The sequence below is a fragment of the Setaria viridis genome, chromosome 5, assembly GCF_005286985.2.
Source record: "Setaria viridis chromosome 5, Setaria_viridis_v4.0, whole genome shotgun sequence".
Lineage (NCBI taxonomy): Eukaryota > Viridiplantae > Streptophyta > Magnoliopsida > Poales > Poaceae > Setaria > Setaria viridis.
The window spans coordinates 2991533-3060078 of NC_048267.2; the positions used below are offsets into that span (position 1 = coordinate 2991533).

At 43.2% G+C, this 68546-nt stretch overlaps 7 protein-coding genes, 1 long non-coding RNA gene, 6 other non-coding genes and 1 pseudogene across 17 annotated transcripts; 10 read left to right on the plus strand and 5 right to left on the minus strand.

Annotated features, from left to right (window-relative positions):
* Positions 1-9351: 9351 nt before the first annotated feature.
* Positions 9352-10363, minus strand: LOC117858802 (uncharacterized). The gene has a single exon (XM_034741936.2). The coding sequence runs from the start codon at positions 10185-10187 to the stop codon at positions 9600-9602; it is 588 nt and encodes a 195-aa protein (XP_034597827.1). The 5' UTR covers positions 10188-10363; the 3' UTR covers positions 9352-9599.
* Positions 10364-11687: 1324 nt separating this feature from the next.
* On the minus strand, positions 11688-12662 carry LOC117858033 (uncharacterized). Its single transcript, XM_034741008.1, has one exon. The coding sequence runs from the start codon at positions 12595-12597 to the stop codon at positions 11857-11859; it is 741 nt and encodes a 246-aa protein (XP_034596899.1). The 5' UTR covers positions 12598-12662; the 3' UTR covers positions 11688-11856.
* Positions 12663-15485: 2823 nt separating this feature from the next.
* LOC117854933 (mitochondrial import receptor subunit TOM40-1) lies at positions 15486-20700 on the plus strand. The gene is made up of 11 exons (XM_034737193.2): positions 15486-15778; positions 15890-15971; positions 16073-16172; positions 16274-16369; positions 16472-16522; positions 17285-17350; positions 18105-18206; positions 19096-19164; positions 19248-19331; positions 19549-19644; positions 20258-20700. Exons 1-11 carry the CDS (start codon positions 15583-15585, stop codon positions 20312-20314), a joined length of 999 nt encoding a protein of 332 aa, XP_034593084.1. The 5' UTR covers positions 15486-15582; the 3' UTR covers positions 20315-20700.
* A 3440-nt stretch (positions 20701-24140) lies between these two features.
* On the minus strand, positions 24141-28832 carry LOC117854932 (isocitrate dehydrogenase [NAD] catalytic subunit 5, mitochondrial). The gene is made up of 8 exons (XM_034737192.2): positions 28680-28832; positions 28250-28430; positions 25793-26113; positions 25554-25715; positions 25373-25447; positions 25091-25200; positions 24940-25012; positions 24141-24663 (listed from the first exon to the last, which is right to left on the minus strand). The coding sequence occupies exons 2-8, from the start codon at positions 28412-28414 to the stop codon at positions 24472-24474; spliced, it is 1098 nt and encodes a 365-aa protein (XP_034593083.1). The 5' UTR covers positions 28415-28430; positions 28680-28832; the 3' UTR covers positions 24141-24471.
* Positions 28833-31565: 2733 nt separating this feature from the next.
* On the plus strand, positions 31566-34345 carry LOC117854935 (large ribosomal subunit protein eL30). The gene is made up of 5 exons (XM_034737194.2): positions 31566-31724; positions 31922-32027; positions 33494-33595; positions 33923-33991; positions 34091-34345. The coding sequence occupies exons 1-5, from the start codon at positions 31704-31706 to the stop codon at positions 34129-34131; spliced, it is 339 nt and encodes a 112-aa protein (XP_034593085.1). The 5' UTR covers positions 31566-31703; the 3' UTR covers positions 34132-34345.
* On the plus strand, positions 32550-32643 carry LOC117859376 (small nucleolar RNA Z103). The gene has a single exon (XR_004641174.1). It is a non-coding gene; the product is annotated as a small nucleolar RNA Z103 (small nucleolar RNA).
* LOC117859375 (small nucleolar RNA Z103) lies at positions 32774-32867 on the plus strand. The gene has a single exon (XR_004641173.1). It is a non-coding gene; the product is annotated as a small nucleolar RNA Z103 (small nucleolar RNA).
* A 1637-nt stretch (positions 34346-35982) lies between the features above and the next one.
* On the minus strand, positions 35983-40634 carry LOC117856118 (uncharacterized). Its single transcript, XR_004640614.2, has 3 exons — positions 40182-40634; positions 39256-39756; positions 35983-38892 (listed from the first exon to the last, which is right to left on the minus strand). It is a non-coding gene; the product is annotated as an uncharacterized lncRNA (long non-coding RNA).
* Positions 36432-36530, plus strand: LOC117859413 (small nucleolar RNA Z101). The gene has a single exon (XR_004641204.1). It is a non-coding gene; the product is annotated as a small nucleolar RNA Z101 (small nucleolar RNA).
* On the plus strand, positions 36621-36706 carry LOC117859415 (small nucleolar RNA Z102/R77). Its single transcript, XR_004641206.1, has one exon. It is a non-coding gene; the product is annotated as a small nucleolar RNA Z102/R77 (small nucleolar RNA).
* Positions 37020-37117, plus strand: LOC117859414 (small nucleolar RNA Z101). The gene has a single exon (XR_004641205.1). It is a non-coding gene; the product is annotated as a small nucleolar RNA Z101 (small nucleolar RNA).
* Positions 37232-37317, plus strand: LOC117859416 (small nucleolar RNA Z102/R77). Its single transcript, XR_004641207.1, has one exon. It is a non-coding gene; the product is annotated as a small nucleolar RNA Z102/R77 (small nucleolar RNA).
* Positions 40635-40856: 222 nt separating the features above from the next.
* Positions 40857-47767, plus strand: LOC117856117 (uncharacterized). Of its 4 annotated transcripts, XM_072294166.1 has the most exons (10): positions 40859-41603; positions 42243-42379; positions 42469-42546; positions 42881-42970; positions 43327-43492; positions 43919-44105; positions 44363-45201; positions 46254-46832; positions 46923-46988; positions 47154-47767. In XM_072294166.1, exons 1-10 carry the CDS (start codon positions 41046-41048, stop codon positions 47271-47273), a joined length of 2820 nt encoding a protein of 939 aa, XP_072150267.1. In that variant the 5' UTR covers positions 40859-41045; the 3' UTR covers positions 47274-47767. The 4 variants fall into 4 exon arrangements, with proteins under 4 accessions (XP_034594444.1, XP_072150267.1, XP_034594445.1 ...); XM_034738553.2 differs by having other exon boundaries at positions 40857-41603; positions 46923-47767; XM_034738554.2 differs by having other exon boundaries at positions 42484-42546; positions 46923-47767.
* Positions 47768-52153: 4386 nt separating this feature from the next.
* LOC117857552 (protein argonaute 4A) lies at positions 52154-59788 on the plus strand. The gene is made up of 24 exons (XM_034740275.2): positions 52154-52264; positions 53411-53444; positions 54354-54588; positions 54687-54892; positions 54978-55199; positions 55295-55431; positions 55539-55636; positions 55737-55834; positions 55982-56141; positions 56232-56348; positions 56436-56543; positions 56636-56698; positions 56786-56899; positions 56970-57135; positions 57211-57323; positions 57417-57554; positions 57669-57796; positions 57925-57990; positions 58149-58212; positions 58318-58429; positions 58528-58601; positions 59030-59124; positions 59209-59240; positions 59329-59788. The coding sequence occupies exons 3-24, from the start codon at positions 54367-54369 to the stop codon at positions 59502-59504; spliced, it is 2709 nt and encodes a 902-aa protein (XP_034596166.1). The 5' UTR covers positions 52154-52264; positions 53411-53444; positions 54354-54366; the 3' UTR covers positions 59505-59788.
* A 2321-nt stretch (positions 59789-62109) lies between these two features.
* On the minus strand, positions 62110-64290 carry LOC140222695 (flotillin-like protein 2; annotated as a pseudogene).
* Positions 64291-68546: the final 4256 nt, after the last annotated feature.

The following is a 68546-nucleotide window of genomic DNA, read 5'->3' on the forward strand; positions in this document are numbered from 1 at the left end:
CACCACGGGGATGTTCATATACGTGCTAAATGGTCAGATTGAATGTTCTTGCATAATACCACATTATAATTGAAGTAAAATACACGAACGGTCTCTTACTTTATCATGATATCATCTAGATCCTAAACTTTCAAATTGCACTTTTAAATTGCATTTTAAATTACAGTTTTAAGATCCATGAATTTATCTTAAAATGCCATCCGAGTTTCTAAGTTCTCAAAATTCATTTTCAAGTCCTCAAAATTCATTTCCAGGTCCCCATCCTCAAGTATCATGCCAGTCCTTAAATTATTAAATTCTTAAAGTGCATTTCAATCATCAAGCAACACGGGCGTGATGGATAGCAACGGGACGGGGCGGGGCGGGGCCAGGGTGACGCTCCCCGTCCCCACCCCGGTCCCCTAGTGTCGTCCCCCGCCCCGGCCCCGAAACACATTTCGGGGAAAAACTCGGTCCCAGCCTCAATCCCGGCAGATCCCCGCCCCGATCGGGGGCCCGTGGGGTGTTGAGGTGAGAGCAGCGGCTCGCGAGGAGCTGAGGACAACGGCAGCAGCGGGCGTCCCGACGATGGCGGGATGCAGCAGCGTGAGTAGGGCAACGGCTGAGCTGCTGAGGACGACGACGAAAGGCAGCGGCGAGAGGACGGCGAGTCGGCGACGGGCGCTCCAGCGAAGAGGTTGAGGGGTCCGACCGGCTGAGGGAGCGAAGGCGTGAAGCTCCTTGCGAGGAAGACGACGCGAAAAGAACGGCGGCGCGAGAAGGCTGCTAGTGGCTGACTGGCTGCGACCTGGGTCTTGGGGAGCTGATGAGAGAAACCTAGGGTTATTTTATGTGCGGTGATGGGCTGGATATTGGTGGGCCTTCGTTTTGTGACCAGAAATAACAGTAATTTTTTTTATTTTTATATATTTTTTTTTCTGATTTTGCAGAAATATATATAGTCGGATGAAAAAATTGCAAAACTACGGCGATAGGGCCTTATCGCCGGCCCAGGCGGCGGTTGGGCTGGCCATTGGGCCTTATCGCTGACAAGAGGTACACCCCTCCGCACCACACTTTTAAAAAATCATAACTAATTCATATCAACTCAGATGGAGATAGTGTTAAAAACATCCCCTAAACTTAGGGTTTCCTGTCCTCTGGCGGCGACGCCGGAGTCAAAAACATCTCACGTTGAGATCGACGTGATCCAACCTACAGATCCTGACGTCGTTCTCCCGGCTTTCTCCTGCGTGTCGGGGGAGCGGGAGACGGAGTCTGGTATGGAGGAACCAGCGTCAAGCGAGAAGGGGAAGGGGAAGGCGACAGACGATGGGGGAGGAGTGGCATCGTTGGAGAAGCACCTGGGAGAGATGAAACTACAAGGGGAGGAAGAAGAAGATCTTGATTTCTCTGGAGAATTCGAGGATCTGGTGAAAGAAGTTCGGTGGATTGCCCTGTTTAGGGTTCACACGACGAAGCCCTTCAGCCATGCAGCTTTATTCAGCGCGTTGAGGAACGCGTGGGCGGCAGCAAAGGAGGTGACTTTCAAGGCATGGGAACCGAATCTGTTCGTAGTCCAGTTCCACTGCCTCGGCGATTGGACGAGAGTCATGGAGGGGAGGCCTTGGCTGTTTAGAGGTGCAGCCATAGTTATGGAAGAATATGATGGCTATTCAAATGTGAAGTCATATAATCTGGACAAGATCCCAATCTGGGCACGAATTCATGGTGTCTCGGAGATGTTGATGAAGAAGAAAGAGCTAGCTGAGAAGGTCGCAAAAAAAGTAGGGGAAATCATCACGCTATTGGTGAATGACGGAAAAATCAACTCCACTCCGTATTTGCGCATGAGGATTTGGATCGATCTGAAGAAACCTTTAGTTCGAGTGGTGCCGATAACTCTCAAGGAACAGATGATGTGCCTGGTACAGTATGAAAAATTACCAACCTTCTGTTTCTTTTGTGGTTGCTTAGGCCATGAGGTTATAGAATGTGGAGATGGTGTCCATCCAACAGAAACGTGTGATTGGGGGGATTGGTTGAGAGTTCCGTTGATGACAGTAACTATGATGAGGGATGACTGTGGAGGACGCAGTGGTGGGAGAGGGAGAGGTAGAGGCAGAGGTGTTGGCCGTGGGAGGGGGATGGAGTCTGGACCGGATGACATGGACATACCGGAAGAAACAGAAGTAGATGCAGAAGATAATCAAGTGCACATAAGGACAGGGGGGGCTCCGGTGCAAGCACAGTTGTTGGAGTACCCAACTACGAAGGACGGTGCCATTAGTCCGATAGCAGAACAAGAAAAGAAAATGCCTAGGAGGAGTGAAGATGGTGGGGAGGTGAACCAGGATAACCCAAATGCAAGATCGGCGCTCTCCTTCGAGGAGAGTGACCGGGCACAATGAAAATCTTGGCCTGGAACTGCCAGGGCCTTGCTAGCGCCCGGGCAGTTCGTGCGCTTCTGGAAATCCAGGAGCGGGAGAGACCAGATGTGTTTTTTCTATCTGAAACGCATTTGGGTAGAGTGAAGGCAGAAAAGTTGAAGCGAAAATTGGGTTGTGATCACTTTTTAATTAATGAAAGTGATGGCCGAAGTGGTGGCTTGCTCATGTTGTGGAGGAAGGAGACTGTGATTCAGCGTAAAGGTGTCTCTCAGTACTTCATTGACGTGGAGATTAGAGGTAATGTGGTGTGGAGATTAACCGGTTTTTATGGAGAGCTGAGATGGGATCATAAACACGTGACATGAGAGACTTTACGGTCTTTGCATGATAACACGTCTATTCCATGGCTGGCTGTAGGAGATTTCAATGAGATCCTTTTCCACCATGAAAAGGAAGGAGGTAGAACTAGATCACAAACTCAGTTGCAAGCATTCCAGGATTCTCTTATGGAATGTGAGCTAGCGGATATTGGATTTGTGGGTGATATTTTTACATGGCAGCGGGGGAGAATCAGAGAGAGGTTGGATCGAGGAGTAGCAAAGGCACAGTGGAATATTTCGTTTCCAGATGCTCAACTAAAAAATGGAGAGATGGTCAAATCTGACCATCGTCCACTTATTGTTGACACAGATGGCGCCTCTGTCCAGTTCCTCCAGGAAGAAAGACCAAGGAGATTTGAAGCAAGGTAGTTAAAAGAGGAAACAATGGAGGAAATTGTGCAGGTAGCATGGGTACGGGCTGCGGTGTAGGGTAATGGCCCAAGCTTGATGGCGAAGGTGAATGCAGTACACGATGATTTACATGCTTGGGATCGGGAGGTTCTGAAGAAACCTGCTTACCGTATGAAAAAACTGAAAAGGGAGCTTGAAAAAGTGAGACGCGGTCCGCTAACAGATGAATCAATAGCAGCACAAAAGGAGATTCTCTTGCGGCTCGAACTTTTACTAGAACAGGAAGAAATCTTTTGGGTACAAAGAGCCAAGGCGAATTGGCTTAAGCATGGAGATCGTAATACAAATTTTTTCCACCACTATGCATCGACTCAGAGGAGGAAAAATTTTGTTAAGGGATTAGTTGATGAGCTTGGGGTAAGACATGAGGATGCCGGAGAGATGAAAATGATGGTTAAAGATTTTTTTACTGATCTCTTTACGTCTGAAGTGCATGATGTTGATCAGGGAGTTCTAGGGGATATGAATTGCAGGGTAACAGCTGATATGAATCAACTTCTTCTTGCTCCTTTCTCTAGGGAGGAGGTGAAGAAAGCTCTTTTCAGTATTGGTGATCTTAAATCCCCCGGACCTGATGGTTTACATGCAATTTTTTTCAAGCGTTTCTGGAATATGTTGGGAGAGGAACTGACTGATGAAGTGTTGCAAGCAGTGAACAACTCAACTATCCCAGATGGATGGAATGACACTACAATTGTGATGATCCCGAAGGTGGAGAACCCAGATAAAGTTGGTCAATTCAGACCAATTTCCCTATGCAATGTGGTCTATAAGGTAATATCAAAGATTTTATCAAGTAGACTAAAAGTGATTTTACCAGATATTATAAGTGACCATCAAAGTGCTTTTGTTCCGGGGAGGTTGATTACTGACAATATTTTATTAGCATATGAGTGCATACACGCAATGAAAAGGAAGAAGGGGAGTAGGGGATTATGTGCTGTAAAATTGGATATGCATAAAGCATATGACAGAGTAGAGTGGGTTTTTCTTGAGAAAATGATGTTGAAACTCGGTTTTCACCAAAGATGGGTAAAGATGATTATGGCTTGTGTTACATCGGTCAAGTACAGGGTCCGATTCAATTAGATTGGAAACTGATACTATTATACCTACAAGGGGTCTGAGGCAAGGTGATCCATTGTCACCATATCTTTTCCTGATAGTGGCAGAAGGTTTATCATGTATATTGAAGGGTGCTGAAGAAAGAGGGGAGTTGGAGGGGGTTAAGGTGTGCAGGGCAGCCCCGATTATTTCACATCTGCTCTTTGCAGATGATTCGCTCATTCTAATGCATGCCGACAAGAAGAACGCAGATTGCCTGACTGATATTTTAAACAGATATTGTGCTAATTTAGGGTAGAAAGTTAGTGAAGCAAAATCAAGTATTTTCTTCTCAAACAATACCAATGTTGATGTCAAAGTGGAGGTCTGTGAAGCTCTGAATATTATGACTGAATCCCTCAGTGATAAATATTTGGGTTTACCGGCGATGGTGGGGGCAAACCGTTCTGACTGCTTCCATCATGTGGTTGACCGAGTGAACTCTAAAATAAATGGGTGGAAGGAGAAGCTTCTTAGTAAGGGTGGTAAGGAGATCCTGATAAAATCTATTGCTCAAGCTATCCCAGTGTATGCGATGATGGTGTTTAAAATTCCTAATAAAATTTGCAAAGGAATAAGCAATGCCATTTCGCGATACTGGTGGGGTGATGACAATGATAAAAACAGGATGCATTGGCAAGAATGGTGGAAAATGTGCATGCCTAAAGGCTCGGGAGGAATGGGGTTCAGAGATATTCAAACTTTCAACCTGGCAATGTTGGCTAAACAAGTGTGGAGACTGTTGAGAGAGCCTGATTCATTATGTGCTAGGGTACTAAGATCTCGTTACTATCCGGATGGAAAGTTACTAAATGCAAAGATGAAAAGTGGTAGCTCTTATACTTGGCAGAGTATCTTAGCGGGCCTTGACTGTTTTAAGCTTGGATACATCTGGAGGGTTGGAGATGGTACACAGATCAACATATGGAAAGATAATTGGATACCGGGCAGCCATGACATGAAAGTTCAGACACGAAGAGGGAATAACTTAGTAACCTCAGTAGATGAGCTTATCAACCCAATGACTACATCTTGGGAAGAGGATCTGGTACGTGCTATACTTGAGAATGATGCAAATCGTATATTACAGATCCCCATTACGACAGGAAGAGATGACTGTGTTCCATCAGCCGATGCAATTTCCAATCGGCCGATCCCTTTTAATTCTTCCAATCAGCCGATACAACTGCCGATGCATTTTTTTCTTTCTCTCTTGCCCACCCGCTGGAGCTTTTCCAATCGGCTAAAAAAAATGTTGCATCAGTTGAAAATACTTCTATCGGCTGAAAAAAAAGTTCCATTGGCTAAAAAATAATTCCATCGGCCACTATGCTTGCCGATTATATTCCATCGGCCGATGCTTTGTTTCCTTTGGCTGATAAAAAAACAAAACTTCATCAGCTGCTATGTGCCCAGCCAATACTTGTTTCCTCTGAACTGGCCGATATATAACATCAGTAAGGAATGATGGTGTCGATGTTGTATCGGTTTCCTCCGTAATTAATCTAGCATCAAATTTATCTATACAATGTGCAGCCGATTGAAATTAAGATCATCTTTCTGTACCATCAGCTCTTCTAGTTGGAATATTATATTGATTTGAATTAACTCCAACACGCTGATGCCGATGAACTTGATACAGCTGCTGAAGATGCTTTTTTATTGAATAAAAATGTGAGCCTTATAACCGTGTCCCACTGGGCGTGCCAAAATGTGTTGACGCAAAATCCTGGCGGTGGTGGACCCTGCATCAGCACATGAGGACCTGGGAGATCTGCTTAACTCCAGTGCAGAATCCAAATCGGCGCGCGTGGTGTGCGCGGGCGTGCCAGTCAGTTTGACCATTCAACTGACAAGGAGATGATAGTTATTGTGAAGTCCGAGGCAACCGGCCGATCATGCCGATATAATCTTGGCACAGTAGCGATAATGGTGCAACAAAATAAATCATGACAAATATATCGGCTGTGAAGCCGATTCCAGTATCTTGATGAATGTGAGTGATTCATCGGCCATCCAGCCGATTTAATATAATTTACAATAAATATCGGCCAGACGGCCGATAGAAAACAGGATGCTGTTGAGTTGTTGCCCCGCCATAGCTAGAGCCACAAGCCGATGAGATCTAAACTAACGTTACCACCAATATCCCTAGGTGAAACCACAGCGATGCGCCCGGTAGTTGCAGTCTAGAAATATTTAGCAGGACATTAATCTGAACCCCGCTAGCCGATGATCCAATCACAACGGAACTTACTCCCAACAACACTCGAAGGATGGCCAAGATCAAGATGCAACAGGCTATTAAAAATAGATCTATCGTCTATTCCGACAGAATTAATAATAATTAATATGTCGTAAACGGCAAGACGATAGAACAGATAAATATCAGCCGATGCAAGCTTAATCAAGGCGGGATAACTGGTGAATACCGTAGATCGAGACAGAAGCGATGCGCCGTAAGTCAAAGATCCAAGATACTCGATAACTGGTAGATGAAACTAGACGAAACCACAGCGATGCGCCCGGTGGTTAAATCCTAGAACACCTGGTGACGGAACTTGCAGCTCGCCGGAGATCGAGGTCGATGCAGCCCAGCTTGCTAGAAGGAACTCGTCGAGAAGCTACATTACTCCTACTCCTAATGCAATGGCGTGAAGCCGAAAAGGTAAATAAAAGATAAATGTGTTGTATATTGATCGTGTGATGATTCTTTACAATGGCCACGTCCCTTTATATTTATAGGGCGGACGTTACATAATTGGCATCTAACCACGCACAAGGCAAGTCACGTACACAATCTCTTCTAATAAAAAACTCTATCTCTAACTAACCCAACTCTATCTCTAAAATATTTTATTCTATGAAACAACCTCCCGTACATGCACAGATCGGCCGCATGCATAATTATTCTGGAAGCCTCCCACGCATGGCATGCAAAGTGCACCAGAATCCATGTTGTATATTCTAATCATTTCATTCCATACGTGCTAGCCTTTCCTTTATATCATCCTTGCCTCTCCTTGCCGATCAATCCAATGAAGCCGATTTGGACTCTGTGCCCATATACACGCATGCTAGCTTCTTATTGTTGTACGTGACTCCAATTATCTTGTACTCCAAATTTGTAGGACTGGTCAAAATCCGGTGTCAACACAAGCCCCCCAGTTTCGGAGTATGAATGCTTCATGTTCCGAAACTAATTATAGAAGTCTGATACTTGTCTTCAGAGCTAATGACGTCTGATTGCAATATCCAAAGCCACGTCAACTCCTCTTCAAATATAAAGAACACCATCGGCATTGCCGGCAGTAGAAACAACAAATCAGTCTGTTGACACCAAAACTTGGTGTAGTAACCAGCAAGCTTTTGTTGTCAACAGTAGGGAAGCAAATCAAGTGGCGCATGAGCTAGCTAGACATGCTATGATTTCTAGAGTAAATTGTATTTGGGACGATGATCCCCTGGTTTTATTATTCAGCTCCTATCAAACGATGTAACTATATTTGATCAATAAAGCTTGCCCAAGGGCTTTTATCAAAAAAAAAACTCGGATGGAGATAAACTTTATATGACACTTGTAGTTAATTTTTTTTATTTGATGTCATATTGGTGCTCAAATAATTGGCACAAGTTTCAGATCTAAAATTCAATTTTTAGATCTGAAATTGGGCAGCACACTTTTAAAAAATGATAACTAATTCATATGAGATCATATAGAAATAAGATTTATATGAAAATTGTAGCCCTTGACGAGATTTACAACTTTGTAGTTCAAATTGTTTTCATTTGGAGCCATTTAATTGCTGAAATAATCGACACAAGTTTCAGATCTAAAATTCATTTTAGATCTGAAACTTGTGTCGATTATTTGAACACCAATATGACATCAAATGGAAAAAAAAATTAACTACAAAGTTGTAGATCTCGTTAAAATCTACAATTTTCATATAAAGTTTATCTCTATCCGAGTTGATATGAATTAGTTATGATTTTTTGAAATTATGGTGCGGAGGGGTGGAGCCCTTGTCACCTTCTGTCGGCCCAACCGCCGCTTGGACCGGCGATAAGATCCTGTCGCAGGTTACAATTTTTTTTGTTTAACTATATATTTTTGCAATATGGTAAAATAAAAAATAAAAAAATTCTATTTCTGGTCCCCGTGAAGGCCCACGGGGCCGAAACTCCCCCGTCCCTGCCACTAGAGTATATGCCACTACAGTATCGGGGCCTGGACTGGAGGACCTCGCGGGGGCAAAATATGCCCCGTCCTCGACCCCGAGGGGGCAATCCCCGCGGAGCCCCGTCCCCACCGGGAATTTTGCCATCCCGACACTAGCGTACGGTGGTTGTGAACACGAAGCATTGTCATCAGCGGAACATGACCAGTTTTAAGATTTAAAAATTGTATTTCGAGAGTTTTAGGACTCAAGTGAAACCCGAGTACAGCTTAAATACACACTTTATTAATATTAAATATGCACTTTCTGAGTTTAAAGACCAGATAATACCAATAATATCTAAAATAATACCTTGAACAAATTAGTAACGGACCGATAATACCTTGAGACAAATTCACTTTATTAAATATGCCCTTTATGAGTTTAGAGACCAGATAATACCAATAATACCTAAAATAATACCTTGAAACAAATTTAAAATAATACCTTGAAACAAATTTAGTAACCGGGACCGATAATACCTCGAGAGACAAATTTAGGAACGGGACCGGATAATACTACACTCAAGGACAGCCTAAATATACACCGATGACACTACAAGTCAAGTACTTCTACTTTGGAGTACAAGTCAAGTTCTTCTTCTTTGGAGATGTGCGTGAGCTTAAACAAAATTTATGACGCGTGATGTAGCATCGGAAAACTTAGTTGCGACGTTGGTAACAAATTTGACAAGTTATTTGTCTACAGCTTGTGCAAGATGCCCAAAGATTACCATCGCATATACTAAGCTACTAACTAGTTGGTGCAAGTGCTTTGGCGACCTACTATGAAACTGTTTCGCAGGCGCAGCGGTGGCCGATTACGGAGCCCGATTTTGAATGTTAGAATCCCCACGGGCACGGAGAAAATAGAATCCTCATCCAAATTTATTTGGTTATTGTACATACACGTGAGTATAGAGATAAAAGATCGAAGTAATTCTTGTTGCAAGTTAATAAGCTGTATAAACTTCATGGAACAGAAGAGATCGAGACGCGAGTACGCGACATCGTCTCCTTATTTTCGTAGCGTAGTTGGATACACGAGAAGCACGCAACGCCGGCCAGGTCATCTCCGGCGGCCCCCCTCGCCTGTTCCGAGTATTTCTCAGGCTATCACCCAGAGCGCCGCCGCCGTGGCATGCCGGTGCCCTCCTCCCCCATCATGCCGACGTCGTTGAACGCCTGACCCGTCATCTGGTCCGCCGCCTTCACCCGCATCATCACGTCCTCCTCCGACTCCTCGCCGCGCAGCTTCGTCTTGTCCGCCGCGTACTCCTTGGCGCCCTCGGCCCTGTCCGCCGCCGCGTCCATGGCGCCCCTCGCCCTGTCCGCCGCCGCGTCCTTCGTCTCGGCGGCCTTACCCATGGCCGCGTCCGCCACGCCCCTCGCCTTGGCCTTGCCTTCCTCTGCGTAGTCCCCCGCGGTGGCCATCGTGTCTCCGGCGGCGCTGTCGCGGGTGGTGCCGGTATTGGTACCGCTGCCCCGGCCGCCGTCGCCGCTGGAGAAGGTGTCCTGGACGGCGCCCATGACGGAGCGCGCGCTGTCCTGCACGCTGCTCAGGATGCCGCCGCCGCCGGCGGCGCGGGGGCTGGCGGGCGCCTCGTCGCGGACCTGGTCCCGCCTCGCGGCGTGGAGCTCGTCGGCGGCCTTCTGCGCCGCGGACTGGGCGCGCTCCTGGTGGCTCTTCTGCATCGACGCCATGGTGCCGAGCTGGCTTTCAGAACTGATCGTCGTTCGAGTGGGTTTTTGTTTGCTTTGCTGGTAAGCTGGTGCGAGTGGAGGAGCACGGCGGCGCGAGGTGGGAGATAAAAAGGGTGGCGAGAGGTCTCCCGAGAGAGGGTGACGCGGCGGGGGGCGGCTGCCGCCGGCGTCGGCCCTGCACGACGCGTGTGAAGCCGGAGGACACGCACGCATGCTGCATGTGCCGCTCCAGGATAAGTAAGGGAACTTGGGCAGTGCTGCTGTCCCATGCGCAACGGAGCCAGTACAAAAATTCGAGGCAATTATTGCGCGATCCTTTTTTTTTTTGCTTGAGTGCTCCAAAGAACTTTGGTTGTAGGCGCATCCAGCAGCATCCTCCTCACCTCAACTTGTTTTTGTGTGTCACTAATTCATGAACAACGCCTTTGCGTAGCCGGCTCAAATGTTAGGTGCCCCTTTGGCACGCTCATCCCAAAACGGCTCCAACGGTGAAGCCAAAGCCGGTGAAGCTAAAAAAATTAGCTTCACCTGACTTCTAGTTCATTTTAGTCCCGGCTTACAAAACGGCTTCACGCTACAGTGTCTCGATTTGCGTGAAATAGATGAAGCTAAGGGGGTGTTTGGGAGCACTCCACTCCACAAAAAATTGCTCCACTCTACCAACTCCGAAAATTTCGCAGCCAAACGCGTCTAGCTCCAGCAACTCCAGCTCCAAGAAAAAGGTGGAGCAGGGGGGTAGATCCACGTTTTTTGTGGAGTACCTCAAGAGGTGCTCCAAAAACCTCCTGTACAGACCTCCTCGTGGAGTTGGTGGGTATTTATCCACCATTGCCACTCGTTACACAGTACCGGTTCGCGAAACATAAAACTCCCGTCGCCGCACCTGCACGCCGCCCGCCGCCCGCGCGCCGGCCACCGGCCGCCGCCCGACACGCCGCCTGCCTGACGAGCCGCCCGCCGCGCCGCCCCGTCCCACCCGCGCGCCGGCCGCCGCCCGCTGCGCCACCCGCGCGCCGTGCGCCGCCCGCCGCGTCCCGACGCGCCTGCCCGACGCCCGACGCGCCGCCTGCCCGCCGCCCGACGCCCGACGCACCGCCCGCCGCCCGCCCGCCGCGCCGCTCGGGGCGAGCTCCCCCGCGGCGGCGCGGCCGGGGCGTAGGCCGGCCGGCCTAGGGGTCCATCTTCTGGCAGGTGCCCGTAGAAGAGAAGTGGAGAGGAGAGAGAGGAAGAAGAGAGGAGAAAATAGAAGAGTATGACATGTGGGTCCGTTAACAAAGGGTAAAATAGACTATTCACACCAAGTGCTCACGTTTTTGGAGCTGGAGCACCGCCATCAGCCAAACACGTGCAGGAGCTCCATGTTTTTTTGGAGTCGGTGGAGTGGAGCTAGGAAAGTGTGGAGTTAGTGGAGTGGAGCTGGTTTTTCTGGAGTGGAGTGCTCCCAAACAGACCCTAAAGCTGAAATAAGCCGAGCCGAAATAAGTCGTGCCAAAGAGGATCTAAAATTTAAACACATGTATGTTGTATAAACACTTAAAGATAGGGTAACATATACAACCAAGTTTACATAAATAGAATAGTAGGAAAAAAATTACACGTCATCGGCCTCACATCGCCGAGGCTCAGAGTCCAACCTCCCTTGATACCGAGCTGTGTGAGACGTGACAAATCACTTGTAAGGAGATTCCTCGAGGTGCTGCACCCGGCACCTCCGCCCCATCGGGATGGGTCGGCAATAGAACAGCTCCGCCTTGCCGGGGGCACAGCCTGCGCCCGCAACCTTCCTGCTCAGGCCCTTCGTCGGCATCCCCACGCCAATCCCCGGAGCCCTCGAGCACGCCCGAAGAGACTCGAACACGACCACCAGCCTCTTCGCGTTTGTCCGCCGGTCGTCGGCGTCGGACTTGACGGCAGGCACAGCCGCGGCGCGCCGCTCATCGTCGGAGACGGAGACCACCAGGCTTTTAGGTGGGGAGAACAGCTCCTGCGCGTGCTTCTCCTTCGCGGTGGTGCGAATGGAGACCTCGGACGTCGTATCTGGTTTCCTCCTGCGGCCCGGACGTGACGGCGGCGGCAGCGGCGCTGTCTCCATCCTGATGAGCTGCTCGAGGCTTGGCCTCCTCCTCGCCTCCCGGCGCTCCACCACGGCCCCGGCCGCCGTCTTCTTGCTCGGCTGCTCGACGCTTGGGCTGATGGCGTCAGTATCCGCGCACGTCGTCATCCGGAGGACGGCGGCGAAGGGCGAGCATATGAGCCTCATGACGGCGTGCCTCGGTGTCCTCGTCGCCTTCCCGTGAAGCTGCGGAGGAGGAGGCGGAGTAGACACGCCGGCCAAGAGCACCGGAGACCTATCGTCGTCCAAGAGCGACGCGGACTCGTCATCGTTGCGGACGACGACACCGGATGCCATCGGTGGCACTGGCACGCCTTCCTTTCTTTGGTATATGAGATGATCACCCCCGGGCGTTCTGCAACTGCAGGCACGAGGAAGATGAGCTGGGCAACAAGTGGTTTTTATACGAGAGCCGAGCTGCTGACAAGTGAGCTGGCTAGGTTGGTGTGGAGTTTCTGCTGAGTAGATAGGCTTCGTGGTTGGTTGAGCTACCGTACTGAGGATCTGAGATTGTGGCATTTTGTTGGTTGGGGAGGTTTCGAAATTGCAACCTCGTGATGGAACGTTACGAGTGTGATGTTGGCATAATGCGCAGAGCAGAACAAACAGATTGCATTATGTGTACACTGAATAAATTGGTTAGGTCGTTTATAGATGAATTTTCAGAGAACATTGTTGAACTTCTTTTGGAGACTTAATCAGCATGAACATAGGGACCCACAGCACGCCTAGACAAGGAAGGAAATACTGGCATACTTGTAATTTTTCGATAATAGTATGTTTGGCCAACCTCCAATTCTGGATTTTGAGATCTCAAGGACTCAAGCTAAAAGCTAGAAGTAGATGTATATAAAAGTTGCTTTGGAGAAAGCTCCTGCACGTTGTGCTTCCGGGAGCTGGATTTTGACGCTATGTCATTGAGGCCGAAAGCCGAAGTGTGCGGGAAGATACATGGGGCTGGACCTGTTTTGGATGCCTAGTTTTTCTTGAAAAGATATGATACCAGGAAGTTATAGTTCTAAATACTAATTTTGAGTTTAGACAAAACACATGGAGTTACTAAACTCCAAAATAATTACTACACCAATACTACCATTGTTTTCTTCTTGTTTGAAATATTGTGAGAATTGTTGCAACCAAACACCCTAGCTTTTTCAAAATCAGAGTATTTTACAAAATCATAGTGTTTTCTGAAAACTAAGAAAAATACATCTTATCCAGACGCAGCCTTAATTGTTGGCATGTGGTTTGTTCAAATAAAGACAAGAAGTCAATTTGTATATATTATAATGCTATTAAAGAAAACGTGAGGCAAAGCATCCGTGCTCCTGCGTCGCCTCGCGAGGCGACTCAGGGGGCGACCACCGTCGCCGCCAACAGCCTCGACACCAGCCGCCGGCCGACAGTGGCGCTGCCCCCCCTCCCCGGGATAAATCCCCAATACCCGTAAGGAAGGAAGAAGACGGACTCCTACTAGGATTCCTTTGTAATCCTACTAGTACTCCTCCTTGTAACTGACTAGTAATCCCGCCCCATGAAGTATGCAAAGGAGGGTAGGGGTACCTAGATCAGCAGCTCAGACCAACAGTGGCGAAGATCTCAGAGAACCACAACAGAGGATTAAATCCTCAATACCAAACAACATCCAAGCGCAAGGCGTAATATACAACACCCCAAACAGGACGTAGGGTATTACGCTATTCTGGCAATCCTTGTATCCTCGCTTTTACCTTCGAGTTCCAGGACATAGACATACACCCTCATTTTTCCTTTCCTGCCTCCCTCTCTCCCCTTCTTTTTTTTTTCTAGATCTGGATCTTGGACCCTCCGGTGCCATTGACGGTTGACGCGATGACGGTGGCTGTGGGGAGCTCGGGGCTGCTTGGCATTGAGTTGAATGGTGCGATGGTGTTGTGCGGCGCGTGCTGATGTCCCAATCCAGTTGGCCAGTGTTGTTTGATGTTTTTCTTTTCTTATTTCCCTAGTGTGGGTTTCATCTTTCTTTTAATATAATTGGCAGCTCTCCTGCCTGATTCGTTTCAAAAATTTGTATATATTTTTCTTAAAGAAAGGTCAAGATTTATTACTGGAAGTAGGAGAAGATGCAATACAAAACGATGCAGTTGATAGATAACATATAGGAACAACAATTATTTGAACAATTTGTATTGCTATTCTACAAAATCATGGCAGTTTTCATTTTCACCTCTAAGGCTCTAACATAAGTTGAATGGAAAAAGTTTGCATCCAGATAAGAGAACCTAACAATTTTCATTTTACACTCTTAGTGGTGAGATGATAATTGGTAGGAAATTCCCAAAAGTATTTACATAAGGGGAAAATTGTATTTTTCGTTCCTCAAGTATTGCAAACATGTAACATTCATCCCTCATGTTCCATTGATACAAATCAACCCCTTAACTAACTAAACCGGTACATTTGTTATCCCCACCTTAGTTTAACAATGATTTAGTGCTATCTAATGATGGTTTATGCCATGTAATCATCTGACTAATCCCTACTTAGCAATGTAATATTTAGTCGAAGATATAAAGCTCACAAAAAATTGGTAAATCATGTAGCTTGACTATCCCACAAAAACTTTATTGGAAAAATTAACGGAACCGATTCACATCGAACTATTATATATATCGATTGACTCAACATTAGATGTGGCTAAGCATCGACGGGTAAAGTAATTGCATGGTTTAAACTCATGTTACATGATACTAAACCATTGTTGGTGGGATGATAAATGCACCGGTTTAGTTAGTTAAGGGGTTGATTTGCACCAAATGAAATATTGAGGGATGAATGTCACACTTTTGCAATACTTGCTTTTTCCTTTACATAAGTATGTTGGGAACAAAAGTCAAAATCTCTAGACAAATTAACCAAATTAATGTTTTATACGAGTATGTAAATATGCTTTCTCGCGATTTCAATAGCAGATATAAGAATTTTCCCACTGTACAAGCTTGTGAAATTGAAATATCCTGACAGCAATCACGCTGTTTTTCCGAGATTTTGTACGCGAACGGCACGATGTGACATGCTTGAAGCACAGAACGAATGGAGGCCCACACGAATCACGAGGCAAATCCAACCGCCCGCAGCGTCCGCCGCGTGCCGAGGCGGCCGTCCGCGCAGCGCAGCAGCAGAAAACCCTGCTAAAACCCCCGACGATTTGACCCCGCCGCCGGCGCAGCGAAATCACACACAACCTACTCAGACCCCCACGCCGCCGCCACCCCCAGATCAACCACACGCGCCGCCGCCGCCATGGGCTCCTCCGTCAGCCACGCCGCGCCCCCTCCTCCCCCGCCTCCTGACTCCTACGGGCCCCCACCTCCCTTCGCGGCCGCCGAAGCCGCCGCGCCGCCGAAGCCCCATGAGGAGGAGGTGGCCGAGCCGAAGGTGGACTACCTCAACCTCCCGTGCCCCGTCCCCTACGAGGAGATCCAGCGCGAGGCCTTCAGTAAGTCCCTGACGCCGTCCCCTTTCCACCGCCCTCGTTTGATCTGTGCTTTCGATAGCCGCCGCAGCTGGATGGCGTATAACGATGTGATCTTCGTCGCGTGTGTTGCAGTGGCGCTGAAGCCGGACCTCTTCGAGGGCATGCGATTCGATTTCACCAAGATGATCAGCCCGTACTTCGCATTGAGCCACAGGTGCTCGACTCGGTGCCTCTCCCTATTTTATCTGTCCTGTGAACCACTAGCTGTTTGGCGATGTTGTCATAATTGCTTGGCTGTCCGTTTGTTTGAACCAGTGTGGCCATGGGATCCATTGATGTCCCGGCACAGGGGAACGAGGTGATCAAGATCCCCACCTCCAACTATGAGTTTGGTGCCAACTTCATCAATCCTAGGGTTGTTCTCCTTTCCCTTTAAGCACGCTGTTGAGCATGTCTAGTTTAGCTTCATGTTCTCTACAGGGTCTCATTCATGTTTTTAATGGGGTTTCTTGGTAGATGATGCTCATGGGGAGGGTCTCGCATGAAGGGAGGGAGAACATTCGTGTCAAATATGACATAACGGACAACCTCGCTGTAAAGATAAATGCTCAGGTAATTTGTTTCAAACCGCCAGTAAAACTGATGATCATATGGGATCAATTTACTTGATACCATCTTGAAGTTCTTTTGTTGACCGATTTATTGCTCTTGCAGTTGACAAGTGAGCCCCATTACTCCCAGGGCATGTTTAATTTTGATTATAAGGTCAGTCTCTCTTTGTACAGATAGATCTCTGTTGGCGCGCAAGATATGGCCATTTGGTTTGATGGGCTATCATAGCAGTTGTATATTGCATTTTGTTTGTTTAACAATTAAATATGTATGGTATCTGATTCGTTTGTCTTATGAGGTAAATAAGTTAGTACTATTGCTGCTGCACTGCTTGTGGACATTGTGTATGGGTATGGCAATGATAGAGATCATTAAACATGTTTTGCTCTGATATTTTTTCTTTTACATCTTAGAAGGTCTGCTCATTCTCTCTTTGAATTAGATAAGTATATGGCTTGAGTTGTGTTGACATTAGTGAATGCTAATGAGTCATCTTAGGCAACCACTTGATGACATCGATGTATCGGCTGTATCCTAATTGCGTTTAGTGTTCCATGAATCATGATTGGGAAGTTTTCACAATCCCTTTTATCACATAACTTGCCTCTAGTATCTTTTTAACCTGAGTATGATCCTCGGCAGGTAGGTTTTCAATTTTTATTTGTTTTCAGTATAAGTTTGACAAAAAAAAGAGTAGAGATAGCCCCCTCCCCTCTCAAGTTTGTAGTTATGTTTTTAGGCTGGTGCATTTCGCGATGAGCGATACTTTTTTTATTACTTACTATTTTTCTTTTTAGAATTTTCAAATATTATGATTTCACCTTCCAATCTGGCGTATCTTTTAATTCTTTGCTTTCTCTGCCTGAAAATGTGTTTTAATTAGTAACTTGATTGCTTTTCTACCCTTGATTACAGGGCAAAGATTTTAGAACTCAGATTCAAATTGGGAACAATGCCTTCTATGGAGCAAACTACATCCAAGTACATACTTCTATGTTTTCTCATAAAACCCTTCTAGCAATATATTGTGCTTAGTTATATTTGTGCCGCCTATTTGATGATAAACAGGTATTGCACTATTATCCACCTCCCTCGTTAAATATTTTAAACATATTTATGTTTTAACATTGTCTATGTCGCAGCATTTTTATAAAGTTATAAATAACATGAAAGTTTCCAAGTAATACATTTGCTGTAGTTACTGTTGAATGAAACATTACTATTTAGTAATGCTTTTCTAACTCCTACTTGTAAGTTGGCATACTACTACAAATTTGGTCAATTTGCTGTTCCTTTGCACGGGACGAGTGGAATGCAAAACAGAGATTTCACTCCCCTTTCATACTTTGAAAAAGTTGTTATTCGTGTTACAAGAAACCACTTGTGTTTCAAAGCAATATAACTCCTGAATAACCTTCTCAGTGCATTAAGCACTAATCTAGCACCCCAGACGACATGGCTGAATCAGTCAACAGTGTTATGCTTTTCCTTTGATTCTGTTGTTTGAACTGGAGGGTAGAAGGGATGGCAGATCTATACCTGCTTAAGGTCATGATGTACCGCCTATTTCGCTCATAGTCTCATGAGTCTGGGTTTAATCGAGATAGAAGGAAATTTCATGGAATCTGTTGAATACAAAGAAGTTAATTTCTTATAGAGTAGCTAACATGCTTGTTTTATCTTTTCATGATTAAGACACGATATTGAATCATTGTTTATTTCTTATGCATTTCAGAGTGTCACAAAGAACCTTTCCTTGGGAACTGAAGCCTTTTGGCTTGGTCAGCAGAGGAAATCTGGAGTTGGTGTTGTTGCTCGCTATGACACAAAGAAATGGGTAAGTTTCTTTGTGTACAACTTTAAACTACGCATATCCATGATGTCATCCACTATCAGATTGCATCGTAGAATTGACCAGTCTACATTTAGGAGCAATAGCTACTATTTTTCAGGGCTATTTCACTATTCGAAGAAGGATGCTCAAGTTTGAATCTGCTCAATTTATTCCATACTTAGAAGTTACTGACAACATTGATATTCAAGTTGCTAGAATTTTGGAAAGTATAGATTCTACCTTTAGTAATGAATTTGCTATTACTTTTGTTTTAGGCCTGAATCCCTGAGAGTACGAGAAAATAAACTAGTTCTTTAAAGGAATTCATCTTAAAAAAAAGTAAAGCCCAACTATAAACCTTGTCCGAGCACATGCATAAATGTTTTCTTAGTAGTTTCATAGTAGCATCACTTTAGGGTTTTGGATTGGCTTGAATATTCCAATTCATGTGATTTCCCCACCTCTCCTGTAAACTCCTGGTAGCAATCAAGTAATACATGTTTGATTTTGTAATCTACTAATCATATATCAATCAGATTTTCTCATACTTTTTTTTTGAAAAAAAATGCTCTTCTAGGAAATTCTAGTACTGCACTTAGTTGAAGCTAAAAATGTGCATGGACGCTGCACCATAGTTTTTTTTCAGAAGGTCTTAAGCTTGTATATTCTTGTAATTGATCAATGGTATCAGGTTATTTGGTTGTGTTTAGCATCATTTTATGACTTGGAAAAATTGATCTACCTCATTCATTAAATGTAACAAGAGTGTCAGAACTCATCTTGGTAGAACACACACTATTGGCACAAGACAGTTGGATGGTTTGATATACATTAAGTTGGGGAATAAATATTTTGATCTGCACTGATGAAGCTTTATCACATATATGTGCAGGTCGCAACTGGGCAAATTGCAACCACTGGAATGGTTGCTCTTAGTTATGTTCAGAAAGTATCTGAAAAGGTTAGAGTTCGTTCATATCATTTTTTACTGCTTGACCTTTTTTTTCTTTGTGAGCAGCTTCATTCCATAGCTTCTTTGTACAGGTTTCCCTTGCATCTGATTTCATGTACAATCAAATGTCAAAGGATGTAACAGCAACTTTTGGTTACGATTATATACTGAGACAGGTAACCTTGTTTTCTTGACACCTCTGTTCCATGCTTCAAAGTGATATTGGCACATAAAAGTTACAGAAATGCTTGAGCATATCCTTTTTTTTGTGAGAGTTAAAAGCTTCACCACTTAGCACAGGTTTTGCATTCTTTTTGTCTTTCTTTTCTTTTCTTTCCTTTCCTTTTTCTTTGCTTAGAAAGTTAGTTGACATCACATGAAATCAACTTGCAGTGTCGATTGAGGGGGAAGCTGGATACCAATGGTGTGATTTCTGCTCTTTTGGAGGAACGATTGACTCCAGGCGTTACTTTTCAATTGTCTGCTGAGGTAAGCCTGAGAACCTCACTCTACTATTTAGTATATGTTACTGTTTGACTGCTGTGACTCAATTAATATATTAGCATATGTACATACATTGGTACAACTCGAGTACAGCTCATCCAAAAGTTGAAATCACTTGGATGGAGAGTTCAAATGCATCAGATGGTCTAGATGCATGTTTGTACTTGAGTTGTACTCAAAAGCATTTCCCTTAGCATGAGTGGGGAATAAACCTGAATTAATTAACTGGAAGTGGTAGAAACTTGAGATGAAATATAGATGCACCCAGCACCCATGGTTCAAAACAGAGTAGAACTATACCCAAAGGAAAAGGTTTTCTTGTACCTCAACCCTGGGCACCTGATAGCCTTTAGTTGTATCCAGTAGAAATGATGTGGTTCCCTGAATGAAGGGTTCCTGTACTGGCAGGCAACTGCTCCAATAGATGGTCAGCTTATTATGTTTTTTAAGTTGGATCTCTAAACTTCGATAATTTCTGGATACAAGTTCCTAGCAATACTGCTTGTTCTCCTAATTTTAACATATATCAGCATTCAGTTCCATATTGAAAGGACAACTTAAAAAATAGTGGCTGATTTTATCCTACAATCTCTTGCAGATTGACCATTGGAAGAAAGACTACAAGTTTGGGTTCGGTATGGCTGTCGGAGAGTAAGACTCGAGCAGTTCATCGAGGACACATGTACAATTATAGTTGTTGGCATTCGTCGACAGGGATTAAGACGATTCTAGTTTTGTTGCATTTATTTGTCTCCAGCTCTTCGTTTAGCGGCTATGGCCGGATGGCCATGGACAGAGGCACCTTTCGAAGTTTTGATTTCACTGGGCTCTTGAGTAGATTGATGTAACTATGCGCCTGTGTTAAACTAGAACAGGGGAAGCCTGAATAGATGTCACTCCTACCTGAGTAGACTGCTTTTATGGCGTTAGGATTCTCGCTGTTGAATGCTTAGATCCTAGGACAGTGATTTCGAACTTCATTTCCTTGATGCAAGGTCTTAGTCCATGGATTGACACCATGGAGGTATGGACCCTTTATTATATATATTTGCACCTTTATATTTCGCACGAGATATACGAAATAAAGACATGGCCGGCTTCGGGAACAAGTTACGGTCAAATGCAGAAAATGTAGTCCGCCAAGCTGACAAAATCATAAGCCAAGCTGCTCATCGGCAAGGCCACCCTCGGTGCATGTAGACAACCAGGATAGGGGGAAAAAATGTGCATGTCATCAGCGCAGTGCAACTGAAATCCTGTCGAAAACAGCTATTGTTGCAGCTGTAAATCCTTCGACACGACAATGTTGATTCATGCATAGTCTTAGTTATATCGCTGTAAATCCCCGTTTCTGCCTATTACTGCGTGTGAGTCCGGCGCGTGTTCGCCCTCGGTGCGTAGCGTCAAGCCTACGCAGGCAGCACAAACCGGGCCCCACTTGCCGAGTTAAGCGTGAGCGTCGTCCTTGCCAGCGGAAGAAATCGACCTCCTCTTCTTCGCAATCGTCGCCTTCTCATCTTCGTCTTTAGCACCGTGGATCCTGCGTGCTATCCATCGTCAGGTGATGTCTCCTCTTTCTCTTCTACGTATCAGCCCATTGCCTTTCTATCGCTCGTATTACTCTGTTCCCTGTCAGCATTCTCTTAACCACCGCATTACCTGCATTTGTTTTATCATGTCGTAATGTTGGACCGAAGATGTGATGCAGGTGCTCTGAATCTCTGATAGCTCAACCGCATGATTGATTGATCTCTAACTACATGATCAAAATAGACATTGTACCCTCTCGGTTGTTCTGATTCTCTAATATGTATACTGCTGCTCTGATTTTGTTTGTTCGTGGTCACCTAAGGTGGTGAGTAATCTAATACAGTAGGACAGATAGGTTTTGCAAGGATAGCTTTTAAGTAAAATTGATAAGTATGGATCTACTCCTGCTTGCTTTCTTTGCCATGCGCTATTTAGAACTTGGGATCAGAGGGGTATGCAAGCGCTTCCTACTATTGCTCACAGCTGACAAAGCTAGAACAACTATTTTGTTACACTGGAAGCTATACTAATCAAGAGGACTTTTGATTCATATCTGACGCTAGGATTCTTACTGTATGGTTCTACTGCCTGCTACTGAATGTAAACTGCTGCAGATAATTACATCATGTTATAACCCAATTTGATTCAGTTAAAGATGAAAGGGTGTATAACAGCTACAAAGAAAAGTGTGACTCTAGGAAACAAGCAAAAGGTAATGTATGGTGTTGGAAAATGTATACCGAAGAAATGGTGCGAGGATAAGAAAGCACTGATGTAGCAGATAAATATGGAGCACGGATAAGTACAATTGCCACATACTAGAAGAGATAAGAATGAAGGTTGATTTTGCCGACCTCCCCTCCATTCTGATATTTTTTAAACTATGTCTTCTTGTGTTACATTGATAGTCGGAGTTCCGTATATCTTGGACATGCACCTGTGCCCAGACCTTTATTTCAGAACCTATATCATTTGCAAACATACTTGGGATTAGTTCCTCAATAGTACCTATCTCCATGACTCCATCCAGGCACTACATATTGTGCTACTGGAATTTATGAAGTTCAGTTCTCTTCTTGCTCATCTGTAGCCTTTGATGGTAATATTCTTTTTTTTTTTGCAAATCTGTATGATATGGGAATCATTATACTAAGAGATTTGATGGGGCACATTATGTTTTAGATTTTGTTTTCTACAATTGGATCTAGGAAAACATTTGGTTTCCCTCCTGATTTTACTTCTGTGGTGATAGCACTAGAGCAGTAGGGATACTTTGGTTACCAACTGAAACTATATAGATGATTAGATTTGGCAACTTATTTGCAGTCTGAAGATGTAATACATGTCACCTTCAGTATTTTCAGCTTTCATACCTCTGGTAGAATTAAAATTGGATTCAGACGTGTGCTTCCAACAGTGGAGCAATAGGGATATTTTTCTTAACAAATGGAACACTAGCTTTGCCAATTAGTTTGTAGCCCAAATATGCAAAGTGCTGATACATTTACTTTCAGTATCACCTTTCATACCTACAGTAGAATTGGGTTACAGACGTGTATTTCCATATTGCTCTGACTTATATAATTTTTAGAGGACACATGATGGACATATGCCTGCCCTGCGCCTCAACACATGCAGATTGTTCCATGCCATTCATGGTTTTGAAATAGCTGCCTCTTCATATATCAAAACTTGTGAACATATATACTATGTAATTGAAAATACTTGCTTTGTGTGTGTGCATGCGTGTGTGTTCCTGCATATAGATACAGAAATATGATTGCCCAGGCTTCTCTTCGTATAAGTAGCTTTTGATCGTTTGGCTGGAAAAAGGTATCTGCCTAATGGCATGTGGCTGCTAAGTTATGTCTTACGTGTTTTCTACTGAAGCCATTTTTATGCAATTGGTAATGGCAAAACAGGCATGATTGCCCACATACTTGAACAACAATGTCATTGCATTGCCTATTGGATTTAAACAAAATGAAAACAGTAGTAGCAGACAAACATGGTACTGTGCAGGCATTTCTGATAAAACAGCTTGCATTTTTACTGTATTACATACATTATGAAAGAACGAAATGCAAATGTATGGCAGGTTTTGGTTTACCAAAACTAACCTTCAGTATCTTCTCTTTTGTATTTACTGAATTGTTCTTTCATGCAGAGGCCTTTGGGGTCTTCACAGGATGTTCTCGTATCAACGTCACCCAGAATACCAGGGCACACACCAGAGCACTGTGTAATGTCTACTTTTTTTTCCAGAGGAAATGTACCTAACTGACTAGAAGGTATAAAAAAATTATTCCTTTGTAATTATTTCTTTTCGATTTCTCATTTTGTAAGATTGTTTGCCAAACCAATACAATGCAAAGACAGCCGTAGTTGTCTTCTGGAACCAGTACGCCGACAACTTCCAAGCTGAACGCTATTTTTTTAGATAAAGGAATAAGTATTATTCCAGCCTCTATGAAACGGCTATTATTACAAAGAAACACACTTGCTTTAAGCGAATTTAAACAGAATCAACAGATTAGAGGCAAAGTCTATTACTAAACTGCCACCCATTCTTCGCAAAAATCTCCATGGCTGTCAACTCCAAGCTCGACAAGCCCCTGGAATAGTGTCCCGATCCTCCTCCTTTTGAAGTAGAGCCTAAAAATCCAGCATGTGGCCTTAACAAGCTGAACGCTATAATGCAGATTGATGCTCATGTGCGGTTTGTTTTCTTTATTCAGACGCACTCACTAACATAATAATAGCAGCTAGCCAAACTATAAACAAACGACTCAATCACCAGGCCTATGCATGCGTCCCCCCGCCCGCCGCCTGAGATCAACGCGTACAGCCACAGCGGGCGCGCGGCGCGTCACTTTTCCTAGTATTTCAATAAGGCTTGGCAATGCACACATCTGCCTCATTTCATTTGTTTGCATTATCACACTATCATATAGACAAATAGGGGTATAGCGTGACTCAGAAAAAACGTAGAATCCAACAGTTGATCCGGTCTTTGGAGGAACGTCAGTGAAATAAATTCTATCTACTGCTACAATGCTTTCGTGATTATTACATGCAATTCTTTGACTGATTGCATTTTTAAAAGAATTTCCGAACTGCAAGAAATGTGACAAAATTATTTGACGGTCTGAAACCGTGTTAAACGCCCAAGGAAGTTCGAGGTGCTGCCAGTTAACCTCTTAAAACTAAAGCTCCTCTCAATATGCGACAAAAAAATTTGGCAGACGAAAACAATCAGAAGGAAAGAACTACATCTGATTCTCAGATGTAATCGCAGACTGCGTTGGTGAATTCTGATGTAGATGCCTTTCCACCAAGATCAGCAGTTCTGTACTTCCCATCTGCGATGGTCTGGAGGATGGCGTTGTGGATCCGGTCCGCTTTGTCATTGAATTGCAAGTGGCGCAACATCATGACAGCACTCAGCATAAGAGCAGTCGGGTTCGCAAGGTTCTGGAAAGAATGAACAAACCATCCAGTATGGTTAAATACTACATTGAGACGTTAACAGGAGGAACATGCCAGACAACTTTCAGGTCTAGAGGAAGCATTAAGGTGTATATCTAAACAAGTATAGTAACTAGTATAGTAGAGTAATGAACTGCATCGAAACATTACACAGAATCATGAATCAAGAAGTGACGCTACTGATTCCCTAACACAAAAGAAGCCAGAGGCAAACACAATAAATTATGGTAAAAAGGGGATATTGTTTAAAGACCAACTCACCTTGCCAGCAATATCAGGAGCAGAACCATGAACAGCTTCTGCCAGACAAATGCCACCTTCACCAATATTGCAACTGGGAAACAAACAAACAGATGTAAGCCTTCGCCATATCAATGCTCAAATTGACTGAACTTGATAGAAGCTAGTCTACCTGGGTGTTAGGCCCAAGCCTCCAATCAAACCAGCACATAGATCACTAATAATGTCACCATAAAGATTCGGCATCACTAATACATCAAAAAGACCAGGATTCTTCACAAGCTGCAAGCAGATGCAGTTCATAATCAGTTGAGTCTTTGTCAGCGCTGCTAGAACAATAAGAAAGATAATTGATTCCAAACAGCACAAGCCTGATGATTCAGGCAGGCTGCCAATATCACGAGCGCCCCAACAATCAACAAAACAATGGATACAATCGACTCATAGAACATACCGTCATACAGCAATTGTCGATGATGACCTCCTCATATTGAATTTCAGGGTACTTCTCTGCCACTTCACGGCAACACTACAAGCAAAACAAAAGTGAACAAAACATAACCTCTCAAGAAAAAAGAAGAAATGTAGCCCATGCCTCCATGGTTAAAAAGAAGGAACAACAGTAGGTCACAAACCTTCAGGAAAAGGCCATCCGTCTTCCTCATAATATTGGCTTTGTGGATCGCAGAGACCCTTTCCCGGCCATTGGCCTTGGCATAATGGAAAGCATACTCTGCCACTCTCAAACTAGCTTGGCGGGTAATGATTTTCAAACTTTCAACAACACCTCTCACAACCTGGAGAAAAATCAGCACACAATGAAAAAGAGTCCAGCTCAGAATAATAGAAGCAACGTGTCTTTAAGAAAGCCTACCTGATGCTCAAGACCACTATACTCTCCTTCAGTATTTTCACGAATTGTCACAAGGTTAACATCATCGTATCTGGTCTTGTAGCCTGGGAGGCTGTTGCAAGGTCTGACATTGGCGTAAAGCCCAAGTTCTTTCCTTAATGTAAGATTCAAAGATCGATGGCCCTTTCCAATAGGTGTAGCCATAGGTCCTTTCAAACCAACTTTGTTTTTACGCACCGACTCCAGGCTTTCCCATGTCAAGAAACTCTCTGTTCTGGGATCAACTTCTGTACCAACATAATGTTCTTCCCATTCTATTGGTACACCTGCAACATTGAATACCTGGAATAGCAAAAAAAAAACGAAAATATTAAATCAAGACATTATATAAACAAAGATACTTTCTCAGATATGTCATGTATCAATCAAATTCATTCACTAATTAACAACATTAGCACAATCAGCACCATTGTATATTTCAGTTGAAAGCCACGGTTTCACAATTGAAGTACTCAGCTTCGAGTTTTCAAGCATTGAAAGTTCATGATCAGACTATATATAATCAAAGATCAGAATAGTTCTGTCTGAATGTACACGCCGTAAGATTCATCCCACAAAAAATTAAAAGAGATGCGAACTAGGAAGAACAATTTGCTGTTGGAAGGTGGCAATCTAATGAATATCACTTCATACGAGCAAGATAGTAACATTGTTCGACCATTAAAAAAAAAGATGCAGCTGTAAAGGTGTCACCATATAAGACTAAGGAGTTTAATCTCAAAATCCTAGCTACCAATTATCAGGAAACATCCGACAATAGTTCCTCAAACTTGTAGCAAGAAAAGCTCTCTTAATCCCATTCCAATATTACTAAGATAGAAGTTAAACTTCCAAATGCATTGTAATCTTGTGTCCTCATTAGGACATCAAAGACTGCAAACATTCCCGAGAATCCAGCGGTGCCCTTAGCAGTGAAAAAAAAGGAGTGGCAGCATTCAAAATCAATTTAAGCATTTATTCAGACTACGTCCATAAAAAATACTAAACGTAGGAAGAAACCCCCACAGTAGTCATATAAGGGCAACAGGAGCTGTATATCTTTGCAGACAAACAGATTGAGATATAAGAAAACTCTAAGCAAGGTTAATGCAATAAGAGTAGCTAAAGAGATAAGTTGTGTCCCTGGGCACAATAAAGCAGCATGCCACATCTGGCACAGTGCATTCACAACAAAATATGGTTTAGGATAGGAAAATGAATGAAAGAAAAGAGGCAGAAAGTCGCTAGGACTAAACGGAGCTCAATACAACAAAGTGGAGTCGTCCTGAACTATGCCCTTGTGTTTCAACTTCTAAGCCTGTTTAACCCATTAGTTTAAAACCCACACAAATTGATGTGATGTAAAAGGCAAGAGATGAGCTATACGCGACAGAGGTTATCATAACGGAAATGGCAAAGAAAACTTAGGCATGTGAAAAGCATCGGAAGTGAAAATATAAATATTAAATTTATACTGTAGTGTATCCTCTGACTCTGTATTTTGACGTTTGGTAGGAAATTATATTTTCAATTATGGCTTTATTTTTCAGTAGAGATAGCAATGGTACCACCTGATGTCAGATGAAGATATTATTGCTGATTTTTTTGAAAAAAGAAGTTTTTTTTAACTTTGTATGGCTTCCTCGCCATATCACGACTATTCCAATTCGAGAGGATTCAAACAGTTAAATTATACACAAGTAACATAAATAACATTCCCCTGAAGAACACGGCCTGCGCCAAGTTCTCCAGTTAGAAATATTCAAAACTCCTGCTGTCAATAATAGTGTCTCCATGTCATTACCCAAACTATTATATTCTAATGCTTGATCAATCTCTATAAACTATAAAGGAAACCTTATATAAACTAATCTGACATAGCAGTAGCAAACACGATAGAGCTTGCAACTTAATTACTTCTACAATATTGTGCAATCCAGGATTATTTGTCTATCGCAATGTTAGGTCATTTCAAACTGTAACAGACTCAATCTCTTCCATAACATGTTAGTGTACATGTAAGGTGTAGCCACGATATTCCTTCAACACATATTATCTTTCAACCACAGCAAACCTAGAAATTAATTGATCTTGTTTTTCTTAAGTTACTTGGTTTAACCATGGGCTTAATTGTAACATATATTACCGCTTCAAGTTCAATTAATGATAGAAAAAACATTTTCACAGTTCTCTAGCCTAAACTCGGTAGTTAAGACGCCAGAAAAAAGAGTCAGCCACAAATAATTCCACAAGAAGGCAATTAAATAACCAGTACACTATCCTTCCTGGCGTGGACAATATATCCCTATAGCTTCAAAACTAGAATTAGTTTTCCATCAAACAAACAAACTTGCCCATTACATGAACGCAGTCCTAATTGTATACTAGGTGTAAAAAATACAGCGCACAACTTCTCCAAAGCGAACCGAAATTCCGTACCTGCTTGACCGACTCGGCGATCTCAGGCCCGATGCCGTCGCCAGGGAAGAGCGTGGCGCGGACGGTCTCCCCAGCCTCCGTGGAGAACGGCGCCACGGCCGGGGCGAAGGAACGGCCGGTCACCCGCGGCAGCACGCTCCCCTGCAGCAGCCTCCGGAGCGCCATGCGTGCCCCCACAACCCTGCAACAGCCAACAGCACGCGCGTCAACCCTAATTGTCGCGGAACCGCACGCGCTTCATCTGGTGCCTATAAACACAGCCGATCAGGGAGACCGCCCGTCCCCACGCGCGGAATTCGATCGCGCGAAACCCTCCAGATTCGCGCGAAACTCGATCGCGCCAAGAGACGCCCGTCCCCCGATCGAACGGGAGGCGATCCTAGGAAGGGAGGGAGCAGGAGGAGGTGCGATCGGATGAGGGGGAATGTACCGGAGGACGAAGATTCGCGAGGGTTCGCGGCGGCGACGGCGGCCGCTGTCGACGGCGGCGGCGAGAGATGGGTGGAGAGGGGAGAGAATGCTAAAAGGGGGATGCGGAGGAGAGGGTGGTGGTGGGAGGAGAGGAGACTTCTTCTGAGCTTCCTCCGATTTATCGGGCCGTCGATATGGATCGGACGGCTGGGGTTGGGCAGGCCAACGCCCGTCGATGGTGATTCTTCTTTTTTTTTCTTTCCTTCTTGCGCAAGCAGGAGAGAAGATTTTGTGTTTCTTTTTTTTTCCCCAGGAGGGGAGGAGAAGATTGTTTTAGAATTGGCGTTGGACCCCAATTTTTATAAAATCTTATTAATCGACCGCAAAACAAAAAATTGTATTCCAAAGTCCACTGTCGTTTTGGCTTTGGAGACCTTCGTTTGTAATCTTAGTTGGTTATTTCAAATATTTGAATCTTGTTATTTCGTTTCAAGTGAAATCTTTCTAGGCATAATAAATAAACATATACTCCCTCTGTTGCAAATTATAAGTCATTCGAACTTTCTTGAAGAGTCAAATTATTTTATGTTTAACCAAAATTATAGAGAGGATCGCAAAAGTTTATAGCACCGAATAGATATATAATGAAAAATTATTTAATGAAAAAACTAATGATAAATGTTAATATTTTATTGTATAAATTTGGTCAAACTTGAGATGCTTTCAAGTTGGAATGAATTGTAATTTGGAATGGAGGGAGCAGGTGAAACCAATCATGCGAATGTATTCGTTAGGAGGTTCAATCAGGCACTATGCGCTTAGAATATGCATATTTTGCAAGTCAAATCGAACATCTCTTCCAGCCTATCCTTTTGTTTTCAGTTCTAGCAATTCATATGGGTTTCCTCTACAACTTTGTATTATTTTTTTTTCTATGAATACTTTTGATTAAATAACGATACAAAGGGAAGGTTTCCTTTTGATCCTTTAGTTTTGGAAGGAGTTTTAGAAGATAGAAGAAAGAGTACCACAAGGATAAGATAACTAGCAGTGGGCCTATAAGGAATGAACAATCGTAGTACTAAGCACTGTGGGGAAGTTTCATAGGACAATTTCTATTTTCCAATAGTGCCATATCGTCTAAACTATTTTTCATTAGTGGATGGAATCATACTTCCAATGCATAATTTCATGTCATGGTTTTATAGGTAAGCCATAGACTTTAATGAAAATGCATTTGATTGGACACAACTCGTTCAAATGAAACTTTGTATTTCTTAATGATAGTTTCACCACGTTTCATAATATTGAAAACAGTCTACACATAGTTGTCATTCATATGAAACCTTTTTCTTCTCCATCTTCATCGATACTCTGACGTATCATCGTACTTGCTCATGTGTCACTCCATTAATGAGAATGAAACCCCACAAAAATGGCCTAAGCTCATCATTTTTTTTGAACCATGCTTCGTTATATTAGTGAAGAATTAATGGATTATACTATGGCTGCGACAACTTTCAATAAAAGCTAGATAGGTGCACTTCTTCCAGGTTTCTGCAGTTATGTAATTTATACGAGTCTTTGCTTTGCACAATGACTAAATTTATTATCCACAAACCTATAACAACGTAAAGAGAATAGTATATACGATGGGCATCACTTCAGAATTAGAGTCATTTCGATGCATGTATACCTCTTGCATCTTACCGCCCGTATCTACCGCCTTTGTTGAAGTCGGATGAATATCCCAAAGCATTTGCTCTATCTTCCCTCTTCGTGAGCTCCGTTATCATTGATGGATGTACAAAGATCTTCAGGATGGTGAAGTGTAGTATAGATAGTGAGCAATAAAAGCTTTATGAGAGCAAAATATTCGTACATAATCATCCTATGCATATGCCTTGTCACGATGCCGATTTTGTTTTATGATGTCGCGTATGCTAGACAGAAAAAGAGATAGAACGGAAGATGGACTTAAGATCATTTTATAGGTCAAAGAAATTAGAGGTTGTGCACATATACTTATGATCATCGTACATGACAGTACAAAGTATGATTAGAGGTCCCTCAAATTTTGTGTTTTCTTTTCTTTTTTATAAAATTACAAATACCTTTCAAAAGTCACTTTAAGTTTTAAACATGCGCTCTAAGTATGTATATACCACAGGTCTAACCTCATTGTAAAGTCTTTTAAGTTTCTTATTGGATATAATATCAATAGATCCACTATGATATGAACTCAAGTGTCTCATCCAAGGTTAAATGATAGAGGGTGTTTTACGTGGATCTAGAGGGAGAATTGTAATGGCACACCTGATGGGATGCAACTACGGGTGGTGAAAGGGACTAAAAATTTAGCCTAGCAAGTTTAAATTGAGCATAGTAAGATCCAGGCTAAAAATACTTGTTTTTGAAAAAAAGAATAATATCTAAATTAGATTGTGAAGAAAACATAGTGGCCAGGAATCCACGATCCATTGTAACTCGGTCACTCTTGATGCAGTACTTTGTAAATAAAATCATTCTAGCATATCTTTTACATCCCAACGATTTACATGGAGCACATTTTTTTATCACTTACATGGAACACTTGACTACACATCACTATGTGGATGTAACATGTCGATATGACGTATAGAAAATCCATAAAGAGAGGATTTGCCACCGGAGGAGAGTGCAGATCTTTTTTTTTTTGGTCGTTTGGGTCCAAAGAAGCGGTCAGAATTTATTTTAAGCTCTGCATGAACCCATGTATTTATACTTCAGGTGGACGTGTTCGCAATTTTTTCCCTGTCGGAGGAGAAAAAGAGCAACACAAAAAAGTGGTGCCTAAACCTAATTCTGCAGCTGGGCCCAAAGAATTCGTAAGCCCATCCTAGAAAGCCCACGGCGGGCAAACCCTTGGTTCCCCGAGTCTATATAAGGACCAAACCCTAGCTTCCCCACCCTTCTACCTCGCAGTCATCCCCGAGAAGGAGCCGCCGCCGCCGCGCAAACCCTAGCAGGCTTCGCCGCCGTCACTCCTCCTCGGGGCGCAACCATGGTGGCCACAAAGAAGTCGGTAAGGACTCATTCCTTTTCGCTCTCCTATCTCACGCCCGACGTCTATCACATCCTCCCGTTGGTCTGTCGCGGTTTCTCGCACGGAAGCATGAGATCCTGGTGCATTCCGCTTGGATCGCGTTTCTGGGCTTTCCGTTTGCTGCTCTGGGCACTAATTCTTCGTTGTCTGATGTTGTGGTGGTGATGTCTGCGCAGAAGAAGTCCACGGACAACATCAACAACAAGCTGCAGCTTGTTATGAAGAGCGGCAAGTACACGCTCGGCTACAAGACCGTCCTCAGGACTCTCAGGAACTCCAAGTGTAAGAAAACTCTCCCTCGCCTTCCTACCTGATGCGTACCCTTGCTACCATCATTAGTTTGTATGCGGAACTATGTTGCTATGTCGTAGTTTAATTCTTTGTGAAGGCGAATCCATGCTGATGGTTAGGTCTATGTAGTAATTTGTTGCCGCGCATCGTAGAAACTGATTACCGGTGGATCTCATGGCCACTGTGTATGAGTAGATGCCATATGAATTAGCCACACTGCCGCTCTTTGTTGATAGTGACTTCCTGCTGTGGGTCATGATTAATTAGCTGCTGGTGGCTTATACCAATATGTAGTGGTAGTCATACATTTTCTCATTCCTACTTAATTTAACTTTTACATGTCAATATGTGAATACGGCTTTGAGAGAAGGAGAATAGGGTATTGAATCCATGACACAGCCACCACAACCTCATGGCTCCATGGACTACCGCAAAATTATTCTCTGGACAACGTATTTTTGGACATGTTATCTAAAATGATGTTTTCTCCTATGATTTAACGTTATATGAATGGAGGATATGATGATCCTTTCCCCAGATGATCGACAGTGAACATACTGTGCTCTATAACTTCTCTTCGGAGAACCAAGCCAGAATTCTGATCCTTAGTTTATACGGCATTGTATTTTCTTGTTTGACCTGTAGCGAATGTCATATACTGCCTTTCCCTTTTTCCTTGTCAGAGTTTATGCTTTTGGTGTTGTGTAAGAGCTCTCTTGATTGTGTTGCATACCTTGGAGGATATGATGACCCTTTCCCCAGATGATCGACAATGAACATACTGAGCGCTATAATTTCTCTTTTGAGAACCAAGCCAGAACTCTGATCCTCTGCTTTTTTATGTTCTTGTTTTTGGATTCTTTGAAGTAAATTATCGTTCCTAATTGTGCTTATTATATTTACTATTTAATCTATTTGCTCATAGCTCACTTCAGATGTTCATTACTCTTTGTTTGGATTAACACAGCATTCTTCACTTTTATTTTCAAAAAGATCTGATTGCTTATCTAGTTTAGCGTTGAGAACTGATTACCAATGGATGAATTGATATGGCCATTGCGTATGAGTCAACGCCATATTGAGTCTCCCCGTGTTGTGCATACTGTACCCGTGATTGATATCACGGGTAATGCTCAAGTGGGGATATCCTGTCTGTCCATTCTTTACCTTAGTTTATAGTATTGATCTGTATGTGAATAGTGTTAATGTTGAGTATAATTGTTTAGGAATTATCTTGTTTAACCAGTCTTCTTGATGGTCTTACCTGCTCAACTCTTTTTTTTGGTCTAAGCTTTTCCCATGGCACATCTTTCTTATTTTTTGAAGTATGTGAGGATGTATAAATTTGTACTGTACTCTGTCTCTCTGCTTGTAGAAACAGAATCATAACCGTTCCACTGACTCCATTTCCTGTTTCCTTAATTTGTTTAACATGCCTACTTGTCTATTGATTACAGCGAAGCTGGTGATCATTGCTAACAACTGCCCTCCCTTAAGGAAGTCTGAAATTGAGTACTATGCTATGCTGGCTAAGGTCACTGTTCACCACTTCCATGGAAGTAAGTTTGCAAACCTGAGTTTTGTTTTATTGATGTTGCATGATTGTTGGTTTATTTCTATGATCTAGTCTAGTGTTGATTAATCAACAGTTACGTATTCTACATTGTCACTTTGATTGTGATTGCCATTGTAGCCTAGCTAATTGCAGAAAAGCAACTACTATTTACTTTTTTCTGTAATGACTAGTCTTTGCTAGGCTCCATAATTACAAGTTCGGTACTCAGTAGCTAGTGTTGGACTTTTGATTGAAATAGGATTGTGGTTCTTGTGAGCTCTCACTGTTTTTATGACACTGTTCTGAGTGTAGTTGTGTTTCCTTGTACCAGACAATGTTGACCTGGGTACGGCCTGTGGTAAATACTTCCGTGTGTGCTGTCTCAGCATTATTGATCCAGGTAACTTACTCTTGTTGCATTTCTGAAAATGATTCCAATAACATGTTTGGATACACCAGAGTTTGTAATTATGTTGTACGTCATTTTGTTTATTCTCAGGTGATTCTGATATCATCAAGACTACACCTGGTGACCAGTAAGGAAGCGGCATCTGTACCCCTTCTCTGCATCCGTCTGTTCTAGTGTAGTAGTGGATCTTGCTGGACTTGTTCTTTCATCTTAAATTGTGTTAAACGGCATTTACCTGCCAGTAAACTGAGTTCTTGGGAACATTGTCTTGGATTGAAAATTTTGTCCCTGGAACTGACACTTGCAACGGAAGTTTGGCCTATGGTCGGCACAGATCTGAGTTCAGTTTTTGTTGCTCCGATATGATCAATTTCGTGATGATTATGCGTCACCTTCCTTCAATTGTGTGCGATTGTTTTGCTTGGCTTCTTTGACAGGATCCCAAGCGAGTTCAACCCTTATGCGGTCGTGCTGGTGTTTGGTTAGCTACTTAGCTTGTAGACGTTTGTCTTTCATGTCTAGTAGACTATCCTTTGATAGTTTGGTTTTACCATATCGTTGTGGTGTGTTTAGTCCTCGTTCACAATACCCAAGCTTGCGATATTGGATTGTAATTTGACTTGGAAAAACCATAAAAATGTCAATTGCCTTGTTTCTTGCCACGCGTGGACAGAAGTGGTCCTTGGCATCTATGTGCTCAATGCATGCCTCACTGTTGCCTTCTCCACTGTCACGTTGGCACCTACCGGCGGCAAGTGCAAGCGCTTCTGATCATTTGAAGCTTGTGGACGCCTGTCGAAACTTCAATTTCGCCAGGCACGCATGGTCAGCTATGCAACCATGAACTCACGAGATGTGTCACTTCTGTAAGCCTTTGAGCTAGGATTAGTGGCATGCTTTCACCTACTTAGGGTACCTACTTTAGTGAATGGCATGTTCAGCTACTTTTATACCTTCCTTGGGGACGAGAAGATCCAATTCACCATCTTTCCCTCTTTGGACATACGGATCATAAGTATCATGGATATAAACAGCTGGCCTGTTTGGATTGCTGGATTATAAGGTGATTGAAGGGTTAATTGTATCTATAATCTCAGACTAATAGGATGGAGGGACATAGCAGGATTTTTTTTAGCTGGTTTCTATAATCTGTATAAGATCCAAGCATAACCTTATTCCTTGGGTTCAACCTGCATGCTGAGGAGCTGTGTGGGTCTGCATTCACCTTAGTGTCTCACTTTTGCCTTGGTATATGCTAATCACTTTCTATCTCAAATTTGCTCTCTGCGGATGTTTGCCTTATTTGTTTTGGAAGTCTAAGTACATACAACCGTGGCTCGGGACAATTGGTCAATAAAGTCTAATATTTACGACGCCAGAAACGAACCGTTCAAGAAAGGTTGGACATTCATACTGAAGCTCTGGGTGAACGCTATTTCCTGGAATGATCAAAGTTGGCTTAATAATTTTCGCGTATGAAGCTGGGGCACACGGCCATGGAGGACATAGTGGCACGTGCCTTTGAGAGGACATAGCGGCATGGTGTTGGCTGTCGCCACTGCAGAGAGAGCAGCGTGCAACCTTTTTTCCTGACTTCTCATGGATCGTAAACAAATTTCCAATTATCTTCGCAACATTGCGTGCTCCAACATTGGGGGCTCCATCGTTCATTCCCATGGAGACGGCTATCCTGCCCTGTCCACAGTGATAGATTCGGGAGCAGTACTAAAGGATGCCATTTGAGATCTCGCATGTGCGGTAGCATTAGCAGTCAGGGATGGTCTGCGAGAAGGCTTGGTGCTCAGCATTCAGTACTCGACTCACAGCGAGCATATGGCATGATGTCCATATTTCGAGAGCCAGTAGTATCCCAAGTCTCATATTCTTTTTTGAGATAATATAGTCTCAGCTTTCGCCCAGAAATCCCAGAATACAGCAGTACATCACACTAATAAAAAAAAACCGAAGCAAAAAGCCGGAAATGCATTGGGCTCTCCTAGGGTACTCCAGGCCGTGACAGGCCAACCGGCCCGTCAAGATAGCTTCGTGCGAGAAAGCCCACTTGGCACGCGCCGATCCAGGCCGTCCGTGCGCATCACGAACCGTTCGATTGGGGACACCGCGCCGGAACGAAAACCCTAGACCGCCGCTGCCTCTTGTCTCTGCTTTATATAAGGCCCGGGCGCCCCGTTTCTGATATCTCGTCGCCGTCTCTCCGCCGCCCCGCTCGACCTGGATCGGAGTTGTTGGGTTAAGGTTCGAGATTTTGCGGTTTTGCTGTTCGATTTGTCTTCGCGTCGCAGCCGCTGCCTCTGCTGTTTGCCCTTTTCGCCACATTGATGCCGCTGAATCTTTTTTTTATTCCTTCGGTTATTCTTTTTTGTTTGCCGTTCTTGTTGCTGCTCGGAGGGATTTCGAGGCTGTTGTTGGGTGGGTGCAGATGAGGAGTCACCAGTTTAATGGGTAATTTGCATCTGAGGCATCTCTGTGATGTTACACCCTTTTTCACCTTGGAGATCTGATGCACCCTCCGTCTCCATCCAATCCTTTGAGCATATGGCAACTTCTCGATTTAATCGACATCGCTAATCTCTTTGAAATATCTTGTTTCTTGGGAGGGAGATGAAATGATGACGAAATTGTTTCCCTATTGGTTTGATTGGCCGCAATGATGGCTCAAACTGTATTAGCTCTATCTGATCATCTCCCGTGGCCTATTTCTCCAAGTGAATGTTCGTTTTTTAGAAGGATTTGTAACTATACATCAAAACTGTTTCGCTAGCTTTGGGTAGCAGCTAAAAAATGAGCGATTACAACGGTTGATGTAACTGAGCTCGAAATCTGCAATGATTTTATTACAGCATACACATTGATAGGCTAACATTCATTGTTCCGTGCTTGTGTGTGATGGGCGGAGATAGCAATACTGGTTTGTTAGTAGGGCTTCCAAATCTGGGTTCGGAATATGCTTGCTTTGCGATCTGCGATTCAAAATACGTGAAATTTCATACTAAATGTCAGGATGCAGATGAGGAGTCAACTTTTAATGGGTAATTTGCATCTGAGGCTTCTCTGTGATGTCACACCCTTTTTCACCTTGGAGATCTGATGCATCATCAAGTGACAATGTTTTGTTTTTGTTTTCAAAATTTTTCATTCTGTTTTACTTTTCTATCTCCAACATTTTCAAAATAAATTGCTTGATTTGGAATATGTTTGAATGCTGGTGAGAGATGGTATGATGACGAAATTGTTTCCCTATTGGTTTGATTGACCGCCATGATGGCTCAACCTGTATTAGCTCTATCTGATCATCTCACCAAAATTATCAGCTGTGGATTTGACAATGCTTGGTGGGCGTTTGGTTGCTGGAGCTAAAGTTTAGACCTTGTTCAGTTGATAAAGTTGTTTGGAGGTGTGAAATTACTGTTACAGCATTGTAGTGTTTTGTTTGTATTTGTAAATTGTTGTCCAAAAGTACAATAAAACTGTGCAATTAGTTTTTAGTTTCGTCTACATTTAGTACTCATGTTCCGCATGTTCCACAAGTTTAATGTGATGGAGAATTTTTCTTTTTGCATAGTGATAAAGTTGGGAGTTGCGGGTGAACTAAACAAGAGCTTAGTCCGTGTCACATACGAATTAGGAGAACTAAATGAGTTAATTATAAAATTAATTATAAAACTACTAGCACAGATGGAGGTTAAACATTGAGACTAATCTATTAAGTCTTAATAATCAAATGGTTATCGTAGTAACATATTGTGAAACATAATGTGAAATCATGGACTAATTAGGTTTAATAGATTCTTCGGTTTAACCTTATGGTTTTGAAAATAATCTATATTTAATACTTCTAATTAGTATCTAAATATTCGATGTCACAGTGGTTTTCGATGTGACAGTGGTTAAAATTTAGGGGAGGAACCAAACACCCGTTACTAGTGTGACAGTGGTTAAAATTTAGGGGAGGAACCAAACACCCGTTAGTAACGTCTCAAAAAGACGCATTGTTTTCCATCCGATGGCTTCTCTATAAGGGATCTGATAATTGCCTGCAAAAGAGTATCTTATCTAACCCGCTGTCCTTTTCCCCTGTGTATTGTCAATTGTGTAACAAGGGTCACTGCCTGTCTGGGTCACCATCTTATCTTATCTACGGGGGAAAGCAGGTGGCTTTGTTTGCACAAGTTGCCTTCACCTCATGTCACTGCGTTTTCCTCGTGAAATCAAAGACTTGAAGAGGCACCCAGCATATATGTGTTCCAGACTGTTGGCATGTTCGCTTCAGCTTATAAGCCGGCTGAAAAGCTGAAACGGTTAATTTGTTAGGAGAGGGGCTGATAAGCCGGCTGAATAAGCTGAAGCGAACAGGCCCATGTATATGCAGCACACTTTCATAACCTCTCCACAAAGAACTAATCATACCACATAGAATCTCAACAGAAACTGAAAAAGAAAAGAAACAGTGTATTAAGTTGGAATTGGGCATCTTGGAGACAGGAGATGCCCATGTTTTAGGTGCCCCCGTTCTATCATGGGATCGGGTACAACAACCTGCAATTATAAGAGGGGACGCTGCTCTGGTTAGATCTTAAACGCCATCAATGGGAGGGGGGGGAATCTTGTTACCAAGTGATTAAGATTCCTCGGGATTCTCAGGCCAGGAGCAGAGATTCCATCCGCTGGCGTCAGTGGCCTCTGGCAGCAAGCATCCTCGTGGACTGGCTGGTCTCGTTCGGCCAATCGACAGGGATCTTACACGTGGGCGTACACCCACCGTTGGGTGAGGCACGGCTGCAACCAGGATCCCGTGAAAAAGACGGTGACATGGCGTAATTACTTGAGTCAATCGTCAAGTCCGTCAATGTTCCAGCCAGCAGGCTACGTATCTGTATGAGGTATGGGTATGGTTACTCTGAATGCACTGGACCAGTTACTTTCAGGCAACTAATTACCATCTCCTCTAAGATCCTTTGCTACTTATCCATCTGGACCTCGTTTCAGTCTTTCAGAACACTTCATATCAAATATAAAAATGGCCCTGCTATTTATCTATTTTTCTGGTTTCGCCTATCTATCAAATTGGTTTCACTCCGATTCCCTACGAGATTCGTTTATTTTTGTTGGGTTCAAAAAAGGGCATACAAAGAAAAACCACTGGCCGAGCATAAAATTTGAGTGATGGAGATAGAGCCACGGAATTTCCACTTAGAGATGAATAGGGTCCCAAAATAAAAGCTATGGCCACATACCAGAATTGTAGCAGCTGATCAGTGGAAGCTACCGCTCTCTCGGTTCATGAAAATGGGCAGCTTGCCGAGCTCCTCGTGACCTGCCGCTGCGCTGCAGGGACAATTCCATGAAAGGAACCCCTCGCATCACAAGATCCCATCATGCTAACGAACAAGCAAAAACTCATTTAACCTTAACCTTTCTTTAGAAGCTTTCAAATATGAGAGGCCCAGCTATATATGTGAATAAAAAATGATAAGAAAATCCAAGCAGATGCCATGCTAACATGCTATGCCATACCATCCCTATACGCCTGCTTCTCGATGACATGACGGTGCACCAAAAATGACTCGCGGCTTGAGAGACGCCGTGGCATGCACGCAAGGCCACGCCTTTTTCCCATTTTCCCTGCCTGCCTTCACAAGGGTTCTCCTTCCACCGATATCAAAGCGATTCGGTACAGGTGGTCACGGTTCTACGGAAATCACAGATCAGGCCAAACGAAAATGACAGCCCAGTGTCTGCAACAAAGATCATAGTAAATAAACGGAGCAGCTCAGCTTAAAGCTCAGAACAGGGAGGCTATAGCCTTCCAATACAACTGGTAGCCAGTGGCCAGTTTTTGGAGACACTACTAGTGTTGATTGATGTGTCCCTAGCAGTGCTAGCAGTAACATGCAAGGGGGCATGTGGCAGGGCAATTGCAGATTAACAACTAGAAGATCGTGACTCAACTGTCCTTTTAAAATAAGGTTTCAGGGAAGAGGAGGTCACTGGTGCTATTCTGCACAAATCACTAGACAAATACAAGATGTCGATCGAGGCTAATTGATTACCCGATTACTTCTAACGAATAAACTAATTACCTTTGCCACCAATAATGGAAGGAGGAGGTATTCCTGGTAATTCAAACGGCAGGTCAATGGTGACGCAGAGCAGAACTCACCTTTGCAGTTAGCCCCACGCCGACGGCTGTAGGTTTCAGCTGACTTTGGGAGATCAATCAGCAAGACCTGATATTCCATTCGCCACGCGATGACAAAACAGCATGAAAAATTTTCTGCAGTCTGATATCAGCAATGGAGGTCCTTTCACCTGTTCTTCTCCGTGTCCTGCAGTCATGGGGTCATCAGTGGTTGGTTAGCGTTGGCAACTTGCGTATGGACATTTGAACTCTTAAGCAACCATCACCTTCAGGAATAGAGCGAGAAAACGACTATTGCAAACTATATGTAAAGACATAACTTTACTTTATTCCACCCAATGAATATAACATCAGATTCCACTAATAAAAATATCCAAGATTCCCATGACTTTTCTCCCCTACCATATAGGCACGCATAAAAGTTATTCAGTAAAAGATCAGCATCGTTTCAAACGGTGCTGAAACGTGTGGGAGGTGTGAAGGTATAACTACTATCTGCTTAAAAAATATATCATTAATTTGGAGAAAGATTAACAAGGATGGGTGAGAAAGTTGTAGACGAAAAGCAATTGAAAAGGAAAGCAAACCACCGCAGCACCATCCAAAGGACTTTATGGGCTTCATCAAATGACGGTTGATGGCTTACACCGAGATACATATCGATACCCACACTGAAATGTTTATTTGTGTTTGCAGCTGCCTATTTTAAGCTGCAGGACAGTCAAGTACGGGGGTCCTTCCAAGTTCCCACATATCATTCTCCCAGAGAGAAGGCCGTGATATCTTAGCTTCCAGCTTCCAAGGCTTCGTCTCTGATGACTGCTCAGCCATAGAGGAAACCTTGGGTGCTGGCATGCATCGGTGTCAAGGATAAAGATCTATCAGATGGCCATGGATGGTCCATCTTGCAGATCCATCTCGTGGTTTACATGTTTTGCAGCTTGTGTTCTCCTGGAGTCCATTGTTTCTGCTCATTCATGGTGCACTCCACATCCCAGGCCAAGGCAAGAAGCAAGGTTCAGGCAGAAGACAAACAAGTTCTGGGAGTACCAGGAACAGAGTAATACCTGGGTCGAAATAAGCATGCCGTTCAACTTGATGTCTTGTATCAATGGTACCTGCACAAAGGTAGGATCAATCGCAAGGAAAACTGGCTCTCCTGTTCATAGTCAAGAGGAGGAAGATGCAAGGCTTGATGGAGAAGATGAAGAAGACAGAAATGACCCAGTCCTGCCCATAAGGAAAAGAATTTCCTTGACAAGAATGTCGGAATCATCAGTATGGGTGACAGGCCAAAGTGGATCGATCTACGAGAGGTTCTGGAATGGGGTGATGTGGGTGATTGCTCCTCACGAACTCCCTACTTCAGCTGGCTATGCCACAGCAACTTTCATTGTGAATACAACTATTCTTGCTCTGTCAGAGGCAGGAATCCTTTACCAGGTAAGTTGATCCCCATGATCTAAGAAAGAAACAGTTCCAGCTTATTCAAACTCAGGATTCTAGTTAGCTTACCACTGCTATTACTATGTCATACGGGTCATCCTTGAAACTTTCTCTTGAAGTGTTCTAGTTATTATAGAACAGTGGTTCATTACCTTTTATTTTTTTAAAAAATCATCCCAGTCCACTTTGATTATCTTTCTGGAGTGTCCTTAGTGCATACATGTACTCAAAACTTGAGATACTGACAAAAGAGGAGCAGCTGTAGTCATCAATAGCAGATAAAATATTACAGGAGTTGTACATGAGCAAAAGTATCGGAGAGTTAAGAGCACAATAAAAAATAATGAAAGTAGAAGAGGAGCAGAAAATGTCCAGATTAGGGTCGTACAGCCCTCGTAATGTCACAAAAAACATGATTGACCACCAAGTAAACTGAAAAGATGTTCGGAGTATTCTTTTTTTTCTTTTAAATTTGAAGTCATGCTATTTGCATTTCTGAAATATCAAATTATGAGATGGAGATGTGATATAAATTTAGAAATATTAGTCAGTAAAATGAACACATCCAAGAGAAATTGATTGCCAAGATCAATTCATTTAATTGCAATTTAACTCTAGTATTTCTACATTTTTCAGCTACAGCTAAATGAGCATGCCCAGCCTATCTGGACAGAGATGGCATTCAACTCTGACCAGCATTTCACGAATCTTGGATTAAAAACACAAAGTCAAACTATGCGTATAAGAAACGGGATTGTATCCAATGATGGAAGGTGAGTATCTACCATACTACTTCCTTCTAAGTACAGTTGTGCTTCATTATCTAGTTAATTTTAATCAGCTAATATGCATTGACTGACAGATGCTTCTTGATCAGGAAGCTTTACCTATCTATCATGAATGGGTCCCTACTTGAGGTCACAGAAATTCAGCCTCTAAGGTATGAAGCTGTAAGCCTTTATTGCTGTATTACTGAAAACTCATCCTCTTAGCATGACTGTAGCATCTAGCTCAAAATTCATGAAAAATCATATGAATGATGAGGTATAATAAATGGTAATGACATCCATTTATACTCGTTACTGACTAAGGAAACACCAGTATAACATTTAGACGTCTGAAATACACACCGTGTGCTTATTTCCTAGAGTGAAATGTTGTTAGTTGCTGTTCCTATTAAATCTAATTATGGAATAAAAAGATCTACATTTTCCTCATTGCTACGCATCACTATCATGAGTTCATGACCTACTAAACACATTACTAATGCACAGGTGGAACTTTCATGGGCGTCCTCCAGGAGGAGATGTATCATACATATCTGATGCTGGAAATTTGCGACCAGGGACTTTGTTCACAGTAAGGTATGCTAAACATGTGATCTTTAGGAGCAAGGGGAAGTGCCTTTTCAGTCTACTTTAGAAAGAATACAGTTCTAGAACGTCCAACTTTGCCCAGTTCCTGTCCTGATCAAAGGCTGAAGCACTTCTAGTTAGCATATTTTTCATCCCTTCATCTGTGGGTGCATTATAAAACTAGAAGACCCTGATAGCCTAAACAGTACAAATGATAAACATCTTAGACACGTTCAAACTGTACTCACTAAAGTTATTTATCCAATAATAAGTGGCATGGTTGTCAAGAGTCTCTTTTCCATAACCTGCAAGGTATATTTGTTCAAATTGTTGGTCCAATGTTAAGATTTGATAATGCAGTGCAGTTCCACTGGAGACCTGTACGAGTTTGACAAAGGAACAAAGCCATCATGGAAAAAACACATATGGAGTGAAGAACTGGCAGGAAGTATTTCATTAAGTTCATCAGCTGGCTGTGCTTTGCATGGTTTGTTAGGGTCTAACTCAGTGTCCCTTTTCCTGATATCCAAGGTATGTTATAATTTGTTTTATCATAGTGAATCCCAGATAACATAGATGCGATATATTTGAGAGCTTGAGAGCTCACCCACAATATAAACTGACCACAAAAGAAAATTCTCTAATCCATGTATATTATGAGTTCCAGGCAGATGATTTATGAAGCTAAGTCACTAAAAAGGAAAAGAGCTGCATATCCTTAGTTGGATATCCAATAGCAGAACAGTGAAAGTATGGTGCCTCGCCAGTATGAACATTACTATCTACTAGGCAATTGAACATTGATAATGATTTAAGCTCCATAAAATTAATTACAAATATGCAAAAGGAAGAATGAAACGAATTCTGGAATGATAGAGTCATAGCTAATGCCTCCTTTTCTGTTGCAACAACAAGTTTTTCCACTTCTATTTGTTAAAGATAGTTATAGATTGGCAGGATGGCCTTTTAGTGGAGCGACGCTTGCATAGAAGGAAGTGGAAGTGGGATAAACATGGAGCTCCTATGGGTCACAGACTCAGTTCAGTTGCAGAAGTTCAGCAGGATGAACTCAATGACGCAACTTCTTTGTTTTTTACAACAACCACAGGAAAAATATTTGAGTATCAGGTTCCAAAATATACAGGTACTACTCATTGAAGACGTTCATTTATTTGTGTCAAATGTCATTCAAGTCAAATAAACAAATTAAAATGATAGTATTAATGTTTCAAGAACACCAAGGGTCTAGGAGGAACTAGGTAATTATTTTTCACTAAGAAGAAAGGCACACAGATTCAAGCTTATTCAGCTTGAAACATTAGTATATCCAAAACAAACCAATCAAACTGGATTAAAAATTCTTGCATAGCACTATATTGACATAGTTTATCTTTGGAATAGGTGGGGCTCAAAGCAATAAGATAAGAGGACAATGGTTAAATCACATGTACCCTGAGCATGCAAAGGTTGCAAGAAACGCTCGAGGTGTACAGGTTCAAGTTGGCAGAATGATATTCCCACTAGATGATGGTAGGCTTGGGGAGCTGCATTTTCCTGGGATTGGAGGTGCTGATTTTGGTCCAATTCCACAAAGTACAGTAAGAAAAAAACTATCAAACAAGTATGAGTGGTCCATCCTAGATGCACCAGAAACAGAAGGTTGGAATGCAGAATACTGCATCGAAGAGCATGGTCCGACCAATTGTATTACTGGAGCAAAGAGTATAGCCACAGACACTGAACCAAATGACTTGAGCAATACCCAACCTTCCAGGAGGCGCAAAGTAGAAGAGAAGCAGCACTACTTACATATTAACAGCCACCAGAGTGATGAAATTGAACCATACAACTTTCTATCAAGAAGCATTGATCTTAATTTCCACATGCGAGTCATGCATGCAGACAGATCACTTTTTCTTATAACTGACAATGGCTTGACTTTTGAATATCTAAACAGCAATGGCATTTGGTTGTGGTTAAGACATGAGCACACTACAGCCATGAAAGGTACGCTGGGAAGCTACAATGGCAGCTTGTATCTTGTCGACGTGCATGGGAACTTACATATCAGAGAAAGAAATGGAGATGAACTATTGTGGATTAACTGCACAGCAATGAAGAAGGGAAGACACGTTGCAAGTGGGTCTCCATGGGATGGCATCCCTGGTCTATTGCGCAGAATGACGACAGATGATGCACTCTTCTTTGTTAACAAGCGCGGCAGGCTGCTACAGTTCATGGTAGAAGTTCAAACAGAATTTAATTTGAGTCATGATAGCCTTGTTAGATGAAAAGCTCATATTTAACATTTTCACTAGAACAGTGGAAATAGCTGAAGATTTAAAATTTAAAAACATAATGGCTAAATAGTATTAGTTCCCTATTTGCTCCACAAAACATATTTCTTTTTCTTTAGAAAAACAGATAGTTCTCTGTAGCCTAGCAGTGAGCAACTTGGAAACAATGAAGAAAATTTAATGCAGGATTCATGGTAATGATATGCATGCATGTCACCCAGTAATCTGTAGTACACTAGAGAATCCGCAGGCAGGATTTCTCAAATAGAGAACAGAAACAAAGAACTCAAAACATCATATAAAAGTACTCTGGTAAGTACTAGCCTTTAATTTTTCAAGGAAGACACAACATAGAAAATCATAAATATATCATTGACTTCGTTCTGAAAGTTGGGCCTTCTATTCACAAGTTGATCTTGTTTTATTCTGCCATCCATCCACTATTTCCATGATCTATTAGTATGTGCAGAAAATGGAATAGCTAAGAATACAAATTCAGGCAGTAAAAGATGTCTAAACATGCAACTCAGATTGCTTATAGTTAAAGGTGCAGTGGGTCAGATAGGAACTAGAGAGATTGAACTTCTCTTATAAAAACATGATGATTTATCAAACAATTCAAAAGCAAGTGTGATATAGCACCGTTAGTAAATTGTAACCGAAAAGAACAATTGTACAGGGACAAATCACAGGATGGATAGAGAATGAGCCGATGATATATTTGTCTTATTAGCTCCATTAACTAATTTTCCTTTACCCTCATCTTTTAATTACAATGATAAAAGAAGTGAAGTCACTATCATATTAATTTTTCAACACGACCCTTTGCCGTACACTCATACTAACTGTGTCCCTAGTTCCTACTCTTCAACAATTTCTATTCAACATAAATCAATTTACCAACACACTACCTCATATTCAGTAATGCAGTCATACTAACTAAAATTTTCTGTAGAAAAGTCCCCCTTGCCTAATGTCCGTTTACGAATGTGCAGGTTGCTTTGCGGAAATTCAAGTGGAAGGACTGCCACAGCCCTCCTGACACCAAGATTGCATTCATAGTGGACCAGGAGGTCTTCAGAAGAAACATCATCTTCGTGGTAGGCCGCAACGGTCGCCTGTACCAGTACAACAGGATAACAGAGCTATGGCATAGGCACTACCAATCGCCTCACCTGATCCTCTCGCGATCCCCAGGGACGGCCATGCGACCATCGCCCCTGTCCCTGGCCGGCTCCCTCTTCATGGTGTCCGAGCACGGGGGCCTGGTGGAGTACCACTTTAGCCCGCAGGACGGGTGGGAGTGGGTGGAGCACGGGACGCCGCACCGGGACGTGACCCTCGTCGGCGCCCCGGGCCCGTGCTTCGACGGCTCGCAGCTGTTCGTGGTCGGCTCCGACGGGCACGCGTACCGGCGGCACATGGAGGGGCGGACGTGGAGATGGACCAGCCACGGGCACCCGCCGTCGGAGCCGGCCGCCGCTGACGACCAAACCTGCGCCACGCCGGGCGCCGGCGCCGGCCCCGGCGCGCATCACACGAACGGCGGCTTCAGCGGGAGCTGCGACGGGAAGGTTCGCACGAATTAAGCTGCATGTTTCATGCCAGGAATTTAAACCGCATTGCCTGGTGTGCTGATGGCGCTGTGGCATTTGGGCGAACAGGTGGCGGCCGTGCGGCCGGTGCCGTTCTCGGGGGACGCGGTGGTCTTCGAGCTGCGAGACGGCCGGGTAAGCACTAAGCGAGCAACCTCACGCGAGCTGCTCATGCTCCTGCTACGCCTGATGGCTTGCCAATTGCCATTGCGTTCCATTGCAATTTGCATGAACCAAACCATGGAAGTTGAGCGTGGCTTGCCTATTTACCTGTGCCTGGTGTGGTTCCGTTCCGTGCAGCTGGCGGAGCTGCGGCGGCCGCCCTCCGCGGAGGGGTGCGGCGGGTGGGAGTGGGCGCGGATCATCGGAACGCCGGCCAGCGCCTGCATGACCAGCTACTGGACGGCCGTTGCCACGTAGCCGCCGCCGGCAGCTGGGGCGCAAGGCTGGCTCCGCTGCCGGTTGATAGCGAGGCGGAGTTCAAATTTTGAAAAGGGAGAACAAAAGAACCGTTGATTAGCCAGCCCGCTAACGCCGTGAAGCTAGCCCACTGTGTTGGAGGAAAAGAACTTTGCTTGCTGTGGCACTGGCACGATCACATCCACGTGCACCCAGGCCGGTTATCCTCACTAGAATTGGGCCTCCCAAGCAAGACAGCAGCAGAAAGGAGTACTGACCTTCAGAAAGTTCAGCTTATGTGTAATCTTACATCACATCACATCACATCACATCACATCATAGGCGAAAATAGTGAGTAACAGCTTAATGCTTTTGTGTAAATTCCTCCCTTAATTTCGTAATGTGCATGAAGTATTACTCCCTCCATTCCAAAACTCATTCCAATTTTCCTGGAGAGTCAAAACATCTCAAATTTGATCAAATTTATACAATAAAATTCTAATATTTATGAATAAGTACCATTAGTTTCTTCATTACATATATTTTCATAGTATATCATTCGATACCATAAATATTTGTGATCTTCTCTATAATTTTGATCAAACATAAAATGGTTTGATTCTCCAAGAAAAGTTGGAATGACTTATAATTTGGAATGGAGGGAGTAGGTTGGAAACCAAGGAACAGCAAGATACAATGTGCATGGAAAAGAAGAGTATGCTGCTAGTAAATAATCTTGCTATATGCTGAGTCCGTGAGATTCGTTAGACCCTTGCGCTAAAAGCTTTTGGGCAACTCAAATTTTCCATTCTCGGATCTCTTGGTTTGTTTTAGCAATGAAAGTTTTTTTTCTTCAAAGAAAGCGTGAGAGACTTGATGACGCGTAACGATGAAACAAATGATTAAAGCACTGTCATAATCTACCGTCTCATGTTCTCCTTATAGCATATCCAACGGTTTTTGTTGTAATATGTATGTTGACTTACTTTCTCCTTCATGGGATATTTTGATGGTTGTTCAACCCAATTCAAGTGACACACTCTCCAGTCAGCAGCATATTCCATATTTATTGTGCCTTTTGGCCATAAGATCAATAGCAGATCTATTTCTTGATTTTTAGGTGAGGCAGATACATGTGTACGCTTCTCATTGGTTCTTCATTAGCACTAACTTTTATCATTTGTCTTGCCCACCGATTACATATACTCGAAGCATATCCATAGCTGCAAATTGTGGTTTAGCTTACACCATCCCCACATCATATTTATTTATATATACAGCTACAAGCCTCCAAACGCTATTCTATCATCGCCTTGTCATGTAACTCTTTAAAATCTTACACCTCTTTCCCCTCCATTTGCTATTTGTTGTGTGCAAGCACTATTATTTTTTCATCAACTGTACCATGCATTTTATCTCTATCACATCTCTATCATCAAGGTTAATGGTTATATGGATGGAGTTGCACACAATTCCTTGGTGCAAATCCGACCTTCATGACTATATAGCGCCGTCACCATCAAGGACCATCTCGCCGAAGTGCTCAAAAGGTAATATTACTCTTTCTTAATAAGTATTGTGCTTTGCATTTTTTTATATTAAGGATAAAAGTCCAGCCTTCTACATCCACATGGTGGATATGTATAGCCAAAAGTTACAAAGAGTTTTTAGACTCTAATCCTCAACAATGAAAAGCTCAAAAACACAAGAAAGAAAACTCTAAGACAGAAAAAAAATTAGAAGACTAAGCTTCATTCTTCTTCTTTGCTTCAAACTTGTATTGTCTTTATGCAGCACCAATCCATCACATCTTTCATCTACTTAGAAACTTGATGTCAGACTTGTAATACTTATCTTCTATTGCTCGCACAACAGACTCCGCCTTATATAATGAATGTCAGGCTAAATGGACTTCCAAGGCGATGCCTCCAAGAAGGACACGATATTGAAGATGCCGTCGCCACCCATCGGGCGAGCCGGAGTAAGGTTTTCACCTAGAAGACAGTGACCTTGCAGAAAGCATCACAACAAACACCTCAAGCGAGGGAAACAACGCCCAACGGCACCGTTGTTGCTGACACCGACACAACAGCCAGGTAAAGCTTTCGCCTGTAGCTTCTGCATGATCATATCATCACCATAGCAAGAAATCTGTCACCTCCCACCTCACAGCGCGAAAGAGGTACCAAGGACCTGCGGAAGGCTGAGTACACAGCCATAAAGGGTCGCCATACTCACAACCACTAGACGGCAGCAGGCAGGCCCTCGCGAGGATGAAGATCACAACAGGCACAATAGAGATGACATCCATCACACTGCGACGACACCAGGCGACGAAGAACAGGTCGGGTCCTCCCACGACGGCACTAACGGCGGCCACCATATCCGGCAACGCAACACCCAGAAATGAGATGCCGGTGATGAGATTGATGCTCGAGCATGGGGAAGCGTGGATCCATGGAAGGATGAGTACGCAGGCTCCCCTCGACCTGGCCGCCAGACCGCCTCACGAATGGCACGCCGCCGCGCGCTGCTCGCCTGCCATGGAAGTATTGTGCTTTGCATAATTCATTCAAGGATCAATAGATGGGAAATACATTGTCCAATTTCTATGCAAGCACACATTTGCATTCGAATATTATCTATATCATGTAGTGCCACCAACCCCAACCTATCCCTATTGCATAAGGTGGATAGGCATTGTGGTTTTTTTAAAAGACTATATAACTTTGTTAAGCTCTTGTTTGTAATTCTCAATCTATCTCTAGACAATTAATTTCAAATATTTCCTTTTATTTCTAAAGCATCTAAACATTTTTCTCATCTCAAGTTTTCTTATTAGTCAAAGAAATGTGCAAAGCGCTGCATCTTTGTTAGCACTCACCACTTTTTTGTCGTACAAATTTTCACCAAATTAGTATACAATAGCCCGAGCACAAAATATAAAACCTTTAAAAATCACCTACTAATATATCCTACTATATTGTCCTATCATCTCCGCACCCCCTCTTTCCTCCCACAATTAATACTCAAATCTACTCTAATATTCCTATAGCTTTACAGATTGATAACCTTTCTCTAAAAGAAGATCTCTGGTTGATATACCCCTGTTTGTCCACCTACTCTCATGTTCATCAGTTGTTGCCAAATTTGTTAACATAAATTTTCAAGATCCTCATATTTTGTTTTATATCCTGGCTGTCACTAGTCATTCCTAACCCCCTTTCAAATTCCAAATCATATTAAGGAAAACTTTCCTTCACAAGTCACAATTAATATTCAAATATTTTACAATTTCCTTCTTAAAAAGATGAACCTCAAACATAATAATAGAAAACATTTATAACCTCTCATTAAAAGCAAATTTCTTCTCTTCCCCCATCACTTTGTACCAAATCTCTGTGCATTTGCCACAAAAAATCTCTGCGCATTAAATTTTTAAATATCTTTCCCTCACCCTACGCACATTTTTCCTCTAAATAGTGCCTGACATAAATACACAAACATCGATAATTTTCCTTAAAAAGAAGATTTGTGGTTGATATACCTTAGTTGTCCACATAATAACTACTCTCATGAATTTCTATTTCGCTAAAAAATTGTTCCCCAGCTTAGCCAAACACTAAGTGTTTATTTGGATATCATAGTTTTAAAAAACCAGGATATCAATAAAACCATAGTTTTAGAGGCTAAAAGCATACACAACCATGTTTTTTTAATAAAAAAGCCCCCCCCAAAAGACTTTTGTTGTTTGAGGAACCAAAAGACTACCGTTTAAGCAATAGACATAGTTTTAAAAACCACAAGGTTCATTACGCACAAGCACCCGTAGCTTTTGAAAACCAAAGTACTAAAAAAGACTAAAAAAAGCTGAGGTTATTGTACATTGGGCTGTCATTGACTCATTTTTTACCCCTTTCGAAATTGCAAACCATCTGGACCAAAACTTTCCTTCAACAATTAATATTCAAATATTGTTCTCCTAATTTCCTTCCCTGAAAAGTGCACCAACTTGTGAAGGAGCCCATTAAAACCTGAAAACATGTATAACCTCCCATTAAAGCAGATCTCCTTTTGATATGCTCTTGACTGCCCACCTTGTTGCTTCTCTCGTCCATCACCTTGCCAATTACCAAATCACGCCACATTGAATTTTCAAATTTCTTACCCCAGTTGCCCCAAGCACAGAAATAGAAACAAAAGGCTGGCAGTGGCACGCCGTGGCCGGGCCCAAGGGCCTTTCTTGCACAAGGAGCCCAACACCGGCAGGTGGCAACTGGCAAGCCACACCAGCTGCTGCGCCGTTATGGAGAAGGAAATGCGGCAACCATCCTTTCGCGAGCCAGCCCAAAGCCTTCCGCGAAAACGGAAGCAAAGCCAGCCGGGGGCAGGTGCAGGGAGGACCGGATGGGACGCTGCGTGGTGGGCAGTGGCAGAGCCTCGGGGGGCATCTTGTCTCGGGCGGCACCTCCGGTGCCACTGACTGGTGGGCCCCATAGTACACGGGCCCGGTGTCAGTTGGGAATCAAGTTGCGGGTCGCCGCCGGTGGGTCTTCCGGGCACAGTCCCGTCAAGATATATGGTTCGCGGCGGCAGCAACGCCGCCCTCGACCAGGCACTGCTTGCACCCATGAACATGACTAGTGGGGTACTCATACTTTGGACCCACAAGTCAGTGAAACATTTTCTGCGGCCGATGCGGCTTTAGCGTGCACCGAGGAAGTGGCGAGCACGGGCGTGAGTGCGTGAGCAGCCTACCACGTCCATCGCTCCCCTCCACGTGTCACCAGGTCACGGCCTCCAGCTGCGGGCTCCCCACGGACGGCCCAGATCGGCCGATCGGAGCCCACGGACGGCCCCGCGAGGGGAGCGTACTGTGCGGGCGGGCGCGGAATGACCAGGCTGCCCTTCCCCCTCCCCGTCGCGCTGGTACAAGAGGTGCGCTCTGTTGGAAAGGGGGAAGAGGGGAGAAGTTCTCGGAGAGGTCGCCTTCGTCTCCCACCACTGACTCGGTAACGGAAAACCCCATTCCTCTCCCCCGCTCCCCCGCTTCCTGTAGGTGGAAATCTAGGGTTTTGGGCGGGGATTAGGTCGCCTGTTCTTGGCGCGGTTGTTCGTGTTTGCGCGGATTTTGGGGGGTTTTTCGTGGTGAAGGTTTTTGGCCCCCCTGTTCTGTGGTGCCTCGTGTTCTTCATTTCTCCGGTTTTTTTTGGTACAAGATCGCGGCATTCTTGTGCATGTTCGCCAAAGTGCTGGATTTGGGGTTGGTTTCCATTTCGCTAGGTTTTGGTGGGGTTTTGGGCATGTTCCTGTTGTTATCTGTCGAAAAGTCGAGTCTTTTTTGGTTCTTGGTGAAGAGTACAAACGGTAATGTAGCTTGTGCGCGAGGCATCATTTGGGGTTTTCTTGGTTGTGTTTCTTTTTCCTTTTGCGGATTTTGGGCGCTTCTTTCATCGAGTTTTTTGTTTTTGTTTTCCTGCCTGTAATGTTAAAGGTCTGATTTTTCCTTTTTTTTGGCGCATTTCTACGAGGAGGATTTTCTCGCTATCATGGTTGCTATTTAAATGCTTGATTTTTTCCTTATCTCGTCATCTTCTGCATGGAGGAGTTTCTGGGTTTCCTGCTTGTTATGTCAAAGAACCGATTTTTTACCCTTTTCGGGTATTTTGACATGGAGGGTTTGGTGGATTTTCAGCTTTTCATGTTGAAAACTTGAATGTTTTTTTTTTCAAAAAAAAAGTTCTTAGGGTTTTGGGGAGGTTTAGGCGGCACTGTTCATTTCTTTGCAGGAAGGGATAGTTTTGTAGCTTTTTTTTGGTGTTTGGTAAATATGCATCTTTGGGAGGGTTCGCTCGAGGATTTAGTTATGATGATATTGTTCGTTTTGGCTAGGCGCTGCAGTTTCCTTTGGCTATTGGGGTTTCTTGGGGTCTTGGAAATTTCACCATGAGTTTCCAAAGGAAAAGTGGGTTCTTTTTGCCTGCTTTCCTTTCTGGATTTGTTCTTCTTTGCCAAAGCTTTTCCATTTGGCAGTCTAGAGACATTATTTCACGGACTATTATTGTAGTTTACCTCTATTTAAAAAAAATAGTTTACCAGACTTTTTCCCCTGTTCTATAATTGTCGTTATATGATTCTTTTTCATTTTTCATGTGCAGGGCTTGGCAGCTTTAGGCCAGAGACAGTTGCCTGGTGAGTATGTTCGGCCATATGGTTTACTTTTTTTGTATGAGCATGTCCAAGGGCTCCTACAGAGGCTCTTAGTATGATGCTTCTGTATGAGTCCTGTAACTACCAAGTCTTCTATGGAACTGTTTTATGTGTTCAATGTCCTAATTTATTGTTGATGCCGTAGTTTTACGCATTCATATGTTTATTTTTAGTTTTATTCAGCCACAGTAATTGTAGTTTCCCTACCTGTTGCATCATTTACTTCTATACATCGTCCTTTTTGTCTTGCTGCTTAACTGTATGAAGTATTAGAAAACAAACCAAGTGTGGACTAAATATTCCAATTTTTATTTGGTAAGTCAAATATCTTGTTCCAATCAGTATGGGTTTGCAAGACAATAAAGTCCTGATTTTAGGTTTTTGTTCCGTATTTGCTGTTAATGGGATTTGGGAGTAACCACTGTCCTTTACTGCAATGTAAATATTTGGCACTTGATAGTAAAATGCTTATTTGGTTCAGAACATTACATAATGTACATGCTGTCTGTACACTACTCATTGTGTAGAAATAAATAATTATGAGCTGGTTTGTCACGATTTTAGCTTAATACCTGGCAGAAGTTGAAAAATTTTAGTTTTATGTTTGCATTTTTCAGTTTTTCCTAAATTCTTGTTCATCTTATGATACTTTTGCACTTGGATTTATTCTATGAAAGGATCTAATATCATCTTGAGTTTCATAGTGTTTTAGTCCTAATTTTTTTGCTGCTGCAGCTTGTTGTACTAGTTCAAATCAGATGTTTTATCTGTGTTGGAAGGCTGATTTACCTGTGTACTTATCTTTCTGCCAGTTAGTTGCATTGCTGCTTGCCTGATTTATACTGCCTAGTGCCTCATCTGATTGGGGTTTCTTTGCATTTTCTCATGCAGCGAGGATAACTAAATGGAGTCTCACAATGGCGAGGCTGATGACTTGCCTCCTCCACCTCCCCTAAATGCGGGCGATGAACCTCTTAAAGCTGAGGAAACAAAGAAGCTGTCAAAACCTAAGAGGGTTCTCGTCCCTAGGAAAGGTTTTGGCAAAAAGGGGCAGCCAATACGTCTTGTAACAAACCACTTCAAAGTTTCCTTAAAGAACACTGAAGAGTTTTTCTTCCATTACTATGTGTGTCTCTTATCCTTGTCTACTATCGTTCGTGTTGTTTTCATGCTCATATCTAGTTGTCAATGGCTCAATGCTGATATCTTTTGCTGATTGCACAGGTGAATTTGAAATATGAAGATGACACACCGGTTGATCGCAAGGGAGCAGGAAGAAGTGTGATCGAGAAACTTCAGCAGACTTATGCCACTGAACTTGCAAATAAAGATTTTGCATATGATGGTGAGAAGAGCCTGTTCACAATTGGTGCTCTTCCTCAAGTTAATAACGAGTTCACCGTTGTGGTGGAAGATGTTTCAACCGGAAAGTAATGCCTCATCTATTTTGGTTTGTTTATCCTTATCTAGTCTGATAATTATTCCTTAATGTTAACTTCACTTTCTTCCTTTCAGGACTCCTGCAAATGGCAGCCCTGGCAATGATAGTCCACCTGGAAGTGACCGGAAAAGGGTCAGAAGGCCTTACAACACAAAGACGTATAAAGTTGAGCTGTCTTTTGCTGCAAAGATTCCTATGAATGCAATTGCTCATGCCTTGAGAGGTCAGGAATCTGAGCATACTCAGGAAGCAATTCGGGTGATTGATATTATCTTGAGGCAGCACTCAGCGAAGCAGTACGTAATTGTTGCACACAATTCAGAAGGCATATTTTGCAAAATTGTTGATATTGTTAACAGTTTTCTTTTTAACTGTTCCTTTTTGCTTGCAGGGGTTGCTTGCTAGTGAGGCAGTCGTTCTTTCACAACAATCCTTCAAACTTTGTTGACCTCGGTGGCAGTGTAATGGGCTGTCGAGGATTCCATTCTAGTTTTCGTGCAACGCAGAGTGGACTTTCACTTAATATTGGTATGTTCTAATCATCTATTTACAAGCCTTTTTTTTAATGCAGAATACAGTGATCAATTCTTTGTATGCAGCTGGTGATTTTTGCTTGTATTATTTGATTTATGCAGACGTATCCACAACAATGATAGTGAAACCAGGTCCTGTTGTTGATTTTCTACTTGCCAACCAGAAGGTTGACCATCCTAACATGATTGACTGGGCAAAGGTAATGTTTCATGCTAAACATTGTATAAGAACGCTGATTGAGTGCCATTTTACCTTACCCTGTAGATATCTATTATTGCAACTTTGATTTACTTGCGCAGGCAAAGCGCTCGTTGAGGAACTTAAGGATAAAAATAACTCCAACAAATGCAGAAAATAAGATTGCTGGTTTGAGTGACAAGCCTTGCCGAGAAACAATGTAAGTGGCATAATTATGTGTTGCTTAGAAACTGTTTTTATATCATTGTTTGCACAGATATTTGTTCTTGATTCTTCAGTTCTTTTCTTACTCCTATGTACATTTTCCACTCTCATTAAGGAATTTTTGATTTCCATGCTTATGTAGGTTTACACTAAAGCGTAGAAATGGAGACAATGGTGACTCTGAAGAGATCAGTGTTTATGATCACTTTGTAAAGAACCGTGGCATAGAACTTAGGTACTCTGGTGACTTTCCTTGTATCAATGTGGGAAAACCAAAGCGCCCATCATATTTTCCCATAGAGGTAATTGTCATTTGAATCCTAATGTTGTTTCTGTCCTGAAAAGCTTTTTCTCACTACTAATGCTGTGGTGATTGTTTCCATGTTTACCAGTTGTGTAACCTTGTGTCTTTACAAAGATACACTAAGGCATTGAGTACACTTCAGAGGTCTTCACTTGTTGAAAAGTCTAGGCAGAAACCCCAAGAAAGAATGTCAGTTCTGTCTGATGTGAGTGGCTCTTTGCATTCAACTTTGCAAGTTAGTATTTCTAGGTGTGCTTTCTTAACCATTTTTCTTTCAATGGCAAATTGCTAGGTCCTGCAACGTAGCAACTACGACTCAGAGCCTATGCTAATGGCATGTGGCATTTCAATAGCAAAAAGTTTCACTGAAGTTGATGGTAGGGTGCTGCAGCCCCCCAAGGTTATAACTGTTTCTCCTATTTTCTTTTCAGTTATTCTTTGCGGTTATGGAACTGTGATGGCATAAATCTAATGCGATCCTTTTTGGTGCAGCTTAAAGCTGGAAATGGAGAAGACATTTTTACACGCAATGGGAGATGGAACTTCAACAATAAGGTCAGCATGTCTAGACTGTACTTCCTTTTTGTTTGTATGCAGACTTCAATGGTGTCAACACATAACATTTGAAATTCTGTTTCCCAGAGGCTCATTAGAGCAAGCAGTATTGACAAATGGGCAGTGGTCAACTTTTCTGCGCGCTGTAATGTCAGGGACCTTGTCCGAGATCTTATCAAGTGTGGAGGCATGAAGGGAATCGTAAGTTTGTTTTCTCAATATCTTGCACATTTCCCCAGGTGCATTTAAATTCACATGTTTGGTATTGCAGAAAGTAGAACCACCTTTTAATGCATTTGAAGAGAATCCTTCTATGAGGCGGGCACCTGCTGTAAGAAGGGTTGAGGACATGTTTGAACAAGTGAAAACAAAGCTTCCTGGAGCACCTAAGTTTCTTTTGTGTGTTCTTGCTGAGAGGAAGAATTCTGATGTTTATGGTTGGTTATACTTCAGTTGACCTATGTATCACATTTTTCTCATTGCGTCACTGATGCTACTGATCTTCTTTACAGGGCCGTGGAAGAAGAAATGCCTTGCTGAATTTGGGATCGTTACACAGTGTGTGGCACCAACAAGAGTTAATGATCAGTACCTTACCAATGTCCTGCTAAAAATAAATGCAAAGGTCTGTTTTCTTTGTGCCTCGGTACTGGAGAGCATGGTTTTACATTTGTACCTGGCAACCATTAGTGCTGATATGTTTAACCTTTTCAATCAGCTGGGTGGCTTAAATTCAATGCTCCAAGTTGAATCATCCCCTGCAATGCCTCTTATATCCAAGGTCCCAACTATGATTTTGGGAATGGATGTGTCCCATGGTTCTCCTGGACAATCTGGTGTACCTTCAATTGCAGCTGTAAGTATGACTTTCGTCAATTTCCGTGCTATTTTTTAGGAAAAGTTTTATTAACTGTAAATTTCTGACAAATAATACTACTGTGGCATAATTCTTTCATTTTGTTTGTCCTAGGTTGTCAGCTCTCGTGAATGGCCTCTTATATCAAAATATAGAGCTTCGGTGCGCTCACAATCACCTAAAATGGAAATGATTGACTCCTTGTTTAAGCCAAGGGGAACTGATGATGATGGCCTGATTCGGTAAGAGATTTACTTTCATTACCTTGTTAGGTTTGAGCAATGTTGTGGTATACTTTGGTAAATATGCTGTATGTTGTAATGACATGGTTTCTCCGGTCACTTGTTGGAATCTGATGTTGTTTTTTCAGGGAGTGTCTGATTGACTTCTACACCAGTTCTGGGAAGAGAAAGCCAGATCAAATCATCATCTTCAGGTCAGTTATCATTTTAAATTAACTGGTTGCAAATTTGGGTAGCGGACCTTTTTCTTTTGGGAATAACAATGTAGTCTGGTTGTGATAATTGGTTGCTTGTCTCCAGTTTCCTCTGTTTTATCATAGCACCAAGCTGATGTTCGGTGTCTTTATTATAGGGATGGTGTTAGTGAGAGTCAGTTTAATCAGGTGCTGAACATTGAGTTGGATCAGATAATAGAGGTACTCCATAAACTTTCTTGGTTCTATTCTATTTCAAGGTTCCTTTTATCCAAGTATCCTATACTGCTTGCTTGGCCATGCTAAAGTAGTTTCTGGCCTTTTTAGGCATGCAAGTTTTTGGATGAAAAATGGAATCCCAAGTTCACATTGATTGTTGCCCAGAAGAATCATCATACAAAATTTTTCATTCCTGGCGCTCCAGAAAATGTGCCTCCTGGTAATTTCTTTATCTCTCAGCAATGTGCTGTTGCAATTGTAGGCCAACTTCTATGTGACTGAATTGTTATATAATAATATCAATGCCTTAATCTGCAGGTACCGTTGTGGACAACAAGGTCTGCCATCCAAGGAACTATGACTTCTACATGTGTTCCCATGCTGGAATGATAGTAAGGATTTTCTGCCTTTTTAGTTTCGTTAATTAGCATTTGGTGTAGTTTCGTGTATGTATTTACATAGTTTAAATACCAACTTAAATGCCCACACCCAATGAAACTACTAATTCAAATACCAATTTATACTGAAAAGGCTTTTGTTATCAGTTGGAAAGTTTTTGTAATTCTGTTGGTCCTGTAGATGGCAAAATCCCAACCTAGCAAGAAAGCCATTCATCCAGGGGTGTTGATGGGTTACCTTGTTCCAATGTTTTGTATACTCTTTTGGCTTATTCTTTGTTGGGTTAAATTACACTCTTCTCATGTTTAGGGTTCTCTTCTAGTTCTCTGTGAAAACCTTGTTCTACATTCTCAAATTGTCTCGGTAGTGTTCTATTCCAAATTTGTATTTGTAGAGCTAATTCTGCGCCTTTCTGTATCAGGGGACTACGAGACCTACACATTATCACATCCTTCATGATGAGATAGGCTTCAACCCTGATGACCTTCAGGAGCTCGTGCACTCACTCTCTTATGTGTAAGTATTCCAGAACTTGGACTCCCTTATGACACGTCATGGAACTTGCATGCTGATTTGCAATTCTGTGGGGTTTTATTCCAGATACCAAAGGAGCACAACAGCCATATCAGTTGGTAAGTTACCCCGGCCTTTGTGTTGTATGTCTTAACTCTGCGGTTCCTATAATTTGCATGGAAATTTACTTGTTCTGTTTACCTGCAGTTGCTCCCATCTGCTACGCACATCTTGCTGCTGCCCAGGTCGGACAGTTCATTAAGTTTGAAGAGATGTCGGAGACGTCCTCCAGTCAGGGTGAGCACACCTCGGCGGGCAGTGTCCCCGTGCAGGAGCTGCCCCGCCTGCACGAGAAGGTCCGGAGCTCCATGTTCTTCTGCTGAGCTGCAGAGCACTTTGCGTGTGCCGTGGTCTGCTACTGGTGTATGCTTGGCGGTTTGGAACCTCAGTCTGTTGTGGCGGTCAGCACTCGCCATTCATCATGGGTTTGCTTTTGGTGGATGTTTCTGAACCTTGGTAGTTAATCATGCCGGCATTGGTAGACATCTGGTGGCATGATGCCCCTAAACTGATTGCCTGCCTCAGGAAGACTCTGGAACCTGTTAGGATGTTGCTGATCGCTATTTGCCACTGCTCCAGTTTTAATCGTCAGCTCATGTTTCGTCAATCGTGTTTCTGCTATCTCTTTGGTGGTTGCTATCGGCTTCTGGTGCTTCAGTGATTGCACCGATTATCGATGACGATTGATCCGATGATCGTTGCAGCTCATTGATGCAAATCTCTTGGCGAGTTGAAACCAGGAAACCCCCTGCTATGCTAGCAGTGCTGTTTGCCTGGGGTCCAGTTGAAGTTGGCAACAAGGTCAAGTTGATCTATCAGCCCATCAGTTTGAAACCTGTTGGGATGCCGTTGGCTGTATGCTGCAGTTCGCCAGTATGCTGCAATTTTGTGTTTCTGATCTCCTCTGGTGGTTGCCATATGTTTGCTTATGTTCGCATGGCTTGGCTAGTCAAGTGTGATGGTGTTTTGAGTACTTGCTCAGCCTGAGGTTCCACGGCACTGCACCCGTTGGTGTCTGCAGACGCACGTTGGGCACTCGTTGATTCGAAGCTCCTTGCAGCTCGCTTTTGACTGTTGGCTATATTTGAAATCTGTCAGCTCCTTTCTAGACTGGCAGACAGAGATCCAGGCAAAAGTTGGCAACAGAGTGATGTTGGATCTGTTTGCCAATCAGCATACTCTAGCAGACTATTTCATGGTTATTGGTCTGCAACTCTACTGCTGCTTAGGAGTGGAACCAGAGCTGAAACCTTTTAGCTCCAGGCTCCAGCCGGGCATGCTTCTGCCCCCGTATCTTGGTTGCTTGTCCAGCCCGGTTGATGCCCTTCGTAGCCTACTTGTTTGTAGCTGACATCTGAGGCATTGATCCGTGCCTTCTGTTGAGGGCTGCAATCGTCTCAGAATTCTGAACCCAGCGGGAGGTTGTGAGGCAGACTGAATTGAAGTGCGTCCTCTGTGGCGAGAGGAAGCAGGCTGAACTCTTTGTTTCCTCCGTGGCGAAATGTGACCGGACGGTTTTACTGGCAGATCGCCCCAGAGGGAGCCGATTTCTGAGGCAGAGGCGCAGAGCTGGCTGATTTGGCTTGCTCGCCCCGGCATGCCGGATGGAGCAAACAGGCCGAAATGTTCAGCTGCCTACCCGATCAGCGATACAGTTGGTTTCTCATGGAAGTAGATAGGACGTGCTGATTATAAAAATATATAGAACTGAGGTTGCTGCTGCTCGTTCCAATCGTCCCTCCTCGCCGTCTGTGCTGCTGGTGCTTAGTCATCATCTTCCCTATTGCAACCTCCTGCTCGTCCTTCTGTCGTGGAAGACTGGAAATCGATTAGAACAAAAATACATGCATGAGGAGCAGCCGTAAACGATCAGGCTCAGATCGTGGGTGCTGCTGGCCCTTAGTCATCATCTTTCCTGTTGCAACCTCCTGCTCGTCCTGTGGCTCGGTTCATGTGTCTTCTGTCGTGGAGGACTGGAAATCGATTAGAACAAAAACACATGCACGAGAAGCGGCCGTAAACGATCAGGCTCAGATCGTGGGTGGGCAACAAAATTCATGCCTTGCGCGTGCCCAGCTGTGCGCAACAGTGGATGGATGGGCGCCGGCGCATGCGGCGTTTAAGACAGGAGGCTCGGTTCACTTTGGTAGCTTGCCCCTTGCAGTCCACGCCAGCCGACTTAATTAAGTTAGCGTCCATGTAAACTTGCTTAAGTTAGCTTCCACGTCAGATTGACTCCAGTCAAAACCGTGTCCACATCAGCAAAATAACAGGATACAAAACCGCTTAGTGGTTAATTTAATCCAATATTGATAGGTGGAGGGATTAAATTGAGCTAATTTAATCTGGTATTGATAGGTGGAGGGGTTAAATTGAGCCAACATTTAGGTTAGAGGGTGGGATGGACAAAGTGAATAGGTGAGAGGAGTAAAATGAGTTTTTTCCAAATCTTTTCTCCCCTGAAATCTGATGTTTGTGTGAGGGGACAAAACAGGGCTGCAAATTAAACCGAGTACAAAGCTACCGGTTGAAAAATTCTGAGCAACTGCATCACAATTCACAGCAAGTCGGCAAGCATCAAATTGGAGCTAAAAAAAGACCAAATTTCGTATCACAAATCTCAGACCAGAGCATGTAATTTCACTACGAAGTATTGATATTCAGACAAGGGCATCAGCTTGACCACGGCATTGGTGAAAATATGTAATTAAACATCAACAGTCTTGACACAGACAGGTAATCTTGATGCACTAGGTAAGTTAAGACACCAGGGAGAATGCAGTTGCAACATGTAATGAAAATGGCCTTATCATATTGTCATTGGGACTAATGTGTTTACAAGATGTATCTTTGTAGGTGTTTTATAGGTCCCAAGGATGAATATTAAAACCATCAAAATGAGAAGAAAAAAAAAGACTTAGAAGAATTCTACGGCATCTAAATGATATTAAAGAAATTCCAAGATAGTCTTATTCTAAGGCTTACAAATGATGGTAATGAAGATGGGATAAAGACACGCGAAGATTTGAAGCGAATCCTGCTGAAAATATGCACCGACATATTCCACCATTGCTGGCCATTTGAGGTGTGTTAGAATTTGGAGAAGCTATAGACTTGGTTCTCACGTACATACAAGTGCTCTATCCATCGAAGTGCTAAAGAGAAGATTAAGACAATTAGTATAAGGCTTAGGTCTTGGTTAGTGCTAGTTTAGGTCTATTAGCGTATTGCTTTAGGGTTTAGCCTAGAGTTTGGTGAGGTTTGCACACGTCCTTTGTATCGATGCTTGCGCGCAGCAAGAGTTGTAAATTTGGGGCTTGTAAGTCTTGTGAGACCCTTCAACCGCGTTTGAGGAGTGGCCGCCAGTGCTTGTGAGAGAGAGGAGAGGCCCTCAGTATTTTGCCGAAACTCTACCCAGTGAAGAGCGGCAAGGAGCATCTGGGAGAGGCTAGGCAGAGACCTACTTGTGCGTGGGGAAGACCTGTTGGCTATCCTACGGAGTTACTTGACCAGGGAGTTTATACCCTTGCGCGGGTATTCCCTTTGAGAGGGACTCCAACAACGAGGACTAGTGGAAAGCTTTTCTTTTCGACACCTCGGTAAAAATCGTTGTGTCGCCACGCCAGGGGTTTGCCTTCTCTACCTCATTTACCTTCCGCATTTCTTATTGCACTTACAATTCCGCATTTACCTTTCTAGAATTGCCATGTGTAGTTTATAGGATTGGAATCTAGAATGCAAAACTATTTTGCGGTGGAAATAGCAACCCATATAAAAACCTAGTGCACTTTTATCGCATATAATTAAATTACCAACGACGCTACACGAGTACGATCTATAATCTTGACACGGACGGGCAAGACACCACGACCATCAAGGAGAGCACTTGCTTTATATGGGTAGGAGACGGCGACCATCAGATAACTCGGCGTCGCCTTGGCGCCCATCGACGCCGGCGGCACCGCGCCAGCCTGCTTCTTCGCCGCCGACAGCACCTCCCACACACCTGCTGCATCGCGCCACCCTGGACGCCGTTGTTGCCGCCGGCCGTGCTGGCGCTGACATCGACGCGCACCGCCGTCTCCTGGCGGCACACCCCGGTGCTGTCGATCATCAGGTAGTTCCTGAGCGCGCGGTGGTCGCCGCCGAGCGCCTCGAGCATGGACGCCACGTACGCCGCCTTGGCACCGCCGATGGCCGCCGGGGACTCGGCCTGCTTCTGGCTGGCGTACAGCTTCGCGTCCTCGGCCAGCTTCCGTTCTAGGAGCTGCGCGTCGGCCTGCGCCCTGCTCGAACAGCCACGCCTCCGCGGCCTTCGCCTGCTCGAACAGCACCGCCTCCGCCGCCTTCTGCCGGCCGTACAATGCGGCGTTCGATTCCATCACCTGTGTGTCGTACGCCGCCGCGTCCTTGCAGAGCTGCTCGGCCCTGAGCTTCTCGGCGAGGCACTTGGCCTTCTTGCGCTCGACCTCCACCTATAGCTCGGCCTCGCGGAGGGCGACGGCCATGGCGGCCTCGACCTCGGCCAGCTTGGCCTTCTGGTCCCACCCGGCCTTCTTCGTTGCCAACTTGCCCACGGCCGCGACGACTAGCGCCTCCCGCTCGTTCTCCGCCACCTTCACCTCCATATTCTAGGCTGTGATTCGCCGTGCCCTTCAATCTTCTAGGCTGCGATTCGCCGGGACCGGCCGCCATGGCTGCTCTGCCCTGTGCTGAGCAGGAGCAGGAGGAAGATCGGAAGAAGACTGCGAACCGTTTATTGCCTTGTTGGGTTGTCTCCGTTTTTGTTGGGCAGCTCGTTTCATTCCTTCAATAGGCCGGCGGCCAGCTTTCAGCCCACTACGGCATGACTCTCCCCGATCCAATAGCCCTGGTTTCTTTAAATCAAAGCTTTAGCTTGAAAAGCTCTGATAACAATGGAGCTTAGCGCAAGGCGATTCAGTGAGGACGTGGGCTTACGCCTGTTGCACGAGTAGTCAGATTTGCAATTCACTAGTATATGATGTTAGCTAATGCCCGATGGATCCCATCAGCCATATATGCATCTTATTACATGCTTATATTTTAATTCTTTTACAGTCTCTAATGGAATATTAATATGTACTTCATTCAGAAACGAAATATACGTGAGACATGCGTGCGCGCTCATATTTTCGTCTCAAAGGAAAAAGGTGAAAAAAAGAAAGGTAGAAAAGGAACATGAATGATTGGGCCTGGCTTTCTGTTGTCTTTACTTTCTTTCCCCCTCTGTTTTATTCGCAGCGGAAACGTATACAAGTGTAACGGCAGAAGCATGAATTGCACTCTTAAAATTTACGAAGTCTGCACGCGGTATGTGAGATGTGGTTTTGACGTTTTGTAGAAAGAAAAAGAGAGAGACAATCAAGCCGTACCCTGGCATACCGCTTGACAACGCTCACGGGCCTCCTTGCACGGTGTACGTGGCACCCGACCTCAGATACTCCATTACTCCTCGGCTGATCGAGCGGCGGCTGGACCTCTGACCGGAGTGCTATGCGTTGTCGCGGGTGGCGAACGAAAAGTACGTTTTACTCCCTCGTGTTGCAATACGTTCAATCCGGAACATCCAAAGCGCGTGAGGATGCGTGCTATTCTGTCGTTACTGCACGTATACGGTTCGTATTTGGTTTTATTTTGTGAAATGTTTGGAATCTGGACATGTTGATTGGACGTAAAGGCTCTCGAGTGATGTGTGACGGTACAGAAATGTTCTCGGTCCGGGTGAAAAGATTTCGTCAAGCTTTGACCGGCGTCAAGTCGTAAACCTACGGATCAGTTGTAACTCTTCTCTCATTTTAACTAGCATTATTTGTATGAATTTAGTGTTGATTGGTGATTCAGATCTAATCGACAACATATAACAGATAGAGCAGAGGTAATCAATCTAGAGCAACTTAGACTATGCATAAGTTGTAATTTTAAGCATGGATAGCAAATCAACACAAATATGATCTATCTTTAAATCTACACCTCCGATCCAGCTCCTGAAATCCCCTATCTTACACAAAAAAGATCCCGGCACGATAAAAAAAACATGTTATACTCATCGGTAGATCAAACATGCAAATCCGACCACAACGACCACAATAATCTAAGCAATCTATCATCGATTAATAGATTGAAAAGCAAGCAAACCCAACAGAGCATAAAACCATAGAAGGGTATAATTAGATCGCTGAGAACATGAATATATCTATTACTTCACCATGAATGATTATACATCATAAGATCACCACCGAGATTCTACCTTGATCTTGATGACTCTTAGCTCTAGAACTCCGTCGTGATCTTTCTCGCAGGATGATCACATCGGTAGAGGCTCGCCTACGCTAACCCCCGACAACTGCACAGCCTTCGGCTCTCCGAAATGGTGTCTCTCAAGCTCCTTCTGCTTCTCTGCTGCTTCACGTCGAGTACGTCGTCTCCAATCTATGGACTTAGTGGATTTTGGGGGTATTTATAGTTCAGAGGGTGTGTGATAAAAATTGGAAGGCGAGGGGGCGAAGGAAACCCCTAGGCCGATCGGCCTGGGAGGGTCCAGGCTGATCAGCCTGGGCTTCCTTTGCCTTCTCGCGTCCTGCTTCATCTCCTAAGTCTCCATAGGTGCTCTGGAATCTTTTTTTTTCACTTGCATGTGGGCGTGGCATGTCAGTTGTTTTGGGATGAGATTGATCTTCAATGACTTTGCAAATATTCGTTTGATCTTCTCCGATTCCTCTTTGATCCCAAGCTGGTTCTTGCCATATCTTCATAAACTTAGCTCCTAAGTAATGCTGGGGGGTTTCTTGCCAAAGATGGGCCGATCGGTCTGGCCTCCTCTAGGCCGATCGGCCTAGCCCCTTTCTGGACCTGTTGGCCTTCGTCTTCGTCTGGTTCGACGCTCGTTCAGTGCTTTGTCCAAAAATATTGTTTTAGGCCCAATTTCTTGTGAAAACACAACATCCTCCAAAATACGTTGCACATGTGAAAATGATCGATTTATTAGGTGTGATCGATAGTTTAAATATTAAATTTATGTTATTATTAAAGATAAATATGAATAAAAGTGTATCAACAACTAGCGTCATGCCTCCTCCTTCCAACGTTCCAATGGATGAATAAAATTTTTTATTGTTGAATCCAATCCCCGTCCAAATGCAAGCTGTACTTCGCCCTTTCCTGTCCAAAATGGCTTACGTGCCTGCATGGTGACCTAGTATTTTTACCGTCTTTGAATTTTATGATATTATTTTCTTGACCATTGTTCTCGCTGAACACATGTACCTTCGTATGGCTCGTTGTATGCGACAATACACACGGGGTATACGCTTCGTTCAAACTTTTGAGATCGAGTGGCGGCAGGGGAAAAATAATTTCTTCTCCCGTATCCTGTACCCACCATATTGCAAATTTTACATTATAATTTTACTCTAAGAAAAAATTATAGATATGTAAACAATATATTAAATCAAATAGTTTGGATCTATTTTTTTTTATCCTCTGGTAGCAATCTTCGTCATGTAACAAATTGGAGAGAAGTTATTTTTTATTTTCATCCCAAAGACACCATAGTATTATAAAAAATATTAAGAAAGTAATTACACATATTATGAAATATATGGTATACACTACACACCCTATATATATTGATTTCTAAAGCACAGATTTGTCAAAAAAAGAACTTAAAATCAAATCTTGCATGCATATAGTACATTTTCATTTTTGCCTTTTTCTTGCTACTAATGGCATATACCATCCAGGTACCGCTCATGTGTACCGGCCAAAAAAATTGTACCGACAATCTAAATTGCCTATTTTTTGCTGACTACATTATAAGCCATATTGATAACATTTATTAGATATCACATGTACCACCCATGTATGCATACTGTACACTTATGATAACCTCTATGAGACTATGAATAAACTGAATGTCTCACAAATTTAATTGAGAGAATATCAATATAACTTATCCATGTAGCACCTTGTACATAGATGCACAAGAACATATTTTTTGACAAGAATTTAACTCTTGGTCAAAAAGTATAAATTATTTAGCATAATTCTTTTGGTCTCATCCATGTCTCTCTAAATTTCCAACTCTTGGTCAGCCAGAAACATGTACCATTGTTGTAAACTTAGAACATGTCTTTACTTGAGCAATTAAAAGTGAAATTCAAAAATATATTTGAATGCAAAGGCTACAATACGTATCCGATGCATACATTCTAACTAATTAATCAATCATAGTACCATAAATGTTAGGCATGCAACCAAATCATGTGAGAATGAACTGCCAAGTCTTAAAAAAGAGAGGCTCAACTCGATTTTGCATGCAGCGGACTCAATCTGTGAAGATACACAAAAAAAATAGGTCACTTTCAGGCAATCTACATTTAAGAACTTTTGTCGCGCCCTGTAAATCAGCTAGAGAATGTGCACACGGATAGCCCATAGCAATCTAACCATGGCACCAGCATACCTTGACGTCCTCTTCATCACCAGACCTTGTAGCTTGCATATTCAACCTGGCTGACAAAGTACCAAGATAGATGTACTTGCATATGAATTCATTCAGATGTTAAAGAATTTTTTCTCTCATTCAGACATCAGAAGGCTAGGAAGACAACGAGGAACGAACATGCCATGAAGAACTTTCTGAAAGGAATCACTAATTGACAAAGACCAACATACTAGCGTACAACTTCTTACTAATAAGAAACACTGCTTACTATCAAGAAAAACAGACTACTTTACATTTAGGCCAGCAACAATCAAATTAATTATGCAACCCTTTTGTTGTCAAACTGAAACTTGCACTTAGAATTGCTAGAGCAAGGAGGTCTTCTGACAGATCAAGCACCTTTGAGTGAGCCGACACCACAGAAGTAAAGGTGTCAATGACCTTCATCAAGCAAACTTGGCATACTAGTTTAATCCCCAAAACAAAATGAACCAAAATCACAACGATCTGAAAAAACACTCTAACCGTTTAAATACGAAGGACTTTTTTTGTTAAAAAATAGCACATGAATCAAATTAATGCACATAAGAAAGAGATGATTAAAAATTATGAGTTCTTTCTCTGTTCTAACTCAGAGTACAAGAAAATATGTACCACAACAACATTTCATCTGTAAAAACTGTCAAGCAAGTACCATGGTATTACTATGGAACTTAGCAACTGATCGACAATTTCAATCCTTCCCATTCATGGTATTACATCTATACTCATTCAAACATTAATTGCATTCTAACCTATGCCGAATTCATACAGTATTTACACCTATACTCCTGATTAATACCAAGAAAGATAGTATGACTTCATCAGTACACATAGAGTTAATTATTCATTCCCCCTCTGA

Coding starts and splice junctions, on each gene's coding strand:
- LOC117858033 (XM_034741008.1), bottom strand. CDS start 12,597: ATGGCATCCGGTGTCGTCGTCCGCAACGATGACGAGTCCGCGTCGCTC.
- LOC117858802 (XM_034741936.2), bottom strand. CDS start 10,187: ATGGCGTCGATGCAGAAGAGCCACCAGGAGCGCGCCCAGTCCGCGGCG.
- LOC117854935 (XM_034737194.2), top strand. CDS start 31,704: ATGGTGGCCACAAAGAAGTCG. Junction 31,725..31,921: donor TGGTGGCCACAAAGAAGTCG/GTAAGGACTCAT, acceptor ATGTCTGCGCAG/AAGAAGTCCACGGACAACAT. Junction 32,028..33,493: donor GACTCTCAGGAACTCCAAGT/GTAAGAAAACTC, acceptor TATTGATTACAG/CGAAGCTGGTGATCATTGCT.
- LOC117856117 (XM_034738553.2), top strand. CDS start 41,046: ATGGCCATGGATGGTCCATCTTGCAGATCCATCTCGTGGTTTACATGT. Junction 43,493..43,918: donor CCCTTTTCCTGATATCCAAG/GTATGTTATAAT, acceptor ATAGATTGGCAG/GATGGCCTTTTAGTGGAGCG. Junction 46,833..46,922: donor GCGGGAGCTGCGACGGGAAG/GTTCGCACGAAT, acceptor TTGGGCGAACAG/GTGGCGGCCGTGCGGCCGGT.
- LOC117854932 (XM_034737192.2), bottom strand. CDS start 28,414: ATGGCGCTCCGGAGGCTGCTGCAGGGGAGCGTGCTGCCGCGGGTGACC. Junction 25,201..25,372: donor TCGACAATTGCTGTATGACG/GTATGTTCTATG, acceptor ATCTGCTTGCAG/CTTGTGAAGAATCCTGGTCT. Junction 25,013..25,090: donor GGCTTGGGCCTAACACCCAG/GTAGACTAGCTT, acceptor TTTGTTTCCCAG/TTGCAATATTGGTGAAGGTG.
- LOC117854933 (XM_034737193.2), top strand. CDS start 15,583: ATGGGCTCCTCCGTCAGCCACGCCGCGCCCCCTCCTCCCCCGCCTCCT. Junction 15,972..16,072: donor TACTTCGCATTGAGCCACAG/GTGCTCGACTCG, acceptor TGTTTGAACCAG/TGTGGCCATGGGATCCATTG. Junction 19,332..19,548: donor ACGATTATATACTGAGACAG/GTAACCTTGTTT, acceptor ATCAACTTGCAG/TGTCGATTGAGGGGGAAGCT.
- LOC117857552 (XM_034740275.2), top strand. CDS start 54,367: ATGGAGTCTCACAATGGCGAGGCTGATGACTTGCCTCCTCCACCTCCC. Junction 54,893..54,977: donor GAAGATGTTTCAACCGGAAA/GTAATGCCTCAT, acceptor TCTTCCTTTCAG/GACTCCTGCAAATGGCAGCC. Junction 59,241..59,328: donor CACAACAGCCATATCAGTTG/GTAAGTTACCCC, acceptor GTTTACCTGCAG/TTGCTCCCATCTGCTACGCA.